Below are 72,089 nucleotides of genomic sequence, written 5' to 3' on the forward strand. Positions count from 1 at the left end.
TAATGTCTATTATTGAATAGAATCCCAATATTTTACAAATATTTTTAAAAGAAATTGATAAAAGTAAAAAAATTGATAAAGTATACATATATATTTTTAATAGGTTTTTTTAAGTACAACATTGAGTAAGGGATTTGAACCTAGAACCTCTTGTCATCAATGTCACACCCCATCCCGCAAGCACTCATGAGAGGCGATATGACCTTGAACATTTTGATGTGTTAAACGCCAAAATGCTCAGCTTGAGGTCCTTAAGTTTTGCTTAGTCGCCTAGCTTCTTTAACTTAACTTAGGAAAAATTACTTTAAGCGATATAAACACTACACATCATAGTAAGATTGAAAACATTTATTTTATTAACTTTAACCAAGCGTTCTACATCACTTTACAAGATTATATAAATACAACACTTAAACTTTAAAAGAAAAATGACTAGTAGCTCTTCTTGTCTAGCAGCTTCTCACCCTTTCCTTACTTGGTCTTAACGCTTGAAATCTAGAAGGTGAAAACTTAAAACATAAGTGAAAAGACTTAATGTGATTTTGGGAAACCTTTCATGAAATACCTTTCGTAAACGCCATTTGTTCACATCAAAACGCTTAAACAAATCTTTTAGATAAACATATCATATCGTGTAAACATATATTTCACATAAACACACATTAGTCATAAACACATTCCTCTCTCAAGCACCTCAATCATTCTCTACGCAAAGTTTATTTTAAGTTTAATTTTAACCATGTTGAAATTATTTTGGGTGTTATTTGAGTTAATTGTTGAAATTGTTGATTTTGTGGGAAGTAGGATTAATTAAAAATTTTGGGAGAATGTTTAGTTAGTTTAGAGATTTGGAATTTTTTGGTCATATGAAAGATTTATTTTAAGTAGAATATGATTGGTTGATTTTATATTTGGTGAAGTTGAAGAAATTATGATTATATATATATATATATATATATATATATATAATTAAATTATGAGAATGTCAAGAATAATTATATTATCGGGGATAATATAATTATTTAAGAAAAAATATATTATTTTAGGAGAAAAGAAGAAAAGATAAAAGAAGATTTGATGGAAAAAGTTGACGAGGAGAGAGGATATTTGAGTTTTAAAAATGAGATTTGATTTGGATAATAAATGAAGAAAGAGAAGGTATGAGATTTATTTTGTTCCATAAAAGAATAAGAAAAAAGAAAAGAAAACTAATAATTATTATATTTTTAAATTTTTTTTCTTTAAATAAGCCATCGAGAAGTGTGATTATTCATTAATTCATCTTCTTTATCCTCAAGAAACCATCACAAAACCCTAACCCTAGTCGCCGCCTCTTACTCTGTCGGCCGCTGGTTTCGTTCACTGCTGTTCAATCGTCTCATCGCTCCACCGTCGCTCAAGCCAATTCTTTGGCACTCAATCAAACACCGAGTCGGGTTTTCGTCGCATCTCCTCCATCGTTCACACCGCGTCGTCTTTCGTCGCGTCCTTCTACCGTGCAGCAGCGTCGTCGATGAGCCCTCATCAGTCGCTGATCGTCGTGTGAGTCCAAGTCCAGTTCAGCAAACAAAAGTCGAGCTGCTCTTCGAAAACCAAACCACCCAAGCCGTCACCTCTTTGCAAGCTGCGTGAACTCCATGCCGTCTGCAAGCCGTGAATCCCAGCTGATCTTCATTTCGAGCCACGTCCTTGTGTAATTCAAGCCGCGCGTGCCTTCATTCCTTCAGTTAAGCTGCGTGTGTCGTCCCCTCTTCTTAGTTGAGCTGTCAAGCTATTTTCAAACCGCCCAGCTTATTTTTTGTCCTTTTCCCATCTATTTTGGTAAGTTTTAATGGGTTTTGGTTAATACCCATGAGATATTAATTTTGGATGTGAAATAACCTAATTTTGGATTTAAGCTGAGTTTTGGAATATTTTTCTAGAAGGATTTTTAGTTGGATCGTGGAAGTAGTTACCTTAGAATTTCTGCCTAAGGTTGAGTTGGTTTCAACCCTATTTGTCGGTAAGTTGGAAACTCTAATTAAGTTTTTGGTAGTTATTGATTAACAAAATTATTAAATTAATTTTATCTGTTGTAACGCCCCAGTAGATTAGAGTTCCATTGTTCATCTCAAGAGTATTTTTTTTTTAAAAGTGGTTATGGAATGAGATTTATTTTGACTTACACTTAATTAAGGTTAAAATTTTCCTTGGTTGGTTATTTAATTGTTGAGGTTTAAGGGTGAAATAAATTAATTAATTGTGAAGCAACAAATTAATTAATGCCTTGGAAAGGGTCAATGGTGGCTTTAATGAAGAGAGAGAGAGGAGAGTTGCCATTGGACTAAAGTAGAAAAGAAATTATTAATAAAAGAAGAAAAGAAAGTAATTTGGTGTGGGTTTTATTTTATCTTTTTATTATTCTTTTATTCTTTTAAAAAGGGGGCATTGGGAGGCGTGAAACTCATCACCTTCCCAAGAAAACCCTAGCCCCACTTTGCTCCCACCATAGCCGCCGCCACTCTCCACGCCGCCGCCGAACGACCGCCGCACGCCACCGGGCCGACGCCATCCTCCCAGCCGCGCTGGAGATCCGTCCAAGTCGATCCGCGCACGCCGGGCGTCCGTCGCACAGCCGTCTCTCGCAACCGCCGCCCGAAGCCGAACCACCCGCGCGTCTGCAAGCCGAAGCCGTGTCGGCCAGCCGAAGCCGAGTCGTGCCACTTTAATCCGACGCAGAGCAGCCGAAGCCTCCGTCTGGAGCCGTCCCGAGCGAAGCCGTGGTTTTAAGCCAGACCGCCGCAACCCGTCGCACCACCCGAGTCCGAAAGTCAGCGCCACGTTGCGCGAAGACCCGACCCGGCCGAAGCTCCCCGCGACCCGATCGCCCCGCGCAGCCCAGGCGCGCCGTGTCCAGCCAATCAAGCCTAGCCGCACGCGCGCAACTCCTGCGCCGAGCCGAGCCGCACGCGTGCAGCTCCTGCGCCGAGCCGAGCCGCGCCTACTACTGAGCCGAGCCGCGCCTGCACTCGAGCCGATCCTTGCTCTTCCAGCCAATCAAGCCGAGCCGATCCCTACCTTTTGGAGCCACACAAATTTTGGCCGTTCCCCCACGTTCCTTGGTAAGTTTTGGAAGATAGTTGGGATTTGGTATACCCAACGAAGAGGAATTTTAGTTTCTCTAAATAATTTAATGGTTGAATTAAATTATCTTTCTGAAAGGGGGCCGGTTGGACAAATTGGTGTTGGAGCGTGGGATTCTTTCTCGACTTAAAGGGAGTTAGCGCAACCTTGATTTTGGGGTAAGTTGCTTCAAACGACTCTTGGGTCTCTGATCCTTGAAGGTTAGGTTTAATTGTTGTTTCTAATCTTTTAGGGCCCTGCTGCTTGGAAAGCACACCTTTTCTTACTTTTAGGACTCGACAACCAAATCTCCAGGTAAGAGATTCTACTACTAGCTCCATGTTTAGAATTATGAGATCACGTATACCTTCAATTGTGCATGTTGAGGACTAGACTGCACGATGCATGAAATAAATGATAGTATGATGCAAATGATGATATGGTTATATTATAGCATGTTGTTGTGATAATGAGAACTGTTATGGCTGTACGACGGGTGTCGAGATGGAGAGTGTAATGATGATTTATCTGTAATGTTATATGATGACGCCATGTGTATGTATACTGCGATTAGGGTACCTGTTAGCTTAACCTGTTAGAGTCGTACCTGCATGGGTGTCCTTCGGGATCACCACCTATTTAGGACTGTGCGGTCCGACGGGACACCAGTCTAGCATGGATATAGATATGACTCGAGTGACTCGACGGGGTCCTCACATCCCGATTGTCCTAGGTGTCCCCCGGGGCACCGAAGACCAGAGTTACGTTCCTACGGGAGCGCATGTTGCACGTGTTCGGGAACGTGCCAGAGATTGGGTACCAGTTACAGGACTCTGACAGGAAGTTAACAGGCACCTAGTGGGACTAGTAGTGGGTCCCTTACTGAGTATTTTATACTCACTCTCTTCATGTCATGTTTTCAGGTAGAGGACGAGGCAAGGGCAAAGGCAAGCTGGCGAGCGATCCGAAGTGACCGTGGCGAGCCATAGGGACTTCTGCTTCCGCTTATTCTTGTCTTTGACTTTAGTACCTGAGTTTGAGTATTCTTCATTATTTACCATCTTTTTATGTAGATAGGGCCCGAGTAGGACTTTAGAACGCATTTCATTTTTGCATAAATACCTTGTTTGGATTTCCATAAATAAAATTTCTCAAACCTTATGCGTTTTACTAAATTTTATGACTTAAACCACTTGTTCTATATTTAGTAATGACTTCGATTCAGTATAAGGAGTTGGGTCGTTACATCTGTATTTAGGAACTTGATTGTTTGGAAAAGTTTGACTATTGATGTTAGGATTGTTTTTGGTTAAGTTAATTTTAAGTAAGAGATTCTCCTACTAGACCCTCATAATGAAGTTGAAAGTTTGCATGTGATTTTCCTATTATGAATTAATGAAGCTAAAATGCATAATGTATTGATGAGGTATGATGATGATTGATAGTTATGACTGAGTTATGGTGCTGACGATGACTGATGATGTTAATGTTAATGCATGAAATATTAATCTCATGATTTAGAACATTATGATTAATACTCATACTGATGTTATGATGTGCTACATACTATGGATATGGTGTTTTGTTAACTTTATCTATTACAGTCGTACACACATGGGTCTCCCTAGGGATCACCATCTTTTTATGATTGTGTGGTCCGACAGGATCACCAGTCTCATGAGATGTTATGTATGTGAATGGTTCGACGAGATCACTTATAGCTTGGTTATCCTAAGTGTTCTTTCGGGTTCACTAAATACCAATTTATCCTAGGTGTTCTTTCGAGATCACCGAAGACTAGTTTTATTCTATGCATTCCTTTGGATTCACCGAAGACCAGATATGTTCCTACGAGATCATTAGATTGCACGTGTTTGGGAATGCGCCAGTTTAGGGGTACTTCTTTATAGGACTCTAATGGAAAAGTTAACAGACACCTAATGGGACTAGTAGTAGGTTCCTTACTAAGTATATGTTTATACTCACTCTTTCTATGTTTAATCTTTCAGGCAGAGATAGAGGTAAGGGTAGAGGAAAGCCGACGAATGACAAGAAGTGACCATGACGTGCCATAGGGAATCTTTTGCTTCCGCTTTTACTTTACAGTTATGTTTTCAGTATTTTTGTATTTGTTAACTATTTTCTTTAAAAATATATAGGACCTAAATTAGGAGTTTATTTTAAATTTATTTTTACATTATTTATTTATGATTTTACTGCATATTTGAGGTTTTCAGTATAAGGTAATTTTATTTTTCATTTTCTTCAGAGAGTTTTTATTTTTCTTTAAGTAGTAATAATCTCAGCTTAGTATAAAGAGTTGAATTGTTAAACAAAAACTCATCATCTCGCGTTTAGACTAAGAAGATGACTTTTTCATCAACAACATCTGAGAATATCTTGATTCATTCCTTGTTGCTCATGCCAAAGCGCAATACACATCTTTTATGCATTGTCTTGCCATACTCCACCATGCATACCTTTTATACATGGTTGTCTTTACTCTTTATGTACTCTTTAGAAGACTAATGGTTTGAACACCATTTTACAATCATTGGAAACACACATAAATCATTCTTTGATCATATAGCATAACCTTTTGATTTGAAACACCATTTGGAAACATTCATAAATCAAGCATTATTTCAAATCATTATAAACTTAAAAAGAAAGCTTTTAAACAAACTATTTTAAGAAAACACTCACAAAAAATCGGTTGCCTTAAACTAAATTGCTCCTACACTTCTTCTTCTCGCATAGTCCTTTAGCAACACTTCAATACTTAATTCTCTATTCAATCTTTCGGAGTAACAACACTTAATGATCTGACTTCACCCCTTATTTATACTGATCCTAAATTGAATTAGTCATGCTCAAACTCTTCATAATCCGCCAGCTTCTACTCTTAGTGGTACACGTGTGAACTTCATGTTTAACTTAATCATGCATAGCTTTAACTTCTACACGTGGCCCATTAAGTAAACTTAGGAAATTTCCCCTTACTCCTTCTCGCCTAATCTTCCATCTTGCGAATAACCTAAACCCTTCCTCGCGAACTACTTAAATACTAACTTCTTATCGCGTAGTTTGCTTAAAACACCTTTTTCAAATCACTTTGCTAAATTTTGACCTCTTAACTTAGGTACGGGTCTTACACTCGAGAACAAAGAAATGCCAGTTAAGTTGGACTCATGTTGGCAAAATGATAAAATATTTACACTAAAAAATAAAGTGTGATAAATTTTGTAGTAAATAGTTTGTTTGTTTTTTTTTCTATTTTTGGAAAAAAAATCCATTTATAATAACTAATACTCCATTTAATAATTAAATGAAGGGGTTTGTTCAAAAATATAAAAAAGCGACAAAATATTTACATTGTATAGAACAATTCCGAAAATGGAAAAAACTCAGAGGCCCACCATGTAAAATATCAAAAATGTCCCGTCAACAATGCGCGTAATATATTTGGTAACGCGATTTGGTACACGATCGTTTAATTAATTGTGTAGACGATCGTTTAGATTTGTCTACATGATCGTTTAGATTTAGCTACCCCAAATCTAAACTTTTTTTTTTCAAAATTTGGTATACGATCGTTTAGATTTGGCTACCCGATCGTTTAGATTTGGCTACACGATCGTTTTGATTTGGAGTTTCCAATCTAAAAAAAAGAATTCAAAATTTGGTATACAATCATTTAGATTTGGCTACACGATCGTTTACATTTGGGGTTCCAAATCTAAAAAAAAAAATCAAAATTTGGTATACGATTGTTTAGATTTGGATCTTTTAGATTTGGGGTTCAGATTTGGGGTTCCACCCCAAATCTATTTTTTTTTCAAAATTTGGTATACAATCGTTTAGATTTGGCTACACGATCGTTTAGATTTGGCTACCTCAAAACTAAACGAGCCAAATCTAAACGGTTTTTTTTTTTTCAAAATTTGGTATAAATGATTTTTTTCAATATTTTTTATACACGATCTTTTAATTTTGGTTACTCTAATTTAAATCCTTAACCAATTTTTTCAAGATTCTTTATACACCATCTGCGTAAAAAAGAAAAGAAGAAAGACGATTTTTTTTCAATATTTTTTATACACAATCTTCTAGTTTTTGGTTACTATAATTTAAATGTCTAACTAATGTTTTCAAGATTTTTTATACACCATATGTTTAAAAAGAAAAGAAAAAAGACGATACAATGAAAAAAGAAAAAGAAATAGATTTGGTTACCCAAATCCGAAAAGAAAAAGAAGGATGGAAGAAATGCATGAGTAGAGGAAGAAGAGGATAAAAAATAGTAGAAAATGATAGAAGGCAAATCTGAAATATTTAAAAATTGGCTAAATTTATGACTTTGTTACACGATCATTTCAATAGTTTGTTATATTTAGGAAAGTTTCCCTTAAATGAATTAAAATTTATTTTAATTAATTATTTTATGCACATTTTTGGAATAAAATCTTAATTCTATAGATATTTTTCAAAATTCCATCTTCAAATTAGGAATTGTTTATGGTCGTCCCATCAATTTATATATGAAGCATATATAAACGGATTTTGAGCCCTTGCCCAGCCTACACTGACTTAGCCACCCCTCTTAGTGACTTAAGTAGTAGTTGCCAAACAATCTGATGCCCTTCCAATAGTATTTTTTCTCCCTCTGTTCGACACTAACCCACCTGACTTCGAGCATCGTTTTCCACAAAGACAATTATAAATAATTGGTGTCACAACTTTTAGATATCATTGTTTGTGTTTGTGGATATTTTAATTTCATTGAGATGATTTCTTTGTGAGTTGCATAAACAAAATAAAAAGGGTAAAATATGTCAAAAAAAAAAAAAAAAGATCAATAGAGAATTTCAAGATTCGAAAAAATGTAAATCTAGTGAAAATAGAGATTTTATCATATTGTCAATACAAATTCTTCTAACTGTATCCTTAGAAATACTTGGTTGCCTCTAAAACCAAACACAAAATTCACACATACACATGGTGATACATTCACATAGATACGATATATATATTTGGTATCGAAACTTTTAGATTTTATTGCTTATGGATATTTTACTTTTATTAAAATAATTTTTTGTGCGATCTACAGAAACAAAATAAAAAGGGAAAACAAGTATAAAAATTTAATATAGGGAGAACTTCTTGATCGTATATAAATCCAATGAAAATGAAGGTTCATATTTATCTTTAGAAATATTTCGACATGTGTAGAACCAAGTTAAACACAAATTATTGAACTACATGCATAGAAAAAATTGCTTTTTATGGATCAAAACATTGAAAATCTGCACATACACATGAAAATACATACAAAAATTGTTAAAAACATACACATAGATACGTATACATAATTGATGTCAAAATTTTTAAATATTACTGCATATAAATATTTTAATTTTTTTGAGATGATTTTTGTGTGTTGCAGAAACAAAGTAAAGACAAATAGTTACAAAAGAAGATTGATACAAAATTTCTTGTTCTGAAAAGAATGTAAGTCCACTAAAAATGGAGGTTTATCGTATTGAGAATACAAGGACATTTGACGGTATACTTAGAAATACTTCGATCTATGTAGAACCAAATACAAAATTACTAAAATTCATGCATAGAAAAAATTGTTTATTATGCTTTAGAAGACTGAAAATCCATACACATGAAGATACATACAAAAAGGGTTATGAACATACATACACATAGATACGTATACATAATTGGCGTTGAAACTTTTTTAGATATTATTGGTTATGGATATTTTACTTTTATTAAGATAATTTTTTGTGAGTTGCAAAAAAAAAAAAAAAAAAGAAAAGAAAGAAAGAAAGAAAGAAATTTAAAAGTTGATATATAGAGAACGTTTTTATCCTAAAGTTTTTTTTTAACTGACTTTGGTCTTCATTTTGTTGCACAGGTATTACGAAGGAAAATTAACAAAACTTAGTGAAAGAGAATATGAGAATGTTTCAACCACCAACGAAAAAGTTGAGCATACCAAAAAGGTTAGAATTTAAAAAAAAAATTGGATTATTAATCTCCAATTGTATTTACCTCTCTTAAAATATATTTTTAATTATGTATGTTTTCTTGCTTGAGAGGTTGTATTATTTTTTCTCTCTCATAATAAGTTAGGTGAGTTTGTTCTTGTATTCATTAGTTTTGCATTACAATTTGGAGGTGTCGTGTAAGAAGAAACCATAGTCCCTAAACGAAATCTCCCCCACTGCTTGTTCCTGTTTCTAAACGTTCACCTAAAAAGATTGATTACGTTGGTGCTTCATTTGGACTCACAACCGAGCTTTTTGGCTTTTGAAAGAAACTTAAGTTTCATTTTACATTTCTCAAAATCTAGTTATAATTCTGGTGAATTGAAATCATATGTAAATAATCAAATAGACTACAAAAGAAGTGAATTTCTTGTCACAAACTCGAGTGTTTAGCTTTTAAATTAATTATCACTCTTGGATAACTTTTGCTAATTTGTAGATTAAAAATATTGAAAATTTTGCAAATTGAAAATGTGTTATAGTTCTTTTCCACCCCGAGGACTTGTAGTTTTATTGCTATACTAAACAGTATCGATTTCTTAGTTTTTTCGATTTTAAAGTTCTTTCTTGTTGCAACTATGCTAGCTGATCAAAGCTATTTTGACTGTCGTGTCATTGTAAATCGATTTATAATTAACGTTTGATTTGAAATCAATAATTATTATTATTATTTTGATGATTAAAAATATTGTAACCACTTTTATGGTTATAATGATATATTTTATAATTCTAAAATCATTAATTATATGTGTGTATATATATATATATATATATACACATATGTATACATATGTACATACATACATATATACATGTACATACATACATGTGTATGTGTGTATATATATATATATATGTATATATATTAAAGTAAAGATTTGGGTGCGTTCTTCTTCTTTCAAAGAAAAAACATTAATTTTCTTTCTATGAGTTTTTTTTTTATTCCATTCCTTACTCCATGTGTGCACGTTTAAGTTAGAAAGTTGTGTTAATCTTGGAGAGTAAACGACGTATGCGATTTAGGTAGCGCCGAATTTTGTTTCCAATGCAGTGGTTCGACAAGATACAACAACGATCAACAATATTTGTTTTTCCAACAGTTTAAAACGATTAACTGTCCAAAATAATGCTTTGTCATTATCTCAAAATTATCAGGTAATATTAAACCACATGAAGTCTCAGTTGATGTTAACCTCTTTGATGGAGTCAGATAAGTAAATTTGAGTACAATAACCTATCATGTTATATTGTTTTTAAATCCCTTAAAACTTTTTGATTTTTTAATATATTTATTTTGGTCTCAAAACTTTTAAATTTAAAGCATTTTTACTGAAGTTCTTGCTATATTTATGTTTTCACCAGTCATTTTTCTTAGTTCCTACATCCAATCATATACATTTTGGGTTATGTATTATTTATTTATTAATATATTTTTTATTTAAAACAAAGATGATCTAAAAGCAACAAGACTTGAATGTATAGAATTGCAGAAGTATGAGAATGGAAATAGAGAAAAGCTGAATTGGAGCATACCCTTCAACAATGCATTTCATTAACAAAAAGTGGTCTTATTTGAAAACCCGGTAAGTTGGATATGAGCGTTACAAGTTCCAAGAAGAAAAGAAACCTTTGATATAGTCTTGTTATAATTCGTGGTCTAATTTATACAACCTGTAGATTTAGATTCTATTTTAAATTTTATTGAGATAGTTTTTTGTGTGCTGCATGTACACACAAAATAAGGCAACATAAGTAAAAAAAAAAAGATCTAAAGAGAATATTTTGATTTGAAAAAATGTAAATCCATTAAAAAGGGAGGTTTATAGTATGCTTCAGGACACTGAAAATCTCCACATACACATGAAGATACAATACAAAAAGTGTTACAAACATACAGACACATTGATAAATTTACATAATTGGTATGAAACTTTTTTAGATATTATTGTTTATGGATAATTTTTTGTGAGTTGCAGAAACTAAATAAAAAAGGAAAACAAGTAATAAAAAAGTGTATATATATAACTTTTTTATCCTTAAAAAGTGTAAATCCATTGAAAATTGAGGTTTATTGCATAGACAATACAAAGTCCCTTAACTGGATCCTTATAAATACTTCTATCGGTGTAGAACCAAAAACAAAAAATTATGGAAATACATGTATAGAAAAAATGCTTATCATGGTTTAGAACATTGAAGATCCGTGCATACACATGAAGATACATACAAAAACTTTTACGAACATACATACAAAAACTTTTACGAACATACATACACATAGATATGATGTTTACATAATTGGTATCGAAACTTTTAGATAATTTTACTTATGGATATTTTACTTTTATATTTAAGATAACTTGTTATGAAAATTTAAAAGGGAAAACAAGTAAAAGAAATTATATGCAGAGAACTTCTGCATTATGAAAAGTGTAAATTCATTGAAATTAGATGTTCATCGTATTGACAATACAAGAACTTCTCACCATATTTTTAGAAAGATTTCAATGGAGTTGAATGAACGATCAAACTCTTTTATGCACTATTCATGATCTTCACTAACTTCATTCTTGTCATTTTTCATTTTCAGAACTAAGAAATCTTTTGCTCTCTTATTGGCAGTACTCAATTACATATCATGGGTGTGAGTCGTTAAGTCTTCAAATGTACGAAGTTTTATTCCTTGCAAAATGTAAAGAAGCCCTTAGTGTATGCCTTGGGTGTATATTTTGCAAACAGTTTTGTGAGCTTATCTTTGCAATCTAGGCTTAGAGCTCTGATCTACACGGTTTATGTAGTCGATGACTGGCTCTCCCTTCGACTGATTGGTGTTTGTCAGCTTCATCATGCATGTTGGCGACAGTCCTAGTGATATAGAAGCGGCTGAGGAACTCTTTTTCCAGCTATTCCCAACCGTTAATTACTTTCGGCTCCAAATTGGTATACCACTCGAAAGCATTTTCTTTCAAGCTTCAAACAAATTCCCTGACCAGTTGGTCTCCTCTACTTCCTGCATTTTCACATGTTTCAACAAAATGAGCAATGTGTTGTTTTGGATTGTCCCTTCCACCAAACTGTTGAAACTTTGGAGGCTGGTACCCACTAAGCATTCTCAGATCATCAATTCTTTTGGTATATGGCTTAAAGTACATGAAAGAAGTTTGTCGCGATCCTTCATACTAAGCTCTTATAAAGCTTGTGTGATCATATCTTGCAACTGTTGGACTGACAAGGAGGTGATGGAGATGGACTGTTGCGTCTGGTTTTCCTGCAACACAACTTTTCCTTTATCGTAACTTTGACATGCAACAAAAGTTTGGCTCGACTTAGGAATTTCACGAGTCTTTCATTAGGAGAATCTCAAGGAAAAGATTTTGTGATCTCACTCCTTGACAACTTTCATTAGGAGAATTATTTTTCTCTCCATCTCTACCATGGCTGCCTCAACTGTTACATCTGCCCATCGTGATGGACACTATCTCAAAGTGTGATTTTTTCTCTAACAGATCAGATGCAAAAGCAAAATTGTCAAAAAAAAAAAGAATTCTCTCAAATAATGATCTCGCCTTTAGAATGTTTCACCAATTGTTCCCAACTTTTTCTTTGTGAGAACAGAACCTTGTTCTTGTTTTTGCATGATCTTCTTTGATCGGTTGTGTGTGATAGGTCCCATGCGAAAATCTCTTGTAGCAATTTCTTTGAACGCAACTTTCTTTAGTGCCATTGGTTTTTCTTGTAGATTTGGATGACAAGATAGATGATAGGTGGAGATGTCGATCTCACTGAGTGTGTCAATTTATGTGTTATTATGCTTAATCTTCTAATTCTATTTATATCTCCAAGGAACTTAAATTCTCTCTAAGCCTTTCTAGAGTAAATTTTTTTTTTAACTTCTCTACAGAATTCTCTAGTGGATTTGATGAGCTTGGGCTTGGTTGGCTTATGAATTAGACCTCTAGACTCAACCATATGAATTTGGATCTTATTTAGCATTTGAGCTAAATTAAACTTTTTTTTGCTCAATTGAACTTTAGCCTAAATAAATAATATTTGATTGAACCAAAATAATTAATTTGATCCAATGATCATGATAAAAATAAGTGGCTTATGAAGGTTTTTTCAATTTATGTTTTCAATTTCAATTTGGACACATGTCATCTTTCCATTGATCCCAAATTCAATTATTTGTATTTTTCATATCAAAATATCTTCATCAGTACTGATACAAACAACATGCAAGTTGATTCGTTTAAAATTCATAAGTTTATTTACTAATTTTAAAATTTTTTCAATAAATATAGATTGATAATGGCTTTGGGTATCGGTAGATGACCGCTAGCCTATTTTGTTTCCATTATTCTTCTGACCCTATTTTTAACAATAATTATTCAAATAACATTATTCAAGAGGAATCACACATTATTTGGTTGTTATTTTCATAAAAAGTTGTAGATTTTGATAATTTTGATGGACAGATATGTACGTGTACAGGCATCCAAATGATCTTAAAAGTAGCACCTGCTTTCTCTCCTCACGTTTATGTTTTTCTCTGTTTGGATATTACTTCCTCCAGTGTTTTATCCTATAATTATAGTAAGTTAGTGAGCTTTGTGTGTGATCTACACCACATGTATATCCACCTAAGAACACAAGCAAACAAATATATGTCCAAATAATGCAGAACCAATTAACGTGGGATCGGTTTGAATTATGTTAACTACATCTCATTAAACTTGCTTCACCAATTTAGGTCCGTTTTTTATTTAGTTTCAAAAATTGAATTATATCTTTGGTTAGTACTACAAATGTGAATGTGAAAGAACTTTTGTCACCTCTAGCTAAGATGCAAAATCATGTCAATTATTGTTGAATTAAAATTATTTATTAAACGTATTTATATCATTAATATATAAATTTATGTCTAAAAATGTTTAATGAAATTCTTGTACTTTTTAAGCTAAGTTAAAAGGCCTACTATAAAAGATAGACTCTAATAACTTATTAGGATACACTTAGTGGTGGATCAAAATAACCACTAAATCAATGATAAATATTAATAATTAAGTACTTTTCTTTATATATATATTATATAAAGACGAGAAAGTTGAGGGGGGCTCGAGTCCCCCCTGGAGGACCTATGCTAAATCTACCGGTGGATACACTCCTACTCCTACTCCTTATATTCAAGAACTTGTGTTATGGAATTAATTCTTACGATAATATATATATTTTTTTAAAATTTTGAAAGGCATGATTATATTTAAGTTTGAAACTTTATAGGCTAAACATAAAAGTCTTTTTCTGTTTTGGAATATGTATATTTTAAACACAAGAAATAAAAATTAAGAAAACTAAATTAGACGTATGCGTATGGGTATGGGCGAACAACACTGATACATATGCATTCTAAATATAACGCACCATTAGATAAAAGCTGCACGACGCCAAATTAAGAAACATTAGTCACATGCCAACTTTTGTATCAAAGGTAGAGAAATAATAATAATAATCATAAGGGATTTTCAAATAATAATAATAAGAAGAAGAATAAGGAATTTTCGATACAGTCCAATCAATTATTAAAATATTTATGAAACCTAGCAAAATTTTAAATTTCACTAACAGTTTTCTTTTCATTTCCAATTTTCCAATGCAAAATTTTATTGTCAAAATTTCAAAACTGTTGGAAAACATTTAAACAAGAAACTTATTTTTAAAATTAAGATGGAAAATTAGAAATGAAAAGAAAATAAGCCTTTAAAAAATACATTTTATTTTTATATAACAAAAAACAAAACCAATTACCCAACATATATTTATTTGTAATAAACTAAAATTTAAATACAAATTAAAAGACAAGAAAAAAACAAAAAACAAAAAACAAAAAATTGAAATAGTTGTCGATTGACCTATAAAAATTTAGATATCCAATTGTTATTATTAAAAGTTTAAGAATATTATTACAACTATCATCATACTTTATGAATAGTTCTTGCAATTCTCTTCTTCTCGAAAAGAAAAATAATATATCAGCACTTCAATAAGATAAAAAAGGATAGATTGTATATATATAGACCTAAAGACTTAAACCTTCCAATATAGAATACAATCTTGAAAGCCAAAGATTCGCCACCAATATTAACAAAGAGTATTCATGTTAGTTGTGTCTCAATATGTTCACTCTCCCCTCTCCCCTTTCCTTTTTTCTGGCTCAACCATTTTCTTTTTTCGTTTTAGTTTTTAGAATGAAGTTTATAAATGTTACTATTTCTATTTATACATTTTATTCTCTTATTATCCATCTTTTATCGGTGTTAATTTTTTTTAAAAAAGAATCATGAAACTTGCGAATGAATAAAAAAATCATAAATTTCAAAAACAAAGAATTTAAAACAAAATTACTATGAAATAACGTGGTATATTTTTATTAAAAGAGTATATGCCTATAGGGCTAATGTGGAAGAAGGCTCGATGCTTTACTTATCAAACTTGGCTGAATTGACTCAACAAGGGAACCAAGACAGCTACCGATTCAAGAAGGTACAACAAATTTTAGTCCTTTGTTTATATACTTATACGTATACACTAATATTAAACTCGACATGTGTTGATACTTCCTTATATATTTACAATTTACTCATAAGAAAAATCACGAAACATACAAAAAAAAATATTACAAGCAAAAAAAATTTACCAATGTAAATTTAATTTAATTAATATGAACATTAGACATGTTAATTAATTTATTTAAAAATAATAAAATATAAAGTTCCTTTTCTTTAAAGACTTGACCTTAATAGTTTAAACCTTGTTATGTATATATATAGACACACACATTTGATGGCCATTTCTTTGTGTAAAGTCTCTAGCGGATCTTAGCAACAATTATTTCACTTTATCTAGACTACGAGAGTTGGCTGCTAATCCCAACCACCAACTATTTGTCCTCCTATGTAAGTCTTAAACTTAGTTTTGTACGTTTTTTATTTAATTTCATTCACACTAAAGTATTGCTGAAATTTCTCCCTAACATTTAATCATTTGCATTTATTCTTAAACTTGCAGCGCCTTCGAAAAATTGACATCGACATGGAATCGATATTTATTGTGTCATTCAGGTGTAAAATAACATAATATAGTTTCATTGATAAATTAATTATGCTCACTTTTAACGTACGTTGAAACAAACGAAATTAATTAAACACTTAATATTCATTCATCGTTGCACTAAATTATTAATTAAATTCATGTATCGTAGATTTACTACGAGGGGTTGAATAATAACATGTCTAGAGGAGTTGGTTATCAATATCCCCAAATAAACCAACATTTATTGCATCTGCCTTTGATCCAAAATCAACCAAAAGGAGCTCAAATAATTAATATATTCTCATCATATGAAGAACATCCTTCACAGGTTATTTCAATATTTAATTTGTTTCTCATAATTTAAATTTTAACAACCACTCTACTTGATTTTTCTTTAAAATTATATGCTTTTTAACACATATTGTTTTTTCTATATGTTTCTATTATTCAGTGCGAATACTTATTGTTCTCATTGAACCTCTTAACCAGGTCAGTTCAATCTTAATTAATGTGGTTCAAATTAAATTACCTAAACCTTTTTTGTTCCATTTATAATATCGTATGATGATTTAGCTAATTTTTCTAGTATGCTACATTTTATTATTAAACATTATCTTATAACACTTACTTTAATGATCATGACTTTTTGTGCAGCTACTTTAACGGCGAAATGCAAGAGGCAATTAGCTTAACGGTAATTTGTGGAAATTAGTTCGAATCCCCCGCCTCTAAATTGTTGTATTAAAAAAATTGAGTTATGTTCATCAAAAGATATTAATTTAGCTTGGTCAACAGCATTTTACAAAAATTCAATTTTGTTGTTGTTATTATTATTACTATTATTAAAGCATGGTCAGAATTGAAAGTTTATACATTTTCATTCCATTATAATCACATAGTATCAAAATAAAAATACTAATTAAAAGAAAAATATGGTTGTAATATTATTGTTTGCAGCTTCCAGAATTGGATATTGAGTTGGTTTATCACCTGGGCGGTACAAACCCACAAAAAATTGATTATTTAGGAGTGTACTGTGAAAGCTCACTTGATTGGTTCAACTTGTATGAAAATCTCAATTTTGTCCAATTATTTGTTGGAAGATTACAGGTGAAATTTATTTGTTTGCTTTTAAATTTGATACTAAATTAGCTAAAACAAATTACCTAAATCACAAGTAAATCCATTTTTTAATAATTTCTATTACAGGGAAATTTTACGGACGATCCAGTTACTTGTGGTATGATACGGGGACTTAACGAATATGATACAGAAAATGTTACTCGTCTTATTTATCAAAGTAAATTAAACTTATTGCATTATGTTTCTTGTATACAGATCTCTAGATTTTTAATCATGAATTAATAATATTAATGCGTTTTTCATTTTTGAAAAAAAAATCATTCAGCCTTTCGTGAAAGATTTGTTCCCTCCATGGTATACTTCAAGGATGATTTGGAGATTTTTTTCACATTAAGGTATGTTTTATATCTTTCTTTCTAATGTATTGAGTTTAATTTCCAACAAAATTAGGGTATATAAAAAAGATATATTTTCAATTTTGATTCATTTTAGTCTATCTCAACTTTAAAAAAATGATCAAAATAAATGAAAGAATTTAAAGTCAAACATTTTGAAACTTATAACGATCAAAATAAATCGTCAAAACTAAAAATAGGAAGACAAAAGCAATATGTTTATGTATTATAATTAACTATTGTGTTATTAATTTGTGTACTGTTTAATTACATAGAGTGCTTAAGTATAAGAACGAGCGTATCTCTACCACTCCGGTTGATGAAAGAGGAATGGATCAGTTCATAAATGAATTTGATTTTCGTAGAATTGCAGCTTTTGTGAATGATAGGAAGCCTAATATTGAGGTGATGATCAGTACAATATAATATAATATGATACAATACATTATAATATAATACACAATATAATATATATCTTTAAAAATTATTTCATTGCAGTTGGTCAATCACCTCTTAAGGGAGTTTGGAATGTTATATTTTGGGGGAAGGTTGCCATTTCACATGAATGAAGATGAGGAGAAAATACTCATTCTAATGGGTCTCCTTTCCTTTTCAATACAAGATGTTAAGGTATACAAATCTGAGATCTTGATCAATTTAATTTTTCAATATATACATGTTTTAAAAAATTATCTACAAAATTTGTAACTATTATCTCGATAAGCTCATATATAGTATTAAATGTTCTACGATGTTTTCATGATTTCATAGGTTTGATATAGACATAAAAGATTAATCATTATACGTAGAAATTCACAAAACTTAAAAGTATCGGCAAACATTAACAAAATGTTATTAATGTATATATAATATATATAAACAATATTTATACATCAAGATGTTTCTCTATTCTATGTTCTTAGGAGAAACTGAACCTTAGAAACAGTGAGTTGAACTTGCACTTGAAGAGTATGTATGGAAAGTTGTTGGAGTATTATTATATCCTTTTTCCCCAGGTATCCTATCTACATTTTTACTCTTTATATTTTTTCTTTATATAATTTGAAAACATCTCTCAGATATGTTAATTACATTTTCTATTGATGATTTGCAGTACTGAAGAAGCTTGGCGAAAACCAATATCGATGTCTTTAACGTTTGTTTGTTTGTATGTGAAGACTGAAGAACTTTTATGTTTTTTCTTAAAAGTAGCTTGAATCGAAGGTTGTTAAGTGTTGTGTTTTATGTGGAACCTCTTTTTTAGCTATTACATACGCTATGCCATATTTATGATATCCATCATCCAATGCTAAGTCGTGTTTAAAATTATCTCTCCTCTCATTCAATATGAATTTATTATTTGTTTATAATATAGTGTTTTTCACTTAAAGTAGAAGAAATAATACCTCCAAATGTTAATTTTGATTATAACTAAGTTGTTCCTAAAATGATGTTTAGGTCATACGTTAGACACTTAAAATGTGAGAAATAGACTAACTTAATAAATAGGTGGACAAAAATACAAAAAAATGTCTAGTTATAAAAAGAATGTGAACTAGTCGAGGCAAGTAAAATCAAATATACTTTATCACTTACTTAAAAATTAATTTTCTATGAATCTATTTGATGTCTAAATATTATAGAGTCAAATAAGTTGACCTAAGACATTCATAAACTAACCTGAACCTAAACAGCTCACAGATAAAAAAAAAAAAAAAAAAAAAAAAATCCACAACGAAAATAAATACGAGAAAGCCCCTCAATTTGCCACTTGATACAGCTAAGATTTTCTCTTTCAAGATAAACAATAGCCTTTGTACTTGTCTTTGTTAGGAGAAAATGATATTTTCAACGATGACCCAAATCCAAGAAACAACATCCTCCAATAAATCTCATTTTCTTTCCATTAATTTCCGTTGGGATTAATTCAATGGGTGTGTTTTACGATGATGAATATAGTTTAACGTAGGTAACTGTTTTTTCTTATCCAATCAATTTATTTTTTCTAAATAATTAATTATCTTTTACGATAATTAATTTTTATTCCTTTTTCAAAATAATCATCCATTTATAAGTAATTACAGCTTCTCGCCATATAATTAGATATAATTATTTTCTTTTTTTCTCTTAATAAATATATTTTCTCTTAAAAAAATTATTTTTTTCTTAAATAATTATATTTAACAAACATAACATCTTTTTCTTTCCCATAATAATTATATATATTTTTACATATATATATAATCATCAAATCTCCTACAGAATTTTCACTCTACAATTTAGTTAAATAATATTCATAATTATTTAATTTAATTCAATTTCAATGACTCCAAAAATCTGCAGTTTTACATAAACTTCATACAATTTAATCAAATTTTCAACAACAACAAGCCAAAACCTCTAATTAATTAAATATTCATTCAACAAATATTTAATTAATTTCAAAATTCCACCAAATCAAATAATTCTCATTAAATGAATTCAAAATAACGCCCCTTAAATTAAATCTAATTAAACAAATTTAAGATAATTAACCCCCAAAATTATCTTAATTTTTTGGGTGTTACATATCTTATGTAACGCCGTAAAGCAAGAAAAATTTTGTTTTTATTTATCTTGGTTTAATTTTTAATTGTGCTGAATTTTATTAGTGTGCTAATTTGAAATAACTTGAGAATTTGTTTGGTTTGTGGAAATTAGAATTAATTAATTATTTATTTATGAATATGTAATTAATTATTGAAATTGGGTTTTTGGTATGGTGAGAGATTTGATTTAAGTTGAATTAAGTAGTTATATTTTGGGGAGAAAGAAAAAAAGAAGATAAGAAAATTTGATGGGTAATTAACGAGGAGCGAGAGTTTTAGTTTAGATTAATTGGAAAAGCGTAAAAAGAAAAGAATAATTATTATTATTTATTATTATTTTTCTTAATTAAGCCTCGAGATGCGTGCTAACACTATTCATCTTCTTCTGTAAGGAAAAACCCTAGCTTCATGTTTTTCTTCAACAAACCCTAGTTGCTGCCACTACTGTCATCATGCCACCTAGCTTGCTGTCCATCTGCTATCCGTCCCAACTTGTCATTGAAGCCAATAGCGAGCTCAGCCGTCGTTCAAGTTGGCATTGAAGTCGAGCCGCACACGAGCCATTTGTAAGTCTCCGTTCGTCGCAGAAGGGTATTCATCGATCGTCGTGCGTCATCTTCTGTCGCGTCGTTCTACCGTGCAGTAGCGTCGCCGACAAGCCTTCATCGATCGCCGATCGTCACATTTCACAAGCATCTGAGTCGATTCTTTCGTGAGCCACGCAAGCCATCTACCTGAGCCGCTGCCAACCTCTCTATCATCCAAGCCGCACACACGAGCCACCCATCCATTCCAAGTCGAGTTGATTTCTCATTGAGCTGCGTGAGCTACCTTCTTCCTAGCTAAGCTGCCAAGCCGTTTCGAAACTGCTAGTCTTATTTTTTTGTCCTTTTCCCACCTATTTTTGGTAAGTTTTAATGGGTTTTGGATAATACCCATGCAATATTAATTTTGAACACTAAATAATTTAATTTTGGATTTAAGTTAGGGTATTCTACCTGAAGGTTTGGCTAGATTATAGTGGGAGTTTTGTGCTGTAGAATTTTCCCAAAGTAAGGACAATTTGGTTTCAACCTTAACTTTTGGTAAGTTGAATTAATTGGGTTTTTGGGCATTTAGCCAGTTGAGGAATTTATTAATTTAGCTTCATATATGTTTAAGACTTGTCTATTTGGAAAACTTTGACTGTTGCTGTTAGACATAATTATCTGTTTGCTAATCTCGAGCTAAGAGATTCTTCTACTAGACCTTCGTACTGAAGTTAATAGTTTGCATGTGATTTCTCCATTATACATTAACGTAGCTAAAATGCATAATGTATTGATGACGTATGTTGATGGCTAATAGTTATGACTAATATTATGTTGATGATGATGATGCTGAAATAGTAATCACATGATTAAGAACATTATGATTAATATTGATGCCATAATATGATGTATGATGTTCTACATGCTATGGATTTCGTGTTCTGTTAACTTTATCTGCTAAGGTCGTTTCCATATGGGTGTTCCTTGGGATCACTACCTTTTTATAATTGTGTGGTCCAATGGAATCACCACTTTATCATGAGATGTTGTGTATATAAGTGGTCCAACGGGGTCACTTACAGCTCAATCGTCTTAAGTGTTCCTTCGGGTTCACTGAAGGCTAGTTTGTTTTAGGTGTTCCTTCGAGTTCACTGAAGACTAGTTTTGTCCTAGGTATTCCTTTAGGTTCATCAAAGACAGATGTGTTCTTATGGGATCACTAGATTGCATGTGTTCGGTAACACGCCAGTTTAGGGGTACTTCTTTATAGAACCCTAATGGGAAGTTAACAGACACCTAGCGGGACTAGTAGTAGGTCCTTTACAAAGTATATGTTTATACTCACTCTTTTTATGTTTAATTTTTCAAGAAAAGGTAGAGGAGTTGACGAATGACAAGAGGTGACCGCGACTTGCCATTGAGAAATTTTTTGCTTCCACTTTTACCTTTCAGTTTTGATTTTAGTATTTTTTGTGTTCTTTGACTATTTTTCTTTAAAAGTAGATAGGGCCCAAATTAGAATTTTATTTTAGATCTTATTTCTACATAATTTTATTTATTTTTAATTATAATGAGCATTTGAGGTTTTCAGTTAAAGTTTGTGGTTTTTTTTCTCTTTTTGTTAAGAAAGTTTTTATTTCTTTTAATAGTAATGACATCAGCTTAGAACAGTAATGACCTCAACTTAGTATAAAAAGGTGGGTCGCTACATCTTGTGTAGATTTGAACTTTATGTAGAGACATAAACGTGGATCAAATTTGAGTATATAGTCTAAACGTTCTAAAATATATAAATAATGTTTGTCGCCTTATTATGGGGAAACTATGGTTGCTGCTTGCTTTATAGTTAGTACAAACGATATGATCTTGAATCGTTCATGTAGAGACATGGAAGTGGGGACATTCTATGTAAAGAGTTTATACAAGACTATAACCATGAAATAATCACTTTTAAGTTATAATATCGTTGATTGTTCAAAACTAACTATTTTGATTATTGATAACCTAGGTAATTTAATCTAAATCTTGAGCTAACTATGAACTTCTGTTCGCACGGAATTACCTTAAATTTGCATAGATGACGACAGCTCATTAGAGACGGGTCATGTAACGACCCAACTCCTTATACTAAGCTAAAGTCATTACTAATTAAAAGATAAATAAAATTTCTTAAATTAAAAATAGAAAATAAAACAAAATCTCAAATAATCAATAAAACTCATAAACAAATGTACATAAAGATAAAATAAAAAAAAATCCTAACTTGGGCCCTATCTAGTTTTAAAGAAAAATAAATAAAGTAAAATAAAATAAAATAAAATAAATACACCTGATCAATGACATAGGGCGGAAGCAAAATGATCCATATGGCTCGTCACGGTCACTTTTTGTCATTCGCCAGCTTCCCTCTGCCTATAAAATTAAACAAGAAAGAGTGAGTATAAAAATATACTCAGTAAGGGACCTACCACTAGTCCTGTTAGATGTCTGTTAACTTCCTATTAGAGACTTGTAAGTGGTACCTCTAAACTGGCATGTTCTCGAAAATGTGCAATCTGTGATCCCATAGGAACATATCTGGTTTTCGGTAAACCCAAGGAACACCTAAGACAACTAGTCTTTAGTGTACTCGAAGGAAACACTAAGACAATTGTGTTGTGAGTGACCCTGTCGAATCACTCATTATCATGTCTATGTCTATGTCATACTGGACTGGTGATTCCGTCAGACTACACAATCATAAAAGGTGGTGATCCTGAAGGACACCTATGTGGGTACAACTCTAATAGCTAAAGCTAACAACACAACCTAACCATAGTATGTAACATCACATACATCATCATAAACATGGCATAAGTATCGATCATATCATTTTTAATCGAACATTGTCATCAAAGATATAACATAGTCGTCATCATCAATATACTACCAATAATAAACATGTTAACGACCATCATCATCAGTCACCCATATAATGACAGTCATTATCAATAGCATCCAATTATACATTTTAGCTATCCTTAATGCATAACCATAAATACATGCGGTCTCTTAAATTCAGTTCGAGGGTCTAGTGGTAGAATCTCTTACTTGGAGATTAGTTAAAAACTGAAATTATCCTAACTGTCACGGTCAAGCTTTCCAACAGTCAAGTCCTAAACAGAAATGACAATTTACTAAGTTCGATAACTTAACTCGCATTTGATTAAGGATCTAGTAATCCAGTTAATTTAACTTACCCAAAGTCGAGGTCGAAAGCGACTTATCATTGTTTGGAAAAATCCACAGTTCAAACTTCCAGATAAAGTCTAACTAAATAAATCCAAAAATATTTGATTAGAGTCCAAAAATTAATATTTGTTGGGTATGCCCAAAACCCAATCAAACTTACCAAAAAATAGGTGAAAAACCAAAAATAAGCTAGGTGGTTTGGAAATGGCTTGGCGGCTCAAGGCTGAAGGAAAGGGCAGCTCGCAACTCGCGACTGAAGGAGGTAGGCGTGCACAGGAAGGCTCGGCGCAGCTTGGTTCCAGCCGCGCGAGTCGTCTCGACGAAGGTGCAGCTCGATCAGTAGGCACACGACGCGGATCAACTCGACAAAGGCGTGAAGGACAGCTCGGACTACACGCATGTTCGGCTCTTTGTACATTGGAGATGCTCAGACTCGTGTACGTGACTCATGGTGGATGGATCGATGGCTCGACAACGGTGGTTACTTGGCTGACGACGCGACGGAACGACTCGCAAACAGTGACGCTGACGGCTATAGACGGGCAACAAAGGCAACTCGGGAGGATTCACATGAAAGGAAGCTTCGGTGCTTGCGACGATTGGCTAATGGACGTTTGTCGACGCGGTGGAAGGCGGACGGAGGTGACGGCTGACGATTTTACGGCTCGGCTTCGATCGACGATGGCCGGTAATGTGCGATCACTACAACTCTCCAACGCAAATCGACGAACGGTGGAAGGAAAAGTGGCGGCGGAGCAAGGGTGGCTAGGGTTTTCTTGGGGTTGCTTGAGGAAGAAGATGAATAGTGCTCTTCCCAATGAGCCTATTTAATGCATTAATAATAAATTATTGTTATTATCTTTTCTTTTCCCCAAATAAAATCTCATATTCTCTCTCTTTATTAAAATCCACCAAATCTTCTCTTTAAACTCAAATTTCTCTCACTCTCCAATCCAATCAACTTTATCTTTCAAAAATAAATATCTTTATCTAATTATATTATCAATGTAATATAATTATTTTAACTTCAAAATTAAATTAATTATACAATCAAATTGTAACGCCCCAACAAATTGGAGTTTCATTTGTTCATCTCAAGAGTAATTTTGTAAATTCAAAATTTGTTATGGAATTGGATTATTTTGACCTTATACTTAATTAAGGTTAAAGAGTTACATTGGTTGATTATTTAATTATTGAAGTTTAAGGATAAAATAAAATATTTGTTTGTGAAGGTAACAAAATCAATTGTGTTTATTTAAAGGTGGGTTGGTTGAGTTTTTGGTGAGATTTGGAGAGAGAGAAGATGGTTGGCTTGATTTAATTAATGGAAAAGAAAAGAGACTTTTATTATAAAAGAGCCTTGGGTCCCGTGCATAAGGAAGAAAAAAAAATCAAAGAAAGAAAGAGGGGAAAAGAAAAGAGAAAAAGGAAGAAAACAAAATCCTAGCCGCCGCACGCCGCCGCCGCCGCCGCGTACCCGAGCCGTCGCCAATCTTCCAGCCGCGTCGGAGATCCGTCAGAGCCGATCCGCGCACGCCGAGCGTCCGCCGCACAGCCCTTCTCTCGCAACCCCCGCTCGAAGCCGAACCCGCGTTACCCTTCGCGTCTACAAGCCGAAGACGTGTTGGCCAGCCGAAGCTGCGTCCGCCTCGCCGACGTCCACACTCCCAGTCGCGTCGCGCCGCTTCGATCCGACGCAGAGCAGCCGAAGCCTCCGTCTGCAGCCGTCACCGAGCGAAGCCGTGGTTTTAGCCGGACCACCCACAACCCGTCGCACCACCCGAGTCTGGAAGTCAGCGCCACGTTGCGCGAAGACCCGACCCGGTCGAAGCTCCCGCCCCGCGACCCGACTGGCCCGCGCAGCCGCTCCGCGTAGTCCAGCCGTGCCGTGTTCACCCACAAGCCGAGCTGCACGCGCGCAACTCCTGCGCCGAGCCGAGCCACGATGCGCGTAGCTCCTGCGCCTGAGCCGAGCCTCGCCTACTCTTGAGCCGAGCCACACCTACTCATAAGCCGAGCCGCGCCTGCGCACGAGCCGAGCCGATCCCTACCTTTTTGAGCCACACAATTTTGGCCTTTCCCCACGTTTCCTTGGTAAGTTTTGGAAGTTAGCCTGGTGGGAGACTGCTGAGAGGATGCTGGGGGGCGACGTCAGCAAGATAACTTGGGAGCAGTTCAAGGAGAACTTCTATGCTAAGTTCTTCTCTACCAATGTGAAGCACGCCAAGCTGTAAGAGTTCCTAAACTTGGAGCAAGGCGATATGACTGTGGAGCAGTACGACGCCGAGTTCGACATGCTGTCCCGTTTTGCTCCCGATGTGGTAAGAGATGAGGCTGCCAGGACGGAGAAATTCGTTAGAGGACTCAGGCTAGACCTTCAGGGCATTGTCCGAGCTCTCCAGCCAGCCACTCATGCTGATGCACTACGTATAGCACTGGATTTGAGCCTGCATGAGAGAGCTGATTCGTCTAAGGCTGCCGGCAGAGGGTCAGCCTTGGGACAGAAGAGAAAGGTGGAGGCGCAGCCTGACGTAATACCACAGCGAACTATGAGGTCAGGAGGTGTCTTTCAGAGACACCGACGGGAGCTTGCAGCAGCCGGGAGGACTCTGAGAGAGCTACCCGCTTGTACTACCTGTGGGAGAGTCCATGGAGGTCGTTGCTTGGCTGGGAGTGGAGTCTGCTTCAGGTGCAGACAGCCGGGGCACACTGCTGACGCGTGTCCTCGGAAACCCTTTGAGACGACACCGTACCAGCCTTCTGCTTCCCAGCAGGGGAGAGTTTTTGCCACTACCCAGCAGGAGGCCGAGCGAGCTGGTACCGTGGTGACAGGTACGCTCCCAATCTTGGGGCATTATGCTTTCGTACTATTTGACTCTAGGTCATCCCACTCGTTCATATCCTCTGTATTCGTTCAGTATGTGGGTTTAGAGGTAGAACCTTTGGGTAGTGTTTTGGCTGTTTCTACTCCATCTGGGGAGGTCCTGTTGTCTAAAGAAAAAATAAAGGCATGTCGAGTAGAGATAGCGAAGCATGAGTTAGACGTGACCCTGCTAGTGTTAGACATGCAGGATTTTGACGTGATTTTAGGCATGGATTGGCTGTCAGCTAACCGTGCAAATATAGACTGTTTTGGTAAGAAAGTTGTCTTTAACCCTCCTTCCGGGGCTAGTTTCAAATTTAGAGGGGCAGGCATGGTATGTATACCCAAGGTCATCTTAGCCATAAAGGCTAGTAAACTACTCAACCAGGGTACTTGGAGCATCTTGGCAAGCGTAGTAGATATTAGAGAGCCAGAAGTCTCCTTATCTTCCGAACCAGTGGTATGGGAGTACCCTGATGTTTTTCCCGACGAGCTCCCAGGACTTCCGCCTCCCAGAGAGGTAGACTTCGCCATCGAGTTAGAACCGGGCACTGCTCCTATCTCGAGGGCACTTTACAGAATGGCTCCGGCCGAGCTAAAGGAGCTGAAGGTCCAGTTGCAGGAGTTGCTGGACAAGGGTTTCATCCGGCCCAGCGTGTCACCTCGGGGAGCCCCAGTGTTGTTCGTGAAGAAGAAGGATGGGTCGATGCGCCTTTGCATTGACTACCGAGAGCTAAACAAGGTGACAGTTAAAAACCGCTACCTCTTGTCCAGGATTGATGACTTGTTCGATCAGTTGCAGGGAGCCACTGTCTTTTCCAAGATCGACCTGTGATCAGGGTATCACCAGTTGAGGATCAAGGACAGTGACATTCCCAAGACGGCCTTTCAATCGAGATACGGACATTACGAGTTCATTGTGATGTCTTTTGGCTTGACTAATGCCCCTGGAGTGTTCATGGATCTGATGAACAGGGTGTTTAAGGACTTCCTAGACTCGTTCGTCATAGTCTTCATTGATGACATCTTGATTTACTCAAAAACTGAGGCTGAGCACGAGGAGCACTTGCACCAGGTTTTGGAGACTCTTCGAGCCAACAAGTTGTATGCCAAGTTCTCCAAGTGTGAATTCTGGTTAAAGAAGGTGACGTTCCTTGGCCACGTGGTTTCCAGTGAGGGAGTTTCTGTGGATCCAGCAAAGATCGAAGCAATGACCAACTGGCCTCGACCGTCCACAGTTAGTGAAATTCGAAGTTTTCTGGGCTTGGCAGGTTACTACAGGAGGTTCGTGGAAGACTTATCACGTATAGCCAGCCCGTTAACCCAGTTGACCAGGAAGGGAACCCCTTTTGTCTGGAGCCCAGCATGCGAGAGTAGCTTTCAGGAGCTCAAGCAGAAGCTGGTGACTGCACCAGTCCTGACAGTGCCCGATGGGTCGTGAAGCTTTGTGATCTATAGTGATGCCTCCAAGAAGGGACTGGGCTGTGTTCTGATGCAGCAAGGTAAGGTAGTTGCTTATGCCTCCCGTCAGTTGAAGAGTCATGAGCAGAACTACCCTACCCACGACTTAGAGCTGGCAGCTGTAGTCTTTGCACTGAAGATATGGAGGCATTATCTGTACGGTGAGAAGATACAGATTTTCATTGACCATAAGAGCTAGAAGTACTTCTTCACCCAGAAGGAGTTGAACATGAGGCAGAGGAGGTGGCTCGAGTTGATGAAAGACTATGACTGCGAGATCCTGTACCACCCAGGTAAAGCAAATGTAGTGGCTGACGCGCTGAGTAAGAAGGTTGCACATTCGGCAGTGCTGATAACCAAGCAAACCCCCTTACTCAGAGATTTTGAGAGAGTCGGGATTGCAGTCTCAGTAGGGGAGGTTACCTCACAGTTGGCTCAGTTGTCAGTTCAGCCAACCTTGAGGCAAAAGATCATCGTTGCGCAGCTGAATGATCTTACTTGGTCGAGAAGCGTCGTATGGTAGAGATAGGGCAAGGTGAGGGCTTCTCCATATCCTCTGACGACGGCCTTATGTTTGAGGGACGCTTGTGTGTGCCGAAAGACAGCGCAGTCAAGACAGAGCTTTTGACTGAGGCTCACAGTTCCCCGTTTACCATGCACCCTGGGAGTACAAAGATGTACCAGAACTTAAGGAGTGTCTATTGGTGGAGGAACATGAAGAGGGAAGTGGCAGACTTTGTCAGTAGGTGCTTGGTGTGCCAGCAGGTGAAGGCACCTAGACAGCGTCCAGCCGGGTTGTTGCAACCCTTGAGTGTGCCAGGGTGGAAATGGGAGAGTGTGTCGATGGATTTTATTACGGGACTGCCCAAGACCCTAAAGGGCTATAAAGTGATCTGGGTTGTTGTCGACAGACTCACGAAGTCGGCCCATTTTGTGCCAGGGAAATCCACTTACACTGCCAGCAAGTGGGGGCAGTTATATATGACGGAGATAGTGAGACTGCATGGAGTGCCCGTATCCATCATTTCAGACAAGGATGCCCGTTTCACATCGAAATTCTGGAAAGGACTTCAACTTGCGTTAGGTACGAGGTTAGACTTCAACACGGCCTTCCACCCTCAAACTGATGGTCAGACAGAGAGATTGAACCAGGTTTTGGAAGACATGCTGCGAGCCTGTGTGCTAGAGTTTTCAGGGAGTTGGGACTCCCATCTGCATCTGATGGAGTTCTCCTATAATAACAGTTACCAGGCTACTATCGGTATGGCACCGTTTGAGGCTCTGTATGGTAAGTGTTGCAGATCTCCCGTCTGCTGGGGCGAGGTTGGTGAACAGAGGATGCTAGGCCTCGAGTTAATGCAGACTACCAATGCAGCCATACAAAAGATCCGAGCTCGTATGCTGACAGCACAGAGCAGACAGAAGAGTTATGCTGATGTACGACGTAAGAATCTCGAGTTTGAGGTGGGAGACATGGTCTTTCTGAAGGTAGCACCTATGAAGGGTGTTATGAGGTTCGTGAAGAAGGGGAAGCTGAGTCCACGCTTCGTAGGGCCGTTTGAGATACTGGAGCGGATTGGCCCCGTGGCCTATCGCTTGGCGTTGCCCCCATCTTTTTCTGCAGTGCATTACGTATTCCATGTCTCCATGCTGAGGAGGTATGTTGCAGAACCGACGCATGTAGTGGACTTCGAGCCACTGCAGGTCAGCGAGAACTTGAGCTATGAGGAGCAGCCTGTCGAGGTCTTGGCAAGGGAGGTCAAGAAGCTTCGTAGTCGAGAAATTTCACTGGTCAAAGTCCTTTGGCAGAACCATGGAGTGGAAGAGGCCACGTGGGAGAGAGAAGAGGACATGAGGGCTCAGTACCCCGAGCTGTTCGAGGCTTAGAACTTTCGAGGACGAAAGTTTCCTAAGGAGGGAAGGTTGTAACGCCCTAACAGATTGAAGTTTCATTTGTTCATCTCAAGAGTAATTTTGTAAATTCAAAATTTGTTATGGAATTGGATTATTTTGACCTTATACTTAATTAAGGTTAAAGAGTTACTTTGGTTGATTATTTAATTATTGAAGTTTAAGGATAAAATAAAATATTTGTTTGTGAAGATAACAAAATCAATTGTGTTTATTTAAAGGTGGGTTGGTTGAGTTTTTGGTGAGATTTGGAGAGAGAGAAGATGGTTGGCTTGATTTAATTAATGGAAAAGAAAAGAGACTTTTATTATAAAAGAGCCTTGGGTCCCGTGCATAAGAAAGAAAAAAAATCAAAGAAAGAAAGAGGGGAAAAGAAAAGAGAAAAAGGAAGAAAACAAAACCCTAGTCGCCGCACGCCGCCGCCGCCGCCGCGTACCCGAGCCGTCGCCAATCTTCCAGCCGCGTCGGAGATCCGTCCAAGCCGATCCGCGCACGCCGAGCGTCCGCCGCACAGCCCGTCTCTCGCAGCCATCACCCGAAGCCGAACCCGCGTTACCCTTCGCGTCTGCAAGCCGAAGTCGTGTCGGCCAGCCGAAGCCGCGTCCGCCTCGCCGACGTCCACACTCCCAGCCGCGTCGCCCCGCTTCGATCCGACGCAGAGCAGCCGAAGCCTCCGTCTGCAGCCGTCACCGAGCGAAGCCGTGGTTTTAGCCGGACCACCCGTAACCCGTCGCACCACCCGAGTCCGGAAGTCAGCGTCACGTTGCACGAAGACCCGACCCGGCCGAAGCTCCCGCCCCGCGACCCGACCGGCCCGCGCAGCCGCTCCGCGTAGCCCAGCCGCGCCGTGTTCACCCGCAAGCCGAGCCGCACGCACGCAACTCCTGTGCCGAGCCGAGCCACACTTACTCCTGAGCCGAGTCGCGTCGTGTTCACCCGCAAGCCGAGCCGCACGCGCGCAACTCCTGCGCTGAGCCGAGCCACGCCTACTCCTGAGCCGAGCCACACCTACTCTTGAGCCGAGCCGCGCCTGCGCACGAGCCGAGCCGATCCCTACCTTTTTTAGCCACACAATTTTGGCCTTTCCCCACGTTTCCTTGGTAAGTTTTGGAAGTTAGTTGGGATTTGGTATACCCAACGAAGAGGAATTTTAGTTTTTTTAAATAATTTAATGGTTTAATTAAATTATTTTTCTGAAAGGGGGCCGGTTGGACAAATTGTGTTGGAGCGTGGGATTCTTTCTCAACTTAAAGGGAGATAGAGCAACCTTGATTTTGGGGTAAGTGGCTTCAAACGACTCTTGGATCTCTGTTCCTTGAAGGTTAGGTTTTAATTGTTGTTTCTAATCATTTAGGGCCCTGCTGCTTGGAAAGCACATCTTTTCTTACTTTTAGGACTCGACAACCAAATCTCCAGGTAAGAGATTTCTACTACTAGCTCCATGTTTAGAATTATGAGATCACGTACACCTTCAGTTGTGCATGTTGAGGACTAGACTGTATGATGCATGAAATTGATGATAGCATGATGCGATTGATGATATGGTTACATTATGGCATGATATTGTGATGACGAGAACTGTTATGACTGTACGACGGTTGTTGAGATGGAGAGTGAGATGATGATTAACCTGTTATGATTATATGATGGTGCTATGTGTATGTATGCTATGGTTAGGGTACCTGTTAGCTTAGCCTATTAGAGTCGTACCTGCATGGGTGTCCTTCGGGATCACCACCTATTTAGGACTGTGTGGTCCGACGGGACACCAGTCTAGCATGGATATAGATATGACTCGAGTGACTCGATGGGGTCCTCGCATCCCGATCGTCCTAGGTGTCCCCCGGGACACCGAAGACCAGATTTATGTTCCTACGGGAGCGCATGTTGCACGTGTTCGGGAACGTGCCAGAGATTGGGTACCAGTGACAGGACTCTGATAGGAAGCTAATAGGCGCCTAGTGGGACTAGTAGTGGGTCCCTTACTGAGTATTTTATACTCATACTCTTCATGTCATGTTTTTCAGGTAGAGGCCGAGGCAAGGGCAAGGGCAAGCTGGCGAGCGACCAGAAGTGACCGTGGCGAGCCATAGGGATTTCTGCTTCCGCTTATTCTTGTTTTTGACGTTAGTACCTGAGTTTAGTCTTCTTCACTATTTACTATTTTTTAAAAAAAGTAGATAGGGCCCGAGTAGGACTTTAGAATGAAATTTTATTTTCGCATATTACTTGATTGGATTTTGATAAATAAATTTCTCAAATTTTATTCGTCTTTACTAAATTTTATGACTTAAACCAGTTGTTCTACATTTAGTAATGACTTCGACTCAGTATAAGGAGTTGGGTTGTTACACAAATATATAATTAATCAAATTTTTTCAAATACAAATAATTAAATCATAAATTCCAAACACAAACAATTAAATATTTTCCTAATATCTAATAAAATCCAATATTCATAAATCAAATAATTTAACCAATTAACCAAATAACACCAAAAATTACAAAATTTGGAAATTACACTTAAAATACTTAACTTAAAATTAGTTACTTTGAGGCGTTACAGGTCAGTAAGCCTTCTAATTCAGAGGTATAAGATCGGTGTATTGCTAGGGATATAAGGTGCAATACCGAATTTACTCATATCCGCTTTAGGGTTAGTAGATAGGTTATTCTCTAAACGACTGAATCCAAGAGGCTCCACCCTCTTATTGGCTAGAGATGGATGATTAATGGGACAATTTTGGGGGTAAAACAGTTCGAGGTTACGAACAATCTGTGAAGGATTAACTTACTAATCATAGTTATATCATATGGACATATCATATGGACACAAATATATCTATAGTGAGGGAAATTCAATTACGAGACTTTAGTGGAATGACTCGTTAGTTAATGAATGTTAAGTTGATTAGCTCAGTTTAGAAGAGTCAATTAAGTTTCTCTGCTAACTCATATGGAATAAAGTTAGAACAATATGATGGAAAAATTTGAATCATTTGAATTAGGTAAAGAAAGAGAAACCGACAAATACATGTGATATAGTCATCGATTATCGGTTTGAGATAGAGGTTTATGTTTAAACGTGATTAAGAAGACCCTAAACCTTCAATTTTGTGTATAGCAAGTCTAACTTTTAAAGACCGTTGAACAAATAAATGTCCTAATAGATACAAACTTGTAAATTCAGGGGCTCATTAGACACAACATAAAAAATATAAGGATTAAACATATTTTCAAGTTCGAAGAACTATTAAATACAAAATAATAATTTCTTAGACAATTTTTACATTCTAACTCGAGAAGAGCAAAGAAGGAACCAATTGCCAGCATTAAAGTAAGATCGGGTAAGTTCATATTCAAACAATCAATTGATAAGCCTGAAGTGAAAACTCATACAAACACCAATGCTCCTCATTTCTCCCCATTACTTCACAACTTCAACTACAAAGTGAAGATGGGATAACTCTAAACATTACAAACAAAACACCATACTGAAACAACACATGAGAAGAGAAAAAAGGAAACACCCACGGTAAACACTAATACCACATATATATATATATAGGCAGCAGCATCATACACTATAGATTACTCACAGATAGTGAAGTTACTCGTGTTCAGGGATTTCTTCTTCCTCTTCGTAATTATACTCATCATCATCAGCTGTGGCATCCTGGTACTGTTGATACTCGGAAACGAGATCGTTCATGTTGCTTTCTGCTTCAGTGAACTCCATTTCGTCCATTCCTTCTCCAGTGTACCAGTGCAAGAAAGCCTTTCTCCTGAACATGGCTGTGAACTGCTCACTCACACGCCTGAACATTTCCTGAATGGAGGTTGAGTTTCCGATGAAGGTTGATGCCATGGAAAGTCCTTTAGGAGCAATGTCACAAACGCTGGATTTGACATTGTTTGGAATCCACTCAACGAAGTACGAAGAATTCTTGTTCTGAACATTGATCATTTGTTCATCAACTTCTTTAGTACTCATCTTGCCCCTGAACATGGCAGAGGCAGTGAGGTATCGGCCATGGCGTGGATCTGCAGCGCACATCATGTTTTTAGAATCCCACATTTGCTGCGTCAACTCTGGTACGGTCAAGGCCCTATATAGCTGTGATCCACGTGAGGTAAGAGGGGCAAATCCAACCATAAAGAAGTGTAGACGAGGAAAGGGAATTAAATTGACAGCAAGTTTTCTGAGGTCGGAGTTGAGCTGGCCAGGAAATCTGAGACAGCATGTCACACCACTCATTGTAGCAGAAATTAAATGGTTGAGGTCCCCAACTGTTTCAAGAGCAAAGAAGTCAAAAACAAAACAGTGCTTTAGAGAGCTGTGAAGTTTTATAGGCAGTGCTTGATACATTAATAAAGTGTCTTTAATTGACGGACATATCTTACAATTCATTTAACATGTAGCCAGTTGCAAATGCCTATTTGAAAGAGAAAATAAAATGGAGGGGAAAGCTCCAGAGTATATTGTAAAAGAAGATGCAGCTCTAATCTCAAGTTTCAGGTGAGATTATTGGACGCTAGGCCGTCATGTCTTTGATTAGATTGACTTTAATGCCAATCTGTCTTCATGAATTTTAATAACCAAGGGTATAAATAGTAACCATTTGATTTTTAGTGTTGTTCTTTAACCATTACACTTATAAACGCTAATTCCACCCATAGGTTCCTATGTATTGTCATACACAGTCTACAAATGTTTTAAAAAACAAAACCATGTTGTAAAAGAATTTGACTAGAAAAAAACACTAAACCAAGTTGTAAAAGAATTTGACTAGAAAAAACACCAAACCAAGTTGTAAAAGAATTTGACTAGTAATTCAGGTGTTTCTTTTAACTCAAGTGAAAACCATAGTTGAATGTTTGGAAGAAAACAAACATATATGGTAATTTAGAAATATTCAGGTTGAATTACTGAATCAGCTTCTTCCACCATTATGTTCTCGTCTGTCAAAAAATGATGGATATCAACCATACTTACAGCTAGGAGTAGTTAACTTGAGAGTCCTGAAGCAAATATCATACAATGCTTCATTGTCCAGCACCATGCACTCATCCGCATTCTCAACAAGCTGGTGAACAGAGAGTGTTGCATTGTAGGGCTCGACCACTGTATCCGATACTTTTGGTGAAGGGAAGACAGAGAAAGTAAGCAACATCCTGTCTGGATATTCTTCTCTGATTTTGGAAATCAGAAGAGTCCCCATTCCAGAACCAGTTCCTCCACCAAGGGAATGGCACACTTGAAAACCTACAAGGACACAAAAAAATGCCAAGCAAGTAAACTGAGTTAAGAACACTTAATGAAAGTTGAAACGAAAACAAACTGACATAAAGAAAACAGGTACCGGTTCGTATTGATGTCTCATCAATAAAGAAGTAAAGACTCAGATCTTAGGATGTAAGAAAATGAAGAAAAATCGTCTTCTGATGTACAAAACTAACTAATTAATAAATAACTACGGATCTCATTGACTTTGGCAAGACCTTTCCTTACAAGAAGCAAAGCCATTAAGAAGATATGCTCAGAAGTGCTTAACATTACACATACCCAAGTACACTTTTCTAAAAACATTATTAAAAGCAAAAGGTAAAGAAACAAAAGAAGACGTTAACATACTTTTTGGCACTTTTTTGGAAGTTGTTTCACAGAAGAGGCCATACTATTTGAACGAGTTTAATAATATTCTATACTATGACTCAAACAAAGATTCAAGGCACGTGGGAGTAAAATGCACTTCAGTGTATTGGATCCATTGTTGACACTCTCAATCATGTCTTAAAATCTCATCCCACAAGAACATTCAGAAATAAAAAACTAATTTTAAATCTAAAGGCCTCAACTTAAACACTTCTCATTAGATCCAAGCAACCACATCTAATCAAGCACATGATCTGAGACAGAGATAATACCTTGAAGGCAATCGCAGTTCTCCGCTTCCTTTCTCACAACGTCGAGAACAGCATCAATGAGCTCTGCTCCTTCTGTGTAATGGCCCTTAGCCCAGTTGTTACCAGCACCAGATTGCCCAAAAACAAAATTATCCGGCCTGAAGATTTGTCCATAAGGACCTGTCCTCACACTATCCATGGTACCGGGCTCGAGATCCATGAGCACGGCTCGAGGAACATAACGTCCGCAAGAAGCCTCATTGTAGTACACATTTACACGTTCAAGTTGCAAATCGGAGGTTCCAGTGTATCGACCAGTCGGATCTATGCCATGTTCATCACACAAAACTTCCCAAAACTTGGATCCGATCTGGTTACCACACTGACCTCCTTGAACGTGGAGAATCTCCCTCATCTTCTCACTGCCCACAAGAACACTCTGAAGTTAACCACATAGTTCAATTGGCATAGACATTAAAAAAAATACACACATACACATAAAAGTATAAAAAATTCAAGATCAGTGTGATGAGATCAGTAATAAATCGAAACAAAACTCCTCTGCATTGAATGCAAAGATGTCAATATCAGCATAAACATTGGATCGGAAGTGAAATTCAACCAAATCACGGATTCATGGCATTTAAATGCCAGAATATGGCCATAAAGCTAGACCGATCTCCAAAAAAAAACGGAATCAAATAACAGATTCATGGCATTTTACTACAAGAATATGATCATAAAGCAAAACCCAGTTCGAAAAAACGCCGATATGAAAATTCCCACGTCAAATACAAGCAAGAAATCAAATGTGGTAACCAGATCTGAAGAACTGGAACTTACCGGGGAAGTTGGGGCGGAACCTGGCGGTGGAGTAAGAGGCAAGTCAGGTGATTGGGAGTAGAGAAGAGAGTGAATTGAGAAGTGAGAGTGATGGTGGTTTATATAAGAATTTTTATGGAAGAGGGAGAGGGTAAGGATTTGGCATCAAAGGGTGTAAGGTCAAATGTTTGTTGAATTTGAAAGATTGTTGGTTGTTTTGATGGGTAAATTTCAACTATGAAAATTTGAGTGCAACTCAAAAAGGAAAAACACATATGAAGATTTGAGGAGTAGTAGTTTATCTTAGTGGGAAAATTAATTATCAATGTTCATGGTGAATTATTTTACTCATCTTTTGCTTTATTTCATTGAGTATTATAATAAATGGATGATTGGATCTATTTTGAAAGGGTAATGATAGTTTAGTGAGTTAAACTCAAATTAGCCTCTCAATACTTTATGTTTAAAGCCTAAACATCATTCCAATAATTAATCAGTATAATATAATATTTGTGTTGTTAAACTTGAAGTTATAGGTTAATTCTTCCGCTTATATATTAATTTAAAATCTTTAGGCAAAAAATTATATTCATTTAAGTTGGTTATGAATCATGGATGAGTTGTTTTTGTAAACTGTTACTGCAATTTTACTTCCACATACACACATAATGTAAGTCCTGCCACTTAGACTTTAGTTTCTATTCTTTTTTAACACAAATTCACCCTCCCAAGGAGGATGATGGATAAAGAAGAAGGAAATACATATTTCCATAATTTTGAGAACTTCCAACAAGGTGCCAAACCAACTAAATTATGACAGCCTTGTCATTCTTCCTAGGTTGGGTTGGAGCGTTAGAGTTTGGTATTATAATTTGCGGTTAATATAAGATTATAATAATGTTTTCTTTGAAGGTAGATTATTTTAATTTGGTTATAATAATGTGTGGATTAAGGTTAAACTATTTGTCTTGTTAGGAAAGATTAAACACAGTAACAAAAGGAAAAAATGATGAACATGTAATGTTCTAATTTTAAGATTGAGACATGAATGAATTAAGATCACATATAAATAAGAGAGATTCTAAAGACATGCAGGTATGGATAAAAAAATTTAAAATAATTGAAAATCACTATCTATACCAATAAACTACACCTAGCTCATTTTGTTAGAAACTTAGGCCCGTTTGGTAGCATTTGTTCCTTGTTTCCTCTTTTCCGTTTCCTATTTCTTGTACCATGTTTTTTCTTTTTTTAGAACGAACAAGAAATAGGAATGTGTTTGATATTGTTTCAATTTCTTGTTTTTCTTGTTTCATGTTTCTTATTTCTTATTTGTTTAATAATGTCCTATATTAGATATAAGTTGACTCATATCTAATTTAATTAAACATTAAACACATCTAATTCAATTTGTGTGTGTGTTTCTACTTCAAGGGCGATATCTCCTTTCTCTAAAATCTATTTACTAACTTTAACGATATTTACCAACAATAAATCTTTTTTGGACTTCAACGATATTTTGTCATTTGTATAGGTTATTGTTCTAAACATTTTACATATTACCTTGAATATGAGATTGGAATTGGAAGAATGAAACTGTTGAATAAGAAATTTTGGAACCAATCACAAATTGCCACATCATTTACTAAAATAATTATATTTGGGATTAACTAAAAATTGGCATATGTCCCAAATTAAATTTAAAGATAAATTGGACAATTCTAATGATGTCACGTATCTTTATTATGACAATTAGGTCAAATTAATTATTAAATATTATTTAGTTAGACTAAAATTCAATTGAGCCCAAAAATAAGCTTAATTTAGTCTAAAATAAAATATGACCCAAATCCATGTAATTGAGCCCATGGGTATGGTCCATGGACCAGAACAGGCTCAAGTCCATAAAAGTCTACCAAGGAACTCTATAAATAGAGGAGTTCTCTTCATTTGTGGGGGTTCGAAATTTTTGACTCCAGAAGGTCTAGAGAAAATTCTCCCAAGAGATAGAAGCCTCTTCAACTTCTGAAGTCGACCATCCTCGAAGATTGAAGCTCCTTTGAAGATACAAGCTTTCTTCCAAGTCTCCAACTTCAAGAACACCTTCGAAGATTGAAGCTCCTTTGAAGATTCAAGCTTTCTTCCAAGACTTCAACTTCAAGAACACCCTCGAAGATTGAAGCTTCTTCGAAGATACAAGCTTTCTTCCAAGACTCCAACTCCAAGAACATCACGTGCTTTGCTTCCTCAAATCAAGCGTAAGCATCCAGCCGAGAGAGAATCAGAGGATCAAATTCTAGAGATCGAACCACGTCGCATCAAATCAACATAAATACAACATCAACACAAGTTCAACTCCACGAATCAAATTTCTCCGGAAATCTCGTGTGAACAAATTGGCACGCCCAGTGGGACCTCTCTACCTCTCATCTCTCTCTCGTCATTCAAATCTACAAGAAAATCAATGGCATCAAAGAAGGTTGCGTCTAACTCTTCTGTTGCAAGCGACGCTTACACAGGACCCATCACCCACAGTCGTTTTAAAGGAATCATTCAAGAACAGGATCAAGGTTCTAACGTCGCTCAAAGCATTCTCAAGCAATTGATGGAGTCTCTTAAAGCTGGGATTGTCATCAAAGAAAATCCTTTGTATGATAATTCTGATTCTGCCTCTAGCAAGTCAAAGAAGGAAGCACATCCTGACGTGATGTCTATCATGATGGCTGATATAACGGTCGAAGCTGCCATGGCAGAGATGGAGAGGAAAATTAACTTCCTGATGAAAGTTGTGGAGGAACGAAACCATGAAATCACAGCTTTGAGGGAGCAAATGTGGACTCGTGAAACTGCTGAGTCAAGTCAAACTCCTGTTGTCAAAGCTACTGATAAAGGAAAGAATGTGGTACAGGAAAACTAACCACAACAACAATCACTGTCTATTGCTTCTCTTTCAGTTCAACAGCTACAGGATATGATCGCAAATTCCATTAAAGCTCAGTACGGAGGACCGCCGCAAACTACTTTCACGTACTCTAAGTCGTACACCAAGAGAATCGATAGCTTGAGAATGCCACTTGGGTACCAACCTCCAAAATTCCAGCAATTCGATAGAAAAGGCAACCCAAAGCAACATATCGCCCACTTTATCGAAACATGTGAGAAAGCAGGATCAAGAGGATACCAACTTGTCAGGCAATTCGTTCGAAGCTTGAAAGGAAATGCCTTTGAGTGGTACACCGATTTGGAGCCAGAAGTCATTGACAGCTGGGAACAATTAGAAAAGGAGTTCCTCAACCGTTTCTATAGTACCAGACGTACCGTAAGCATGATGGAGCTTACAAACACCAAACAACGGAAGGGAGAGCCAGTCATCGATTACATAAACCGATGAAGAGCTCTAAGTCTTGACTGCAAAAACCGACTCACCGAACTGTCAGCGGTAGAAATGTGCACCCAAGGCATGCCTTGGGGACTCCTTTACATTTTACAAGGAATAAAGCCACGCACATTTGAAGAGTTAACAACTCGCGCTCATGATATGGAATTGAGCATTGCCAGCAGAGGAACCAAGGATTTTCCTGTTCCTGAAGTAAGAAAAGATAAGAAGGAGACAAAGAGTGCTGAAAAGGTAGTGAAGAGCTCTGTGAAAGAATCTATGGTCGTAAATACGACCCCACTGAAGTTCTCTAAAAGAAAAGAAGGGAGAGCTGAAAAGAAGGATGATGGAAGCGAGAGACGACGTTTGACTTTAAAAGAAAGACAGGAAAAAGTCTACCCATTTCCTTATTCAGATATTGCTGACATGCTAGAGCAACTATTAGAGAAGCAGCTGATCCAACTGCCGGAATGTAAGCGACCTGAGCAAGCAGGAAAGGTGGATGATCCCAATTACTGCAAATATCATCGGGTCATCAGTCACCCGGTAGAGAAATGTTTTGTGTTGAAAGAGCTAATTCTAAGGTTAGCTCGTGAGAAAAAGATCGAGCTAGACATGGAGGAGGTAGCCCAAACAAACCATGCTGCAGCTATGATAATGTCAGAGGCTCTTTCCCAAGATTGATTTTTGAGGAAAGGGAAAGCTTGGTCCAGTTTGGAACCTTCGAGCCTGTAGTGGTTGAATGTTATGCCATTAATGCAACCGAGGAAGAAAGCATCCCTCTAAGATCATTAGAGGAGGAAGGAGTGTCAAAAGACCTATAAAGGTTCAATGTGAATGATTTGTTATCACTTCCTCAAGAAACCAAAACCATCCTCATTAATGCATTGTTGAATTCAGCAGCATCAAGTTCGAGTTCTCCAACTGTGACATACGAGAGTACTCTTTACTGCATGTCTATAGACTTCTCAGATGAGGATTTACTATTGGGATCTAAACTTCATAATAGACTGTATGTTTCTGGATATGTTCGAGAACAGAGAGTCAACCGAATTCTAGTCGATAATGGATCAGCTGTCAACATAATGCCAAAATCGACTATGAGGCAATTAGGCATCTTAATGGAGGAACTCTCAAATAGTAAACTGATAATTCAAGGTTTCAATCAAGGCAGCCAAAGAGTAATAGGTATGATACGCTTAGAACTCATAATTGGTGACCTGAAGGTTAGTGCATTGTTTCATGTCATAGATTCGAGGACCACTTATAAGTTGTTACTTGGTCGTCCTTGAATTCATGGGAATGGAGTAGTAACATCGACACTGCATCAGTGCTTTAAATTTTATCAAGATGGTGTAAAGAAGGTTGAAGTAGACTCCGATCCATTCTCAGAGGTTGAATCTCACTTTGCAGATGCAAAGTTTTATTTAAAGAATGACAGTAGCCCAGAAGTCGTGTCTTTAGAAGTTCCTCTTGTAAACAGAGAAGATAATTTACAGCTGAAATCACTTGCAAGCAAGGAACCACATAAAAGTATAGGAACCTTTCACTCTGGAAAGAGTGAGGCGTCCACAAACACCGCAAAAAGTGTGATCTTGATGGATGAAAAGACTTCAAACCCACCGATTTTGCGCTATGTCCCCCTGTCAAGGCGCAAGAAAGGCGAATCACCATTTGTGGAGTCCCCACAAGGCTTGAAAGTTAGTGACATTGAAGTTCTAAAAGAAAGCTTCACTACACCGCTTACCAAAATAACTAAGCAATAAATAAAGATAGACCTGACAGAAGCAAGCTTGCCTCAGAGGCGGACGAAAGACGGGTTCGACCCCAAGGCTTACAAATTGATGGCGAAAGCTGGTTATGACTTCACAACTCACACCGATTTTAAAAGTTTGAAAATTCACGAACAACCTAAGCTTTCCTCAACCCAAAAGAAGTTGTTACGGGAAGGACATGTTATACCAATGTCAAGAAAAGGACTTGGATACAAGTCGCCAGAGCCAATTCGTATAACTAGAAAGGGGAAGGAAAAAGTGGTTGACAGCAATCATATAACTGTAAAGGAGGTCGATAGCATGGAAGAAAAAGAAGGTGACAATCAAAGAACCTCAACATTTGACCGAATTAGTCCACATGTTGCACGCGCTCCAGTATTCGAAAGACTAAGCATGACAGAGGCAGAAAGAAAAGATCATCAGTCAACATCTAACCTTGATCAACGATCGGCCTTTCAAAGACTAACTATAACCTTTAAAGAAGAGAAAGGTATATGTCAGACCTCGATGACTACAAAACCATCGGCCTTTGAAAGGTTAAGCATAACTAAAAAGAAAAATGCACAAACACCTCGTGCTCCAATCATTAATCGTCTTGGGGATGGAGGCCTACATGTCCAGACTGATTCTAGCATAGACACAAAGAAGAAGGAATCAACATCTCGCGTGTCGGTTTGGCGCCGAATTAAGCATATAAAAGTTGAGAGTCGCCATGGTAAGGAGTTTCCTTGTGAGGTAAAGGGAGAAAGAGAAATTCGTAGCAATGTTCCTTCCCGAATGAAAAGAAAAACTTTTGTTACTCTCAATACAAGTTAAGGTCCTTGAAAGTGAAAAGACATGATGTTATATTAACTAATCCTAAAAAGGAAGACTCAGAACAAGGAGAAGGTGAAATATCATGTCATCACATCACCATTCTTAAGGAATTAGAGATTGAAACTCTTGAAGAAGACGCGGAAGAGGCCCCACAGAGTCTAGAGGATGGTGGCCAATTTACCGTAGACGAGCTGAAAGAGGTAAACCTTGGTACAATAGAAGAACCACGCCCAACTTTCATTAGTGCATCTCTCTCTAGTGAAGAGGAGGGTAAGTACATGAGTTTGCTTACAGAGTATAAGGACATTTTTGCTTGGTCGTACAAAGAGATGCCAGGACTTGATCCAAAGGTAGCAGTTCATCATCTTGCAATTAAACCAGGGTATCGACCGATTAAGCAAGCACAACGATGTTTTCGACCAGAGCTTATTCCCCAGATCGAGGTTGAAGTCAACAAGTTGATTGAAGCAGGATTCATTCGCGAAGTCAAATATCCCACATGGATAGCAAATATTGTCCCTGTCAGAAAAAAGAACGGGCAGCTTCGTGTTTGTGTAGACTTTCGTGACCTGAATAATGCGTGCCCTAAAGATGATTTTCCTTTGCCCATCACAGAAATCATGGTTGATGCAACTACTGGACATGAGGCACTATCCTTTATGGATGGGTCGTCTGGATATAATCAAATACGAATGACCCTTTCAGATGAAGAAATGACAGCTTTCAGGACCCCAAAGGGAATATATTGTTACAAGGTGATGCCCTTTGGATTAAAAAATGTTGGTGCCACTTATCAACGTGTTATGCAAAAAGTGTTTGACGATATGCTACATAAATATGTCGAGTGTTACGTTGATGACCTTGTGGTCAAATCCAAGAGACGACAAGACCATTTGAAGGATCTAAAAGTTGTGTTCAACCGCTTGCGAAAATATCAGTTGAGGATGAACCCTCTCAAATGCGCGTTCGGTGTAACTTCAGGAAAGTTTCTTGGCTTTATTGTAAGGCATCGAGGGATTGAGATAGACCAGTCCAAGATTGATGCCATTCAGAAGATGCCAAGGCCAAAGAGTTTGTCTGTTTTAAAGGGATTTTTTCAAAATAGTATTTATACTGTATATAACAATTCTAAAAATAGAAAAAACCCACAGACCCTCAATGGAAAATACAAAAAATGCCCCAATCAACACACGATTAATTGACCACACATGTGCGCGAGTAATCTTCTTTTAAACGATCGTGTACTATAGCTTAAGAGAATGGTCTACTATCGTTTAGGTCATGATACACGATCGTGTAGTTTTTTTAACGATGTAAAAAAGCTTCCAATTTAAACAATCATATTAACCATGTTAAACAATCGTGTTGACCATGATAAAAGATCGTGTTGATTATGGTAAGTGATCATATAGTTCAACGTAAATGATCGTTGAAAACTTCAAATCAAACGATCGCATTGACCATGCTAAATGATTGTGTTGACCATGTTAAATGATCACGTTCACTATGGTAAGCTATCGTAATCATGCCAACACGATCATGTAATTCGTTTTAAACAATGAGAAAAGAACTTTAAACTTAAATGATCGTATGGACCATGGTAAACGATCGTGTTGACAATGGTAAACGATCGTGTTAACTATGGTAAGCAATCGTTTCGATCATGCTAACACGATTGTGTAGTTCATCTTAAACAATGAGAAAAAAGCTTTCAAATTTAAACGATCTTGTTGATCATAGTAAACAATAATATTGACAATGGCAAGCGATCGTTTAAATCATATCAAAATGATATCTAAACGATCTTGATATTCTCGAATATGAAGAAGATGAAGTAGCTTCATAGAATATTGCTAAAAATGGTGAAGATAAAATAGAAGATTTAAATAGAATAATAAATCGTTTAAAAACAAAAGAAAGAAAATCTAGAAAAGGTGGTGAAAATTTTGGAAAAAAAGAATAAATCACCAAAAAGAAGAAGAAAGATAAACGACGAATCGTCCGCAATATTCAAGGACAAATTAGGACAAATTTAAAAGTTATGAAAATATTTTACCTATTTCATAGACTTTTAGTTTTTATTACACAAACCGTAAATATTTTAGATTTTGATACTTTTAAATTAGGTTTCCAAAAAAGTCCCATTGTTATGTTTTACCATCAATAAAGTTTGGAAAACATTGAAATAGAAATTTGTTAGAAAAATGATAAAAATAGAAACTTGAACAATTACAGAATCCACGTGTCAACGTTCATTTCAGATCACTACCACATTCTTCAAAATCTCAATTGCCATATTGTATTCTATTCGAATTATACTCCATGGCAGATTTAAACCTATATGAAAAGATCTAGGGCAGTATGGTAATTTTAGAAGAATATAAATATTTGTAAATAAAGGACAAAGTTCAAACATATTTTTCTATAATTTATTTTATTATGCAATTTGTTAGTGATGTGTCAATTTGAAAAATTAACTCAATTTCTTCTTTCAAATATTAATGATAAACAATATATTTCTTTTAATAGAATAATATTTTGGCCAAGGCTTCTTAATTCGTTAAATTTTAGAACACATGTGTCCAAATATTTAATCCATTCTATTTCTAGTCCTTATACTCCCAACAGGTTTTTACTATAAACTTTTTCTAAAAAACCTTTTTATTATAATTATTAGCATTTTTATTTTCAAATGAAAAGATACTCACATATCATATTTTCAAACTATTATTATTTATCCAATTTTCACCGAAATTAACTTTGAAACGTATAATTTAAGATATGATATATTGAAAATGCGACGACTATCCAACACATACATAGACTAACACTTATCTATTTATTATTATTTGTAAACGTGAAGATGAGAGAACTAAATTAACATTTGAAAGTAATATCAAAATTAACATAAATAGGATTTAAACTTTTCATTTAATTAATACATGAGTATAGTGCTAATGTTTTAAAACAACTTTTTTAATTCTTGAAACTATAGGTCGAAGAGTTTCTAAGAATTTAAAACAAATCTAAAATAATTAATGTCCAACAAATTACTCTAATGCAACAAAGTTGGAAGAGAGGGCAATAAGGATAGTGTATATAACAACTTCAAAAGAGAGAGAGAGAGCACATGGAGAAAGTAATCCTTGCCTTACTTCATCCAAATCAAGAACCATCCATACTGGAAGAAAAAAAAGAAGAAGAAGAAGAAGAAAGAAAGGGAAAATTGCTACAATTAGTTGGGTATCCATTTAGATCTTTAAATGTCAAGTAACTTTACTGCTTAATACCACTTCTTTTAGGATTTGGTTTGAAATTTTGTGCAAAATTTATCATTGTTTCCATTAAACCACTAAATTTTTATAAAGTGAATTCATTTAGATCCTTGATTTAAGTTTACATTTAAAAGTATTCATGATTTCAATTATAACCTACATGTTTCCATCTAAACTTATACAGATGTTGGATTAAATAATATGCAGATTAGAATTGGGTGGCTATGGACAATTTTCAAATGGAATCTTTAACTTAGAAAATATACCGGTTCACTTAAACAAATTTTAGAGGTTGTATTAACAAAGTTATAGGTTTAATGTGATATTTATTCAAACAAACGTAATTGAGGGTATAAATTTATACATTTATGAAAGTTCATGGTTTAAGTTGATATAATTATTAGCTTAAGGTTTAAAGTGAGTATCAAACTAATGACTTAATGAAATGCAAAACCATCTTGATTTTGTATAAAGAGTGTGAGCTATTAATTCCTATAATAATCTATATCAATGTCGACTTAACCATGATTTAACTAGTAGTACATGTCCTCAATCAAGAAGTGAAAGAGATTTGATTCTCTTCATCCCATTTGTTGTTGGAAAAGAATATAGGTCATGTCAAATATGTCACATGCATTTAAAAGTTAAATAATAGACCATGTCAAATATGTCACATGCTATGTCAAATATTTCATAGATAAAGGTTATTATTATTGATTTAAAGTTACTACAAAGTCAATTACATGAACGGTTCTTCTCATGTTCCCTTTTTTTAAGGATACAGGCCTTAAATTTTAATTTAACGGGGGTTTGAAGAACTTCTTTGGACCAAACCTTAGTTAGAAAAGAAGGGATATGCATGGCAATGGCAAGACTTCTCTATTTATAGTTTATCTACTTCTAAGAAATCATTTTTTCAAAACCAAGAAAAATCATTCATGTTGAAGAGCCAAAAAAATAAATATAATATAATATATTGTGATATAATATAAGATAATATGAGATCTAATTCTATCTTGTTAGGATTAGGAAATTCGTATCCTAACCATAGTATATGATTAAGTTAAAACCTTGGATAAATTCCTTATAAATAGATTATCATGGTCTATATGACCTACTTTGAACTTCTAGCTTCTTTCACCTTTGTTATTTAGTATATTCTTACTAACTTAGGCATCATAGTACCTTTTTTTTTCCAAGTCATCTCTACCCTAAATTACAAATTTATTATTGTTGTCAGATGGAGGACAGATGCGTTTTCTCTTGACTAAGATTTGTTGGAATATATGTCAGAATGTCGAACAATAGTGAATTGTTGTGTTGTAACAAACTACTGTCCAGAAAGCAATTTCGGTCGATCGTGGTGCTAATTGTGTTGTCGGTTGCTCCCCAAGGTTGACACAACTTCCTTATTCTAACGTCCACTCGCCAGAACAAGGAATACAAACAAACCGATTGAAGGTAAGCTTAGAACTTTGTAAACGAAAGGCAGAGAGAACATGGAGAAGAGGAACTCGAAATGGAGGAAGAGAAGTTTTGTGTGATGATAAAATTGGTGGAGAATGCTGCATTTTATAATAGAGGAGTGCAAACTGCCAGACAAAAAAGTGAAGAAAAGAATGGCGAAGAGTGAGTTGTGAAAACATGTGAAGACCAGCAGTTCCGTGTGAGAGAACGAGAATGATTGGTGACCGGCCCAAAGGACAATGCGTGGCACACTTGCATGATTGCGTCCATTAATGACGCGTGGCGGATAGAAAAGTAAAAGATACCAGGGGAATCAATCCAAAAATTACCAAAAAATTATTTTGTTAGGTAATAAAAATTACAACTTTATTCGCACATGTGCGGTTACTCGAACCCACAGATGGACGGCGGTGCGCGTATGGTGACAAGGTTATGCTATCACCACCAACACAGTTTGTATTCCCCTTTCATTTCTTAGGTATCTATACTTACTTACCTCTTCCAAAATTATCAATGTGGGACAATGTAATTCAACTTTGCTTATGGGTCAAGACCCACATGTCATTTCTAACACCCCTACAAATGACTATAGCAGCAAAGTTACTAGGTAGACGAAGGAGAATGAGATTTCACTAAATTTTTACTGAGTAAAGATGAGATATTAAGCTTAAACATCAATATACGAAGATTTGAATTGATGTATAGTGAAGTAAGGCAACAACCTTGTAGGAGAGAGTGAATTATATCTTGAACTTTCGATAACACTGATTGAGACCCTTACGACACTTTTTATACCTATTTCGATTTTCTTTCTGCAATATAGATTTGTGTCTTTATGGCCATGCACATAGAATGAACCTCGGGTCATCATGAAAGCTCTAGAAAGAGACCTTTAAACTCTTTCATAGAAGGCGGCTCCACCTTCACTATCACGTTATATGCTCCATCAAGTTTGCCAAAACAAACCACTCAAAAAGAGTTTTGGAGACTTCATCATTATATCCATATAAATTATGGACCACTCAAAGGTTTTAGTATAATCCATCAAGTCCATTTAAGTATTGTCCACACAAAGGGCTATGGACCATCAAGTCTATCGTAACAGACCACCCAATAAGAGGCTATAGACTATCAAGTCTATCGTTATAGATCATCGAAGGGCGTTAGGCCTATGTTCACTGATGAATCCAAAACCACTTTCCTTGTAAGTCCTTTGGTTAAATGATCAATCAGGTTCTTCTCAGATCAAATAAACTATAAGGAAATAGTTCTTTCCTTTAGCAGTTGTTTCACAGCTCCATGCCTAAGACATATGTCTTCTTTTGCCATTATACACATTATTCTTGGCAATACCTATGGTAGCCTGTGAAGCATAGACACAGGCATAGATGCCCCCTATAATGGTACATCTCTTAGTAGGCTTTAAATCCATTAGCCTCTTGTCATGCCAACTTTAATGCTATAAACTCATATTCCATAGTGGATCTAGCTATGCAAGTCTGTTTTGCAGACTTTTAAGATATTGCTCCACCCCCGAGCAAAAATACATATCCACCAGTAAAGTTAACCTCATCATTGTCTATAACCCAGTTTGCATCACAATATCTTTCTAATACTGCAGAAAATTTGCTAAAGTAAAAATAGTAATTTTTTGTCCCTTTAAGGTATCTCAACAGATGACGTAAAGCATCCAAGTGGTATATATCAGAACTATATGTATATCTACTTAATCTATTGACAACATATACAATATCAGGTCTAATGTAGTTCATTAAATATATAATACTACCTATGATCTTTGCATATTCAGGTTGAGACACATTATCTCCTTTATTCTTTTTAAGATGTTTACTAGCATCATAGGGTGTTCTTACTGGAGAAACATCGAAGGAATCAAATTTCTTTAGTATTTTCTAAATGTAGTGAGATTGACATAGGGACAAACTGTTTTCATTTTTTTTTCCTGATTTTATCACCAAGGATTATGTCTACTTCTCTTAGGTCTTTCATTTCAAAGTGTGATAATAGGAACAACTTGGTATCATTTATCAATTCCATGTTTGTTCCAAAGATCAACATGTCATCAATATATAAACATATTATTATGCAACCAGCTCCATACAACTTTGAATAAATACATGTATCTGAGATATTTACTTTAAATCCATTGTTTATCAAAGTATTATTAAATTTTGCATACCATTGTTTAGGAGCTTGCTTAAGACCATAGAGAGATTTTTTAAGTTTACATACTTTATTTTCTTGGCCAAGAATTTTGAACCCTTCTGGTTGTGTCATAAAAGTTTCTTCTTCTAAATCACCATTTAGAAAAGCAGTTTTTATAACCATTTGATGAATAAGAAGACTGTGTATGGCAGCTAGTGCAATCAAGGCCCTTATTGTGGTTATCTTAGTTACAGGAGAATACGTATCAAAGTAGTCAATATCTTGTTTCTGAGTATAGCCTACTACCACTAGTCTAACCTTGTATCTTTCTATTGACTCATCTGGTTTAGTTTTTCTTTTGAAGATCCACTTACATTTAATTGGCTTACTTCCCTTGGGGAGGTATACTAATTCTTATGTTTGATTCAAGGTTAGAGAATCTAGTTCACTCTTAATAGCCTCCTTCCACATACTTGACTCCATAGAGTTTAAGGCTTCTTGGTAAGTTTTAGGATCTTCATCTATTAGATACAAACTCATGAAATTACAGTTAATTTCATCTCGTCTTTCCACTATAAAGGTGCTTAAGAAATCCAGTCCAAAACTTTTCTCAGTTCTTTGTCTTTTACTTTTTATAGGTTCTAATTCATATCTTACACTAGATGTAATTAACAGTTTCAAATTCAGGTGTTTTATTAACAACTAAAGGGCTTTCAAGATCAGGCATACTACTAAACATGTAAGGAACAGACAGAGGTTTCTTTAAAGGAAAAACATGCTCAAAGAATTATGCATCCCTAGGTTCATTTATGGTTTTATCATTTAAACACATAAACCTATATGCAGTACTATTTTAAGCATAATTGATAAATATACAGTCAAATATTTTAAACCTTACCGTAGATTTCTTCAAAGAAGGAAATGGTACCTTAGCCAAGCATCTTCAGACCCTCAAGTAGGAGAGATTTGGTGTGTATCCTTTCCAGAGTTCGTAGGAAGTTTTATCCAATTTTATGTGGGGACCCTATTAAGAACAAAACATGCGACAACATGACTTCCCCCCATATATTACCAGATAAACCAAAACTTAACAACATGACATTCATCATTTCTTTAAGAGTTATATTTTTTCGTTCTGCTAACTCATTTTGTTGTGGTGAGTAAGGAGCAGTAAATTCATGAATAATACTATTTGATTTACAAAATTCCTTAAGAGTTTTATTAGGGTACTCACCACCTCTATCTAATCATAACCTACTCCAAGTATTGTGTCTGACTTCGACCCTCATCTCATTGTCCTACCCACAAACCAAGTTTCCTGGAAAATATATTACAAAAGGAATCTTAGAAAGGAAGATGGGTGCCCTACTAATCAGCTGCCTGCTTTAGTCCAAGACTCTAAACCTCCTCGAGATCAAGGCATGAAAAATCCTACTGAATCTTATACTAATAATAAGGTGAGTGAGAATGACAGGTTTGATGCTGCTGTTCTTGAAAATTTAGAAGGAAAAGATAGTAGTGATGAGACTGAGGTCAGAGCATGAACCAGTAATAATGAAGCTGAACAGGGTCATATAGGGAAACTTGATGAATATGATCCCTTTCTTGACATTCTCATTGCTTTGAGAAAAGATACCAGGTCTTGTGCTAAACATCCCAATTGTAACTATGTTTCCTATGATAATCTCTCTCCACAGTTTCGAGTGTTTACAGTGAACCTCGACTCTACCATAATATCGAAAAATATCTACACTGCTTAGAGTGTCTTGAATGGAAAAATGCTATCATGAAAGAGATGAAGGCTCTTGGAAAGAATAAAACTTGGGAGATTTGTGCTCTACCCAAGGGATACAAAACTGTAGGATGCAAATGGGTGTTCTCTCTCAAATACAAAGCAGATGGAACACTTGACGAACACTGGCAAGGTTACTTGCGGAGAGATTTACTCAAATCTATGGTGTTAATTATTCAAAAACTTTTTCTCCAGTTGCTAAGAAGAATATTATTGGTCCTATTATCTGTTGCTGTAAACAAAAATTCGTCTTTATACCAGTTGGATGTTAAGAATGATTTTTTGAATGGAGACCTAGCAAAGTAAGTCTACATAAGCCCCTTTCCTGGATTTGAAGCCCAGTTTGGTCAGCATGTATGTAAACTCCAGAAATCCCTATATGGTCTAAAATAATCACCCAAAGCATGGTTTGACAAGTTCACTACTTTTGTCAAGTTCCAAGGATACAGTCAAGGGCATTTCGATCTTTTCTTGGAATAGAGGTAGCCAGATCTAAAGAAAGCATCTCCTTGTCTTAGAGAAAATACACTATTGATTTGCTAACCGAGACAAGTATGTTGGGTGTTGTTCTGTTGATACTCCTATTGAATTCAACTGTAAACTAGGAAACTCTGATGATCAAGTTTCAGTTGATAAAGAACAATATCAGTGCCTTGTGGGTAAATTAATTTACTTATCCCATACTCGTTCTGATATTTTCTTTTTTGTGAGTGTTGTCAGCCATTTTATGTAGGCTTTCTATGAGGAACAAATAGAAGCTGTCAACAGAATTATGAGATACTTGAAAACGACACCTAGTAAAGGGTTGATGTTTAGAAAGACTGACAAAAAGACCATTGAGGCATATACTGACTCGGACTAGGCAGGATCTGTTGTTGACGAAAAGTCTATCTCCGGTTATTGTACCTTTGTTTCGGCCAATCTTGAAACTTAAAGGAGTAAGAAGCAAAGTGTTATGGCCAGGATCAACGTTGAGGATAAATATTGAGCTATGAGTTTGGGAGTATGTGAGGAAATTTGGCTCCAAAAAGTCCTATCTGATCTTGATCAGGAATGTGAGACACCATTGAAGCTGTTTTGTGATAATAAAGCCACTATGAGTATTGTTAACAACCTCGTTCAACATGATAGAACTAAACATGTTGAGATTGATCAACATTTCATCAAAGAAAGACTTGATAGTGGGAGCATATGCATTTCGTACATCCCTGCGAGTTGCTGATGTTCTCACCCAAGGGCTTCTTAGACCAAACTTCGACTTTTGTGTTAGCAAGTTGGACCTCATTGATATTTACGTCCCAACTTGAGGGGGAGTATTAGAATTAGTGGGCTTGACAATTAAAGTATTTAGGGAAAGATTATGGAAATATTTACCCAAATTCCTAAATCCTTTCCTTTTTTTACTCTCTTGTGATATTTATTCTCCCTCGTTGTACCTATTATTCATTAGAAATTACTAAAACAACAATATCGTTGTTTTTCTCCTGGTACTTGGGTTTCCACGTAAACCTTGATTTCATATTTATTGCTTTGAATACTTTTAAATCTTAGTCCACCAAACGATTGGAAACCTTATCCTTGGTGCTCTTCCAATGCTCATGAACAACCAAAATAAGGAAAAATGTATTTTTCAAAATTTCCTACTATGAAATAATTAGTGTGGTTGGTCTTCCATTACCTTTATTCATAAGACAACAACTAGAGAATAGAGAAAATTCTTGATGACGTGATATATATCACATTGGAATTATCTTTGAGACCGACATGTAGTAGGTAATTGGAATGAGTTACATGATAAATGAAAGACTTGATTAATATCATTGAGAATGTAGCTAGAGTCTAAAGAAAGTTCTTGATGTTCTCCAAGTCCTTTTGCATGAAAAGGCATATCATCAAATGTCATGAACAAGGGACCACTTTAACGAAGCTAAATGGTGAAATCTTGATAGACAAACAATCATGTTGTTTGAAATTTATGCTGCTTCATTCTCATTTCTGTTTGGTTTGAAATACCCTGAACAAGTTAAAAGATGTATTCTATCTGAATTTTAGCTCCCGAATAACAATTTGCTATCATTTTCTTTGCACGTAGATCAATCCTGAGGCGAAAAGCTTTCATAGTAGAGTATTCGAAAACTATGATCAATTTTGCATTTTCTTTAGATACTACAACATGGAAGTGTTGGATTTCCCTGTTGTCATAAACGATGGAAAGACTGGATGTGAAGAAAACTCATTGAGGTGGACTAGTGAAATAGACCATTGCTTCATAAGAGTTCTCATGCAACACATGATTCTTGGGAATAAAGGCATGTTAGATGATAAATTCAATCCCCTTGTATATGATGCAGCTACATTAAATTTAGGAGAAATGTTTGCTCTTGAATTGACCAAAGATCAAGTTGAGGATCGTTTTAAATCATGGAAAAAAAGAGTATGGTTTGTCAAGGGACCTGTTGGACCAAGGTGACTTTGAATGGGATGACCGGCGAAAGATGTTAGTTGCAAAGGACTCAGTATGAGATGCCTCTATTGAGGTATATTATATTTTAATTAATTTTTCAGTGGTCCATGTCCATCAAATAATGATGCATTGGATTTTTCTTTTCCTTTTTCATTCTTCATTAACGATGTTTTAAATAGTTCTTGCCCATAATTGGAACTTAGAAACTCAGATACTAGACAATTTAGAGGGAAGGTCATGAAAACTATGATGAATTGTGTGTTATTTCTGGGTGCGACATTCCATCTGGAAATTCTCTCAATGCTACTGCTGATAATTTGGATTTATCTATAGATGAGGCTTTAAATGCCAGAGATGTACGTCACAATCAAAGTAACAGTGCAACAGATAATGGAAATTACGTAACTTGGACCAAGGAAATGGATACTTGTTTATCGAAGCTGCTGGTTGAGCAAATGAGTCTTGGAAATAAGATTGAGAAAAAAGTCAGCAGCATACACAGCTGCTCTTACATTTTTGAATGAGAGATTTGCATTGGACTTGACAAAGGAAAACGTTGAAAGCAAGTTAAACACGTGGAAGAAGCAGTAAGAGATGGTGAAGTTGCTCCTCTCTAACGATGGATTTGACTGGGATGAAAAACACAAGATGGTTGTTGCTAATGACTTTGATTGGTTTGCATACACTATATCATTTTATCTTTCATGATGATTAGATTTTATTTTTTAGGATGAAAAATCATCATTGGTTGAGATAAATGAAATAAGTAAAATAAGGGAAACACAAAATCACTAGCTGAGATGAGGGAGAACCAGTTACAAAATAATTTTGTTTGGGAAGCCTAGCAAGAGGTATTGAAATGGGCCAAAATTCACCTCTCATTCCTAGATCTCTCAATAACCTTATATCTCTTTTCAATCATATCTACAATAAAATAGTTAAAAGGAAAATAAAAGTATATCTGAACATGTGAACTGAGATATTGTTTGGCAAAGAGCATTTTGGTAGGAATGGCACTAGGGCATTATTAGGATATGAAGGGTATAGTAGTAACTAGTTAGGGAAGTTGTTGTGGTACTCAATTTATAAATAGAGGTGGTCAGATCTAGAAATTAAGCAATAACTTGTTGAATGAATAATTAGGGCTTGGGAGAGATTTTTTAGGTATCTAAACACAAAAGATGTATGAAAACTTTAAAGATTCAATTTCTAGAGATTACAATATAAGCACAAGTAATTCAAGGTACTTGTACGGACTCTTTTAAGATCTTTTGTAAGCCCTAATTCATTGTAAAATAATATCCCCTCCTCATTCCTTGGTACCTATATATAGTCAGATTCCATAACCACCTCTTTAGTTAATTACCACCATATTCTTACTAATAAGCTCTATCAGTACTCTCATAAGAGCTCAAGGGAGGGATGGTTTAAGTACTCGAACACTTGGTTTATTTGTAATTTGGTTTTCCTATTACCAATGCATTTAGATTCTTTCTTCTTGTTTGCCACATTCTGTTGATCTAAAAACGTAGAATATGTCCATTTTGTATATGTCCAAATTGGATTGTATTACCAGTTAATACCCAGAGTCCATCTTATCAATTTCATTAGTTAATGTTAGAGGACTCATATCTTGGTTCTTATTCAAAGATTTTTATTAATATTATTGACTTGATACCATTTTAATGGAATTATGGAACAACTTCCAGAATAAGAAAAAATACATTATGGAAAAAGTTTTTACTTATATATTACTTTTCCTTTCATTATTTCATATAATTGCTTAATGCGGTGAGGAGTCGGGACTTGTGAAGTTTTGCACATTTGCTCAGTGCTTTCTAAAATCCATTTCAGGAACACCCTGATATGCAGAAATTCCAAGCCAAGCCAATTGAGAATTACAATGAGTTGTGTATGATTTTTGGCAACAAGAAGAAAACTGAAAAATGGTCAATTATTGAAAAACACAATAAGGACTATACTTTGAACAACCACAACCATACAGAATCCCAAGTAGTGATATCAGATGATGATGGGGGGAGGTAATGGTTCCAGTGGTTCTGATAGCATGGAGGCTTCATCTCAACAAACATGAACTAGACCATCCTCCTCTTCACATTCTCGAAAGTCTTTGAAGAAAAGATGCAGTGGTGATCTCATTGTGCAAATAATGACTGCTATGGCTGCTAATGTTACTCGAATAGCTAATGCATTGTCAGACAGGCCAACTTGCTTAGATCAAGTGTTTAGTGTTGTTCGAACCATGCCTGGGTTGGACCAGGATCTGATCCTCGATGCATGTGAGTTTCTCTCTTTTGATGAAAAAAGGGTTGTGATGTTTATGAAATTGGATGAGAGGTTGAGAAAAAAGTGGCTACTAAAAAAGTTGCACAGTTAAGCTTGCATTGCATATAAGATTATAGTGTTTCCTTGTTGATAGTTATACCAATTTTTCTTAAAATCATTGGCTAGATGAAGCATTTGTTATTATTATTTTTCACCCTCTTCTTTCCAATATGTACTTTTTTACTACATTTATTGTATAGAAAGACTGTGTTAAGACACTAACAAGAATAACCTCAAATATCCTAACTTAATGGCTGAAACAGAGATAGTACTCTGTTGATTTATATATATATATATATAAACCAAAATATGATAATAAGTCACAAGATGATGATAATGAAAAAAACAAACAACCAGAAAAACATACCAACTCCCTTCACGATGAGCTGGAAAAACTTTCAGGCTACAACAACCTTTACAACTAAAGATGGAAGTAAAAATAACCTAGCTACCCAATCCCTAAAAGGGTTTATATATAGCTCTCCTATCTTTCCTCCCCGTAGGCCCCTCTTGGACAATCTTTTTCAAATTCTTTTTCAGAATACTCCTTCCTCATTAATTGTCTGTTCAATTACCTTCTTACCCTTCCTCTTGTAAGTATTAATAATAGGAGGTTTTACAAAACCCCTTGGTTCTAAATTCACCTTGTCCTTAAGGTGAAAGGTAGGGAACTACTGGTTCATTTGATAAACAGACTCTCAAGTAGTTTTAGTTTCGGGTAATCCCTTCCATTTAATAAGCCATTCATTTGCTCTCAACTCTTTGCTCCAGAGAATACCTAACACTATTTTTGGCCAAAGTTGCACTTCAAACTCTTCAGTCAGGATAAGATGTTGATACTGCACTCCTTGTTGCTTCCCTAACTTCAACTTCAACTGGGATATATGGAAGATGTTATGGATGACAGCTTCAACTGGCAGTTCTAAGCGATAAGCTACCTCACCTATTTCTTCTATGATTTTGTAAGGCCCATAGTACTTCGGTGCAAGTTTCTCACATATCTTCGAGCCAACGAATGCTGTCTGTAAGGTCTCAATTCAAATATACTTCATCTCCCATTTTAAAATTGAGTTCCCTTCTTTTGAGGTCAGCCACCTTCTTCATTCTGCTACGAGCTAGGAATAAATTCTCCTTCAAGGCATTAATAGCCAAATCTCTTTCCTTCAGCATGGATTCCACTTCATTGTTTGGGTCTTTTGGTATCCATAGGATAACGGGTGGGGGAGGAGGGGGCTGCCATGAACGGTTTGAAATGGGGTGGTTCTTATAGAAGCATGGAAGGTTGTGTTATATCATAACTCGGCCCATGGAATGAATTTGTCTCATCTGTGTGGTTGCTCATTTGCAAAAACATCTAAAGTATGTTTCTAAGCATCTATTCACTCTTTCGGTCTACACATCTATTTGAGGATGGAAAGTGGTGTTTCTCTTCAAAATTGTTCCCATCGTTATAAGCAACTCCTTCTAGAAATTACTAAGGAAGATTTTGTCTTGGTCTGATATGATAGACTTTGGAATGTCATGCTTCACTATTATCCTATCAATAAAAATAGCAGCTACTTGTTTAGCTCAAAATGGGTGTTTTAGAGTCATGAAGTAGGCGTATTTATCGAGTCTGTCAACAACTACCATAATGACATTAACATCCCTTGCCAAGAGTAAACCTTCTATAAAATCCATAGTCCAATCTTCTAAGATTCTTTCTGGAATGGGAATAGGCTGCAAAACTCATGTTGGCTTGGTGGCTTCAAACTTGTTCCTTTGGCATGTATCACACTACTCCACATACCTCTTAACATCAGTTTTTATTCCGTGTCAATGTAGTTCTCCACTCATTCTCTTGTAGGTTCGTAGGAATCCTGAATGACCCCCTGAAATTGAATCATGAAAGGTTTGAAGCAAATTAGGTATGAGCGAAGATGTTTTTGAAAGAATCACTCTTTCCTTATATAATTGTCTCCCATTTTCCCCTGATACTTGCTATCCTTCTCGGGATTCTTCTCAGATTATCAATGATTTTCTGGAGCTCCTCGTCCTTTTCCACTTCTTTCCAAACCACTTCCATATCAACAATTCCCTGAGTTGTCATTGAATTCAGTTCAGGTGGCTATTTTACTCTGGATAAAGCATCCATAGCCTTATTTTGGAGCCCTGGCTAGTAAAGTATCTCAAAGTCATAGCCAAGGAGTTTAGTCAACCATTTCTGAAATTGTGGTTGCACCTCTCTCTGTTCCGGTAATAATTTTAAAGCCTTTTGGTCTGAAATGATAGTAAATTTTCTTTCCAAAAGGTAGTGTCTCCATTTTTGCAATGTAAGAACTACAACCATCAACTCTCTTTCGTATATGGACTTTATTTGAGCTCTTGGTGATAGCCTCTGGCTGAAGAATGCAATTGGATGACCATTTTGTGATAAGACTGCCCCTAAGCCAATTCCTAAAGCATCAGTTTCAACAACAAAAGTGAGAGACCAATCTGGCAGGGCCAATACAAGGATTGTGGTCATAGCTAACTTCATTTTTTCAAAAGCTACAATAGCTTCTTTACTCCATTTAAAAGAGTTCTTCTGTAAAAGTTTAGTTAGTGGTGCAGCAAACTCTCCATATCCTTTTACAAACCTCCTGTAGTAACCTGTTAGGCTTGGAAATCCTCTCAGCCCAGTTACATCCTTAGGTTGAGGCCAGTTGATCATGCTTTTAATTTTCTCCTCATCAGCTTCCACTCCTTTATTGGATATTTGATGCCCTAACTATTGAATTTTGGAGTGTGCTATCACACTTTTTTTTTTTTTTGTTAGCAAAGAGTTTATTATCTCTCAAAACAGTAAATATCATTCCCAAGTGTTTTTCATGTTCGGTGATATCAATACTATAGAATAATATATCATCAAAAAAGACTAACACACCACATCTTAAGATGTATAAGGTTGTGCGTGGCTCCACTATCGATCAACACCACCACTTCTTTCCCTTTCAACATCCTTTTCATGGTTCCCTTGGACGAAAAATCAATAACCGTTTTGAGCTCAATTTTAGTCCCTTCTACAATATCCAGGTATTTCAGTTCTACTATTTCCTCTTTATTCCCTTCAGAAGTTCCTTCTTCCTTTGTACTTTCTTCTTTGTTAAGAATGAAGAGCATTAATTCTCATCTCTTTTACTTTGCATCGGTGACCTATGAATATTTTTCATTACACTAGAAGCAAAGACTCTTGTTAAGCCTTGCCCTAAATTCAGCATCTGAGAGCCTTTTAATTGGTGGTAACTTCCCTTAATCAGATAGCAGAATATCCAGACCTAGTTTGCCACTTTGAATAGAGGATATAGCAATTTCTCTGGGTTAGTTACTTGTTTCATTTGAAATTCAGTTTTCTTTTGAGTTTCTTTCTCATTTCCCCCTTGATTTTTGTTGATGGAATTCTCACCTTCCTTCGGTTCTAGAATCCCTAACTCTGTTCTAGCTAGCTTTAAAGCTAAATTTCGATCATTGATGAGTTGTGCTTCCTTCATGCATTCTTCTAAGGTATGAGGATGTCTACTTATAACTTTGGCCTGGATAGGTTCCAAACCAATAACAAAAGCATCCCTGAGGACACTTTCTGCCATGTGTGTCAAGTAGTTAACAAACTTCTTCACATAAACATTATACGTTCCATCTTGCTGGATGTGAATCAATCTAGCACCCAAACTCTTTTGTCCGGAATCTCAAAAAAACTCAAACATTCTCTTTAGATCCTCCCATGACTCAATATTCCTTCTGTTATAACTCCACCTATACCAATCAACCTCATGTTGCCTGAAACCAACCACAGCTACCTTGACTTTCTCTGTTTTAAGTAAGTTGTTGATTTCAAAAAAATGTTTAGCTCAATATACCCAGGATTCAAGATTTTCTCCTAAGAACATTGGCATTTCCAGCTTCTTATATTTACTATGATCTACTGTTGCATTATTCCCCTCGGTCGTAACATCCATTTCTTCCATTTTTCCCTTGAGTTTCATGACAAAACCATCGGATGTACCAGGCTCTTCTCTTCTCCTATAACTATGGCTCTCTCTCATCTCCTCTGTCATTCTAGATCTTTTCATTTCTACCATTATTTCCTTCAGTCCCATTATTTCTTTCTTCGTACCCTCCACTCTTTCTTCCATCAAATGTTGAGTCATGGAATGCGTAATAACCCCCAGTTTTCGACCTCTGATATCAAGTTGTTAAGACACTAACAAGAATAACCTCCAACATCCTAACTTAATGGCTGAAATAGAGACTGTATTTTGCTGATTTATATATATAAGCTGAAATATGATAACAAGTCACAAGATGATGATAATGAAAAGAACAACCAGAAAAACATACCAGCTCCCTTCACGATGAGCTGAGAAAACTTTTAGCCTTTACAACCAAAGATGGAAATAAAAATAACTTAGCTATCCAATCCCTAAAAAGGTTTATATAGCTCTCCTATCTTTCCTCCTCACGGGCCCCTCTTGCAGAACTTCTTCAATTCTTTTTCAGAATATTCCTTGCTCATTAATTGTCTGTCCAATTACCTTCTTATCCCTCCTCTTGTAATTATTAATAATAGGAGGTTTTACAGACCGACTTGGCTTCAGACCGGTCATTTAATTGGATATATTCGAGGGTATAAAAACAATTGTAGGTTGTTATCATGAGAGGTGAAATTGAGATTGTTTATAGGTTTGTTTTCTTACTTGGTCCATCCTTCAATAAGTTAGAGAGGGATCTTTTTGGGAGGGGATACGTTAGGGATAGATTCCTCTTCTTCACGTTTTCTCGTTTATATCATTTGATCTCTATGAGAAATCAATACATGGATGATTTATGTTGTCTTTTAGGAAGCACATTTTTCTTTGTCATTCTATCTGGTTATCGTTGTTTGTTATATGATTGGACAATTGAATGTCGTGACTCTTGTTTCTAATAGGAGAGAGTTCTAGTGTAGATCGAGAAGGAATACTTTTCTTTGAAGATCTAACCCTACTACGCGTTTTTCCTAGCTTTTCTTTCAATACTTGTAGAAACCTTTAGCTTTTGTTGTATTCGTTTTTTTTCCTTTCTATGGAAGGTAAATATTTCAAAGAAGCTCTATTTTTTTAGGATATCTTTTAAAAGAGTTTGAATGTAGACCTAAAGAGAAGGGATATTTTTCTTTAGGTGTTTTTCCTAGTTTCTTCTTTCACTATTTGGGGAACCCTCAACTTCTAGTGTGTTCGTTTTTTTTTTTTCTTTCTATGCAAGGTAAAAATTTTAAAGTTGAATTTTCAAAAGAGTTAACACTTTATGTAGGCTTGTATGGAAGTTTCTTTCTTTGGTAGGGTGGGTTTGTCACATTATTTGATATAGCAAAGAGAGAGTCTTGGATCATGCCCTTTGGAGCTGTTATTTTGCTCAACCATTTCTTGGAGCTACTTTCTTTGCATGTTTAGCTTTCATGTTGCTGGAACAAGAATAATTATAGGATGCTTAGCTTTCATGTTGCTAGACACAAGAATTATAGGAAGATAATCAAGGAGTTCCTTCTCTATCCGTTGTTTGAGGGAGATTTTTGTGACAAGTTGGTGCACGTACAAATTTGTGGGGTTTGCAAGGGTAGTTGAAGGAACTCTAGAATCACTAGAGGAGTGGAAAGGGGGACCCTTATGATATTTGGTTTCTTCTTGTGTTTCATTTTTAGTGTCGGTGATGAAACTTTTTGAAATTATTTGTTGGCTCTATCATACTTGATTTGAGTCGTTTCTTTAGTTGGACTCCTTTTGTGGGATTTGTTAAGATTCTCCAATATTCTTTCAATTTTTTTCATCAATGATAGTTTGATTTTTCAAAAGAAAGACAAAAAACAACAAACAATTTATATGAAATTTAAAGTGGATTTATTGACAAGTTTTTGGTATCTTTCTATCTTTTCAGGTGATATGCTTGAAGTGCTAAATAATGATAGTTTGAGATGTTTGGAAGTGATTATAAAATGACTAAAATCACTTTCGTCATTTTTAAACTCACACAAAAAATACATTTTCAATCACTTAAAATTGATTCTGATAGTATGAAAAATGTGTTTAAATCTTTTTAAATGATTAAAAGTACGTTAAAAAGGTGAGTTTAAGAATTTAAAAATTTTAAAAGCATTTCCAAATATGTATTAATTAAGAGATGGTAATTCGAAGAATTTTAAAATATATATTGAAAATAGACGACAATCTGAAAGATAGATATTTGGAGTATTTCGAAATATCAAATGCAAGTCAAAAGAAAGTTTAAATTTTGTTTGAATTAATACTCCTTTTTCTTTTATCTATCAACTCTAGTTGTGTCCCTCTTTGTTTGCGCAAGTTTGAAAGGGAGATCTATTGATATATGAATAGGCTAAATTAGTTAAAATAATTTCTAGTAATTGTGTTTCCAAACAAATTAGTTGGAATAGAGAGTAAATTAGTGTGCGATAAGTTTCAGTTTTAGACCTACATAAATTGATTAAAATTATTATGTTTAAATTTAATATCCAAATTAGATATATTAAAACTTACACTTTTATACAAGAGAAAAGGCTATTGATAGCAAAAAGAACAAAACTATTAAAAAAATATTTAAATAAGATATAAAGAATATAATGAATTTTTCTATTTTTTTATAAATAGTTTCAATATTTTAATATCTTTTAAAATCCTTCATTTATAATTTATAGTTATTTAAAATAATGGTTTAATTTTTTAAAATTTTGTTTGTAGATTGATTAATGCCTATTAAAGGGAATAACTTTATTTTTCTTTAAAATAATCAATATGATATGGTTTAATAAATCTAAGAAGAGTAAAATTTATAACTAAAATTGAAAAAATTTCTAAAATTGGCAATTGATTCTATTAGAATCTTAAAGCTAAGGAAAACAGATTTTAAGGATGCTAAGAAATGAACATGTATTTCATAAAGATTTACTAAGAATTTGTTTTACCAAACAATAAAAGCAGTTAAGATTTCTTTTAAATCACTTTAAACAATATCAAAATCAATTCATACCTCGAAGTTAAACTTTGATCGAGCTTAATTGAATTTGAGATATTAAAATATTTTAATAGTTGGGGTACATATCCTCTTTTTTTGTGTTTCTTTGGAGATCTATCGAACACTTGAAGATAGAAATATGAACCTATGATTTTAGAAGTTGTAATATAATGAACTATATGTCTATATGTAATCCCATTTATAGTAAGTTAGAAGGGTCAAATGTTAAGTTTGAGTTAGATTAGATAAAGTTTTTATTCTAATATGCAAATACTTTTAGACTACGTCAAGTCACAATTAAAGATATGTACATGACACATTTCAATTAAATAATACATGAAAACTAAAGGTGAAATTCAAATTATTTTTTATCCAAATTTAAAGCAGAATAAAATATATTTCAACCTTTTGAATGAGAAGTTGGAAATTCAAACTTTGAAAAAGTATTATTTGCAAAACGGATTCCTTTTTCTTTTTGTTCATATATGTAGTGGGAATTCCTCTTCTTTTTTTCTTCTTCGGAATAGAACAGTAGGCTGGAGAGGTTTTTTTTTTTAATTTTTATTTCCAAACTCAAATTATTTATAAATTATGAGTGAATCTAACTGCAATGAACAATTTATGGGTATTTAGAATTAGAGGACTGCCAAGGTCATGTGTTAGAAACTTGAAATAAAATTTTGGGAATAATAAATAAACTCGTCTCATGAATTTGGAAGTAGGGTTTTCAATCATCGATTTGAAAAAATAATCCTTTCATCTTCTACCTTTGTTAATTGATCGTTGGTGACCACTAACAATTGCCTCCTAACTGATGTTGGGTAACCTTCGTGGCCTTCATTGTTGATTGACGTAATCATTATTGATGACCACCATGTTTTGATTGTCTCTTGATTATTTCAGGTTCAAAGTTCCTGTCCTAAATGATGTGATTATTGGTATTGTCATGAGTTGACTATCAATAAACATTGGTGGTTGTTTTATGACTATCGATGACTACCATTGTTCAGTCGATAACGATGTGACCGTTGACAATAGCTGTCAAAAAAATGCTTGTGACTGTCAACAATCGACAACCTTTTTTAATGTTTTTTCTCTTCTCTCCTTCCCTTTGCCTTTTTTTTCCTCCTTCCCATTGCGTTTCTCATTTGTGTTTCCCCTTCTCGATTTTCACAATAAATAAATGAACTCTCTCTACAAACTCCAAAGTTGAAGTGTGGTGTCGTTCGTGCTAGCTAGTTTTAGATTGTCGGATATAATTCGTCCTTCATTGCTTGTTGTTAATTAGTTTTCGATTATTGCTTTCTATTTTCTTTTTCCTTCCACTTTCCTTCTTAATTCTCCTCCATCTCCTTTTTTTCTCGATTTCACACATAAAAGAGAAGCAAGCTCTCTTGTTTTAGAGCTCCAACCCCTTAAGTGTAGCATCAATTGTGTAAGACTCTTGCCTAAATAGAAGGTTTTGAAAATCATTTTGCTAAACAATCATATAAGAAAGCAAACAATCGTGCAAGTAGTTAAATGATCATGTAAGAAGTTAGAAGGTAATATAACAAGTAAATGATGGTTTGAAAAGAAAAATGATTGCATAAAAACGACTAAAGGATCGTGTAAGAGATATTGAACGATCGTTTAGAAGGATGAACTATCATATAAGAGGTTTAAAGAGGTTCTTGAGGTTATAATTATCAGATTAGTGGAGTGGATTCCAGGTGTCATAACATGCGAAGATTTAGAATTTGGTTAAGCAAGAGCTAGATATATTATAGGAGTTTAAGGAATGACTAATCCAACTTAGGATTAGTATAAATAAGAGAAGAGGACAAAGAAATGAGGAGGTTATTCTGGTATTTTAAAAAGGGAAAAGATAGAGGTCGTTAATAAGAAGAAGACCGGAGAAGAGCTCTAAACAAATAAGGGAACTTAGTACAGTGAATGACTTTTCTAAATAATTATAGTTTTCAAAAGTTTTGCTTTCTAAGTTTCATGTTTCATAAGTCATGTAATGCATGCTTATGTTTACAGAAAAGCATGATTTGAAAGAATGTTTTAATGTTATGTTTCAAAGTTAAAGCACATGTCTATGGATTGTATGGTATGCTATGTTTGTGAGTAAACCGTTAGTTATATTCCTATCAATGAGCTAGCTATTATGTGCACATAATGAGTAAAGACAACCATGTAGAAAAGGCCCGCATGGTGGAATGAGGCGGGACAATGCATAAAAGATGTGTATTGCACTAGAAAGCCTAAGCAATAAGGAATGAATCAGAAAATTCTTAGGGATGTTGATGAAAGGACATCACCATGCACGAGAATAGTTCATGTTCTTGGTGTAAAGGAATGATGTGGATGAGTAATGTGTGTTTTATTGATTGTTATTTATGAAAATGAAGCATTGAGTCTGTGTTTAAACAAAAATGATTTATTGAATTGTATTCCCAAAAGGTTTTTAAAACATCATTCACTAAGTCCTTTGACTTTGGTTTTAAGTTTTCCTTCCCAAGGTGAGGTAAGCAATCGTTTAGAAAGGCAAGCGATTGGGTAGACAGGTAAGCAATCGATTGGGATGCTAAGTGGTCGTGTTTGAAAGGATAAGCGATCAAGACTATGCGATCAGTTAAAGAGCTAAATGATCAAACTGGGAACCTAAATGATCGTTGAATGTTGACGACTTTGAAGGCCTTGACATTCTTTGTTTAACTTTTGTTATGAGAAATTATATCATGTTTTGTACTATTGTGGAAACTTTTGAGTTTGAGTTAATGTGAGAAGATTTCTGATTTAATTTCCGCTACATGGTTTTTACTCAAGTATAATTTAAGGTGTGATAAGTAATTTGGTATGAGGAGTGACAAATTGTGCTAGTCAAAGGTCATTTAGATTCTCTCTGTTGGTCCTATCCACCGAATTGTTGGGATAACCACTATATATTTAAATCAATTATCCCACTCTTGTATGAATCTAATGGAATACTATCAACTAGAACAACAACAATAATCAAGTATGGATACAAGAAATTTTAACATGGAAAAATCCCTTCGATGTGGAAATAAAAAGTCATGGACATAAGTCAAAATCTCTAATATAATCAATAATGAGCACAACAAAGTTCTACCTTATAACAACTAGAAACATACAATAATAGATATCTTATAATTAACAATCTCAACAACAATAACGAAGAAATAATTAAAAGGATCTCATAATAAGTAGCAAACAACTATCCGGTGGAATTTGACTATAGATAGCTTAAAATTTAATCTCTACCCTTTAAATTCAAGAATCTTGTGCTAAGAATACGTTGTCAAAATTTCAGCTCGATCGACCCTCAAACGGTTGAAAACCAATGTTGTATGGAAATTACTTTCTTTCTAATTTACTCACTGACGTAACTCTCCTCTTTTTCTCTTGGTTTGCTTGCTATTTCTCACACAATGACTGACGACTGCTAGGTTTTAATAAAATAAAATCCAATGCTCAAGTGGGCCTTAATGGGCTTCCACATAAAGTGAAATAACCCAACAAATCTTCTAATGTTTCACTTTATGGAGGAATTACTGTTCCTATTGCAGAACGACAAAACTCAAGCTTATTTCTTAGTAGATTCTTCATCAACATATCAGATCCTTTATGATCAGCATGTGCCTTTTCAAGCTCGAACAGTTCATCGTTTAAACATCTCTTATCCAGTGATACCTCACATTTATATGCTTTGTTCTAAAATGTAGTATTTTTACCAAGATAAATAGCACTTTGATTATTACAGTATATTACATATCATTGTTGTTTGAAGTCAAGCTTATGTGTAAAGCTCTTCATCCACAATATCTCTTTGCAAGTCTCTCCTACTACAATATACATTGCTTTAGTTGTAGAAAGTGCAACACACTTCTTCAGTCTTGACTAGCAAGGCACTACACCACCTGCAATTGTCATCAAGTAACCTAAAGCAGACTTGTTGTTGTCCAAATCTCCTACCATATCTGAATCAATGTACCCAACAAGTACTGGCTTTCCACCTTCAAATGTAAGCTTCAAACTCAAAGTACCTCTCAAATATCTCATGATGCACTTGATTGACTCTCAATGTTGTTTCCTAGGATTTGATATAAAATGACTAACAACACCAACAAGGCAAGCAATATCAAGTCTAGTACATACCATGACATACATTAAGCTACCAACTGTTGAAGAATGTGGGATCTAACTCATATCTTCCTTCTCTTTATACTCTGTGTTGCTACTTAATTTGAAGTGACGAGATAAAGGATAACTGATTGGTTCTGATTCACTCATGTTGAAATGCTCAAGCACCTTCTCCAAGTATTGGTCATGTGACATGTATCACTTCTTGATGCTCCAACTATTCAAATTCCAAAAAATTTCTTTACTGACCCTAAATCCTTTATGGCAAAGGATTTGCTCAATCGTTTCTTCAACTTGACAAATTTTGAAACATGCTTTCCAGCAACCAAAATCCCATCAACATAAAGCAATAAGATAACAAAATCATCATCAAAAAATTTCTGAAAAAAAAAAACACAATGATTAACAGTAGTCTTTTTGTAGCCTTGCTCCCCATAACTGGCTCAAACTTCTTATGTCACTGTCTTAGTGCATGTTTCAACCCATAATGACTTTTCTTCAGTTTACACATCAGATGCTCTTTGTCTTTTTGCTCAAAACCCTCTGGCTGCTTCATATAGATTTCTTTATCTAAATCTCCATGAAGAAAAGCAATCTTAACATCAACCTGCTCAACCTCTTAAGTCTAGACTAGTTGCATGCTAAACATAGAACTACTCGTATAAAAGACATCTTGACAACTTGAGCAAGACTTTCATCAAAGTCGACACCTTTCTTCTTACTATACCCTTTGACAACCAATCTTACTTTATAATGCAGATTTTAGGTATCTTCTTTATGTTTCACTTTGTAAACCCAATTATTTTTCAGTGTAGTTTTTCCTTTAGGCAATTTCACAAGCTCAAAAGTGTGGTTTGCATGTAAGGACCACATCTTATCTTACATTGCATTAATCCATTCTCTTTTGTGCTTATCTACTATGGCCTTTTCATAACACTCAAGTTCTCTCATGTTAGTTAATAACAAATATTCATTAGTTGAATATCTTGTTGTCATATGTCGATCTCTGATAAATTTCCTAAGTGAAACATATGTAGGAACTACTGTTTCTTACAATTGTTCTTGAACTTTGTACTCTACCTCAACTTGCTCATAACTTTAACTTGTCATCAACAAACTATTCATTCTAAACCCTCACCTTATAAATGTGTAGAAGGTTGTGTCAAAGAAATTGAACTTAAATCAATAGATCATCACTAATTAGCTCAAACTCTGTTTTATCTTCCTTCTTTATGTATGTTATTGTTTGGTCTTCTAAAAACACAACATCTCAACTTCTCTTTTGAGCTTTTTCTGAATTAGATCATATAGTCTATAATTGAACTCATCTTGGTCATAGCCAAGGAACATACAAGGTCTAGTCTCTGCATCAAGTTTTGATCTCTCATCTTCAAAATCATGAATGAAAGCTTTACAACCAAAGACATGTAGGTGATCAGAAGATATATCCTTATCTGACCAACTTCTTATACAATGTAGGTGATCAGAACATGTAATGTTTTTTTGTACTACGTGAACTAATTTTGCATAAGGTATGTAACATAACAAATGTTTAGATCATAACACATTAGCCATTTAGAGGCGGAACAACATTAGAAGGAAAGTACTTCATAATAACGTAGGAACAACATTAGAAGGAAAGTACTTCATAATAACGTAAGAGTTTATACAAAATAGTTAAGTACAATTAACTTAAGTACAAAATCTCTCTTTCTCGACCAACGAGTCTGTTCCATGCAACAAAGCTAGTGAGTGTCATTAACAAGATGTAGCGCAACTATCACACAATATGCAATCAGGACAGAAAATCAAATACTATATGTTCTTCATTACCTTGGGGGCGTGGGAGGGGGGGGGGGGAAAGAAAACAAAAAATTGAAAAGTTAGACAAAATATCTAGTGCTGTAGGGATTTTCACCAACACATTTGCTTTGAACAATTGGTTTTCGTGAACATAAGCACAATTCATAACTTGAATTCATTTAACAAACTCATACAGTTTACAAGAATAAAAACCATTTCATTGCATTAAGAAATTTCAAAACATTAGTAATCCACAACACTTAGTTCACAAGGTTCACTTTGAAAATTCGTCTTTCTTGCGTAACTCATTTCAACATAAATTATATCGTGTAATCATTTTAAAAATGTACCCATCACCTCAACCGAAATGTCATCAACATTTTCACCGTTGAGTTGCGATTGTGTGGAGTAGTCTCAACACATACAGCGAACACCATCAATTCCATTATGCATAACGCGTCTTCCAATGTCAGATCATAAAGCAAGCAAATGACATCTTATACCAGGTCACACAACAAGTATAAGTCATCTTATACCATACCACACTGTAAGTATAAGACATCTTACACCAGATCACAAAACAAGTGTAAGAAATCTTACACCAGATCACAAATCAAGTGTAAGACATTTTACATTAGATCACAAAGCAAGCATAGGCTTTATTCATCACATAGGGTACTAAAAACATTTCACAAAGCATAAATCATAAACTATTTTGAAAACACGCTCATTTATAAATAAAATAGCACGATATACTAAATAGACATCAATATTCAAGAGTTCAAAGATGAGATGAAAATCATTGGAGTTTCAAAACATTTTAAACCACTCACAGTCAAGAGAATGTTACCTTCTGGCCTAAGCACTTGGCCAATTCCTCGTCAACCTTGAACACGACACTAAATCTGAAGAAATCTCCTTATTGTCTTGCAATTTCTTCAGTTCTTACTTAGCTCGAAATTCAGATTTAAAACTTACCAAAAACTCTTCTATTTATAAACTTCTTCGGTAAACACTTCAAGACCAACATGATTACTTCTACCCGACGGTGAGCTTCAACGAACCGCATATTGCCAGATAGCTTTTTCAACTTCCTAATTTTGATTATAGTGAGCGATATGGTCAAAATGTTGACTTACTAAGCATTGCCTTTCAGACGTAAGAATGATGTCAATTATCTTCTTATTAAGAAAGCTTTGTTTGCTAACTACAAGAACGCATAGGACTTTCTCAACGTTCAATCAAAATGCCTCATCGTGTCAAGTCACAAGAAACACTTCTAGTCTTATCAAATAGAGTCTTATCGTGTAGCTAAGTGATGGAAAATGATACATGCACAGTGGAATTAAGATCGAAACTTACTCTAGATGCATCTAACTAATTAAAGATTAACATGGTTAACTACCCTAAGCAAACGAAATTAGGGTTAATAGAGTCATATCTTCATAGCTTCTCGATTCCTCGATATCTCCTTACGAACTCGAACCAAAGACCACCACTATTATTGACCTACTATTCTTCAGACTTATAATCGGGTTATGGGACCTGTTAAGTGAAGAAAATAAGAGAAATGTAGGGAAACTAGAGGTGAAAATTTAGTGTTGAGCTTTGAAGCGAGAAACTTTTTTCTAAAGTAATTTTGTAAGTTAAAATTATACAAAGTGGCAAAAGTCTTTTACAATTTGAAAAAATCCCTTTAAATAAGCTAATTGCATGCAAAATTGCATGTAATTAGTTTCTTAAGTCTCAATACCTAATAACCCACTAACCATTAGTGGAACTTAATAGGATAGGTATTTACATCTTATATATCCACCTGTCCTACTAAGTGTTAGTGGGATTATCCAACAAAATGTTGGATTTTCCTACTAACTTTAGTCTAACGGTAATATGGTCATTTGACCATTCAAGTCAAAGTCAAACTTTGACATTTTCAAGTCAAAAGTCAACATTTTGATATTTACCATTTTGTTTTTCTTGACTAAGTCTGACCTCCCAAGTATGAATCCGAATTCATTTTTTTGAAATTCAAAATCACATTTGAATATAAAGTCGGTCAAAGTTTGACTTCTCAAAGTAAAAAGTCAATATTTTGACTTGTACAACTTTGACCATTTTCATCAATTCTAAGCTTCGAATATGAACACATATTCATATTTTTAATATTTAAATCACATTTAAATATAAAGCTCTATAGCCAACGACTATGTCACATATATTTGTCAGTTTCTCTCTGTACCTAATTCGAGCAATTCGAATTATTCCAACATATTATTCTAAGTTAATTCCATATGATCTAGCAGGAAAACCTAACGAACCTATAGATCATGGGCTTCAACAATTCGAGATTAACTGGATAAACCCTTTTAGACAGAGCTAATCAACATTCGTTAACGAACGGATCATTCCACTAAAGTCTCGTAGTTGTGCTCCCCTTACTATAGATATATTTCTGTCCATCTGATTTAACTATGATCAGTAAGTTAATTCTTCACAGATTGTTCGTAACCTCAACTGGGTTAAAATACCGTTTTACCCCCGATACTACATCTTGTTCCTTAAGCCCCATTGATCTACTATTGAACAATTGGTT

General features: G+C 35.4%; 1 protein-coding gene across 1 annotated transcript; it reads right to left on the minus strand.

Annotated features, from left to right (window-relative positions):
• Positions 1 to 33,641: 33,641 nt before the first annotated feature.
• On the minus strand, positions 33,642 to 37,396 carry LOC103491964 (tubulin beta-6 chain). Its single transcript, XM_008452100.3, has 4 exons — positions 37,069 to 37,396; positions 36,247 to 36,647; positions 35,315 to 35,584; positions 33,642 to 34,608 (listed from the first exon to the last, which is right to left on the minus strand). Exons 2-4 carry the CDS (start codon positions 36,638 to 36,640, stop codon positions 33,929 to 33,931), a joined length of 1,344 nt encoding a protein of 447 aa, XP_008450322.2. The 5' UTR covers positions 36,641 to 36,647; positions 37,069 to 37,396; the 3' UTR covers positions 33,642 to 33,928.
• Between the last annotated feature and the right edge of the window lie 34,693 nt (positions 37,397 to 72,089).

The sequence above is a fragment of the Cucumis melo genome, chromosome 2 (genome assembly GCF_025177605.1).
Source record: "Cucumis melo cultivar AY chromosome 2, USDA_Cmelo_AY_1.0, whole genome shotgun sequence".
Classification (NCBI taxonomy): Eukaryota; Viridiplantae; Streptophyta; class Magnoliopsida; order Cucurbitales; family Cucurbitaceae; genus Cucumis; species Cucumis melo.

Bases quoted from the DNA above. Each gene is read 5' to 3' on its own strand.
- LOC103491964 (XM_008452100.3), bottom strand. From the start codon at position 36,640: ATGAGGGAGATTCTCCACGTTCAAGGAGGTCAGTGTGGTAACCAGATC. The intron at 35,585-36,246 runs GTATTATCTCTG...GTGTCCTTGTAG, and splicing joins GAACTGCGATTGCCTTCAAG to GTTTTCAAGTGTGCCATTCC. The intron at 34,609-35,314 runs GTAAGTATGGTT...CTCTTGAAACAG, and splicing joins CAAGTTAACTACTCCTAGCT to TTGGGGACCTCAACCATTTA.